Source organism: Salmo salar, chromosome ssa07 (assembly GCF_905237065.1).
Source record: "Salmo salar chromosome ssa07, Ssal_v3.1, whole genome shotgun sequence".
In the NCBI taxonomy this organism is placed as follows: domain Eukaryota; kingdom Metazoa; phylum Chordata; class Actinopteri; order Salmoniformes; family Salmonidae; genus Salmo; species Salmo salar.
Window position 1 is genome coordinate 2,723,351 of NC_059448.1, and position 72,089 is coordinate 2,795,439.

Here is a 72,089-nt window from a genome sequence, read left to right on the forward strand (position 1 = left end):
TATTTTCTGAACATCACGCGCCAATGTAAAATGCTGTTTTTGGATATAAATATGAACTTGATTGAACAAAACATACATGTATTGTGTAACATTCAGTCCTAGGAGTGTCATCTGATGAAGATCGTCAAAGGTTAGTGCTTCATTTTAGCTGAATTTATGGTATTTGTGACCCCTCTCCTGCTTGGAAAATGGCTGTGTGGTTTTTCTTGTGTTGTACCTGTCCTAACAATAATCTAACTTTATGCTTTCGCCGTAAAGCCTTTTTGAAATCGGACAATGTGGTTACATTAAGGAGAAGTGCACCTTTTAAAATGGTGTAAAATAGTCGTATGTATGTAGAGTCCCACCTCCCCAAGAGAGGTTAAACGTTAGCTTTCTACCATGGCACATATTGCACTTTTACTTTCTTCTCCAACACTTTGTTTTTGCATTATTTAAACCAAATTGAACATGTTTCATTATTTATTTGAGACTAAATTGATTTTATGTATGTATTATATTAAGTTAAAATAAAAGTGTTCATTGTTCATTCAGTATTGTTGTAATTGTCATTATTACAAATATATATATATATTTATATATATTTATATATATATTTATTTTATTTATATATATTTATATATATATATAACAATCGGCCGATTAATCGGTATAGGCATTTTTTGGTCCTCCAATAATCGGTATCGGCAACGGCGTTGAAAAATCATAATCGGTCGACCTCTAACCTATTCACTATAAAGTGCTCTATATAAGGAATAGGGTCCCACTTGGGATGCAGAAAAAACTCTGTCTGTGACCGTGGAACAGTGGGTCTGTGCTCAGCAGATAGAAATATCATGAATAGAGCTGACATGATTCCTTATTCTACATGTCAGAGGCACTTCTGTTCTATATCATATATTTCTATCTGAACATTGAACAGGTCAACTGACCCATTTGGAATTTAACCCAGGATTAGGTAGCTTGGAGTATTACATCAGTAATAGATACTAATAAACCCAGGATTAGGTAGCTTGGAGTATTACATCAGTAATAGATACTAATAAACCCAGGATTAGGTAGCTTGGAGTATTACATCAGTACAGTAGAGTATAGTACTAGTTCACTGTGGAGTGGGTCTGTTCTGTACTGTTGTAGTATAGTATATAGTAGAGTATAGTACTAGTTCACTGTGGAGTGGGTCTGTTCTGTACTGTTGTAGTATAGTATATAGTAGAGTATAGTACTAGTTCACTGTGGAGTGGGTCTGTTCTGTACTGTTGTAGTATAGTATATAGTAGAGTATAGTACTAGTTCACTGTGGAGTGGGTCTGTTCTGTACTGTTGTATTATAGTATATAGTAGAGTATAGTACTAGTTCACTGTGGAGTGGGTCTGTTCTGTACTGTTGTAGTATAGTATATAGTAGAGTATAGTACTAGTTCACTGTGGAGTGGGTCTGTTCTGTACTGTTGTATTATAGTATATAGTAGAGTATAGTACTAGTTCACTGTGGAGTGGGTCTGTTCTGTACTGTTGTAGTATAGTATATAGTAGAGTATAGTACTAGTTCACTGTGGAGTGGGTCTGTTCTGTACTGTTGTATTATAGTATATAGTAGAGTATAGTACTAGTTCACTGTGGAGTGGGTCTGTTCTGTACTGTTGTAGTATAGTATATAGTAGAGTATAGTACTAGTTCACTGTGGAGTGGGTCTGTTCTGTACTGTTGTAGTATAGTATATAGTACTAGTTCACTGTGGAGTGGGTCTGTTCTGTACTGTTGTAGTATAGTATATAGTACTAGTTCACTGTGCAGTGGGTCTGTATACTAATCCGTGTACTACTAGTGCACCCCCTGGGGGTCAATCATGGTAATAGCAAAACATACTCTGAGACAATTACAAGCTGTTGTTTTTATTTCAAAGATATGACAAATGTACAGTGGTATACGGTGATATAGAGTTTAGAGATGAGGGAAAATGTCGTAATTACTGGGAACAATGACTTCCTTTTAAACTAGTCTCTCCTGGTATAATAAGTGTTAAACTAGTCTCTCTCTCTCTCTCTCTCCTGGTATAATAAGTGTTAAACTAGTCTCTCCTGGTATAACAAGTGTTAAACTAGTCTCTCCTGGTATAGTAAATGTTAAACTCTCCTGGTATAATAAGTGTTCAACTAGTCTCTCTCTCTCCTGGTATAATAAGTGTTAATCTCTCCTGGTATAATAAGTGTTCAACTAGTCTCTCTCTCTCCTGGTATAATAAGTGTTAAACTAGTCTCTCCTGGTATAACAAGTGTTAAACTAGTCTCTCCTGGTATAACAAGTATTAAACTAGTCTCTCTCTCTCTCTCCTGGTATAACAAGTGTTAAACTAGTCTCTCCTGGTATAACAAGTGTTAAATTAGTCTCTCCTGGTATAACAAGTGTTAAACTAGTCTCTCCTGGTATAATGTGTTAAACTAGTCTCTCCTGGTATAACAAGTGTTAAACTAGTCTCTCCTGGTATAATAAGTGTTAAACTAGTCTCTCCTGGTATAACAAGTGTTAAACTAGTCTCTCCTGGTATAATAAATGTTAAACTAGTCTCTCCTGGTATAACAAGTGTTAAACTAGTCTCTCCTGGTATAATAAATGTTAAACTAGTCTCTCCTGGTATAACAAGTGTTAAACTAGTCTCTCTCTCTCCTGGTATAACAAGTGTTAAACTAGTCTCTCCTGGTATAATGTGTTAAACTAGTCTCTCACCTGGTATAATAAGTGTTAAACTAGTCTCTCTCTCTCCTGGTATAACAAGTGTTAAACTAGTCTCTCACCTGGTATAATAAGTGTTAAACTAGTCTCTCTCTCTCTCCTGGTATAACAAGTGTTAAACTAGTCTCTCTCTCTCTCCTGGTATAACAAGTGTTAAACTAGTCTCTCCTGGTATAATAAGTGTTCAACTAGTCTCTCCTGGTATAATAAGTGTTCAACTAGTCTCTCCTGGTATAATAAGTGTTCAACTAGTCTCTCCTGGTATAATAAGTGTTAAACTAGTCTCTCCCGGTATAATAAGTGTTAAACTAGTCTCTCACCTGGTATAATAAGTGTTAAACTAGTCTCTCCTGGTATAATAAGTGTTAAACTAGTCTCTCTCTCCTGGTACAATAAGTGTCTGTCTGTCTGTCTGTCTGTCTGTCTGTCTGTCTGTCTGTCTGTCTGTCTGTCTGTCTGTCTGTCTGTCTGTCTGTCTGTCTGTCTGTCTGTCTGTCTGTCTTGTCTGTCTTGTCTGTCTGTCTGTCTGTCTGTCTGTCTGTCTGTCTGTCTGTCTGTCTGTCTGTCTGTCTGTCTGTCTGTCTGTCTGTCTGTCTGTCTGTCTGTCTGTCTGTCTGTCTGTCTGTCTGTCTGTCTGTCTGTCTGTCTGTCTGTCTGTCTGTCTGTCTGTCTGTCTGTCTGTCTGTCTGTCTGTCTTGTCCCGCTCTCAGTTCCCAGTTGGCGTCAGTAGGTTATACTCTGCCAGTAGTACAAAACTGTTCTCTCTGATTCTCCTGATTCTCACCAGATCACTACAGTCCTGAATGTGGATCAACCCCCCATGGTTGCGGTCGCGGTCGTAGTCACGTTCACGGTCATTGAGGGTCACGCCGGTGCGTTTGTTACAATACTGAGTATACAGGTATCTAAAACCCGCAGCTAAAATCATTCCCAGCCCCGACGCACAGCTTAGAAGAATACCCAGCTCCCAGGTATTCTGGCTGGCTACGATGTCCGGGATCTCCCCTTCTTTCTCTGGAGCTCCAGGTCGGGTCTTGGTGTTGGGGTTGGTGTTGGGGTTGGGTTGGGGACCTATCGAGCGGTTTTGGGAGATCGAACCTCCCTTTACGCTGGGGACTTGACGTGGGGTGGGCTTGGGAAGAGCCAGGAGGGTTGGAGGGGTGAGAGGGTCGGTGTGAGAGCGACGGGGGACGGGGGAGGGTTTATGGTGGGGTGAGGTGGAGGGAGAAGGAAGGGTAGGGGGGGCCACATGATTGGATGTTTCCGTCAGCTTTAAGGGGACCATGGTGCCAGGGTCTCGCTCTGGGTTGTTCTGGGTAGGGTTGGGGGGTCTCGCTCTGGGTTGTTCTGGGTAGGGTTGGGGGGGTCTCGCTCTGGGTTGTTATGGGTAGGGTTGGGGGGGTCTCGCTCTGGGTTGTTCTGGGTAGGGTTAGGGGGGTCTCGCTCTGGGTTACTCTGGGTAGGATTAGGGTTAGGGGGTCCTGCTCTGGGTTGCTCTGGGTAAAGTTAGGGTTGGGGGGTCCTGCTCTGGGTTGCTCTGGGTAAAGTTAGGGTTGGGGGGTCTCGCTCTGGGTTGTTCTGGGTAGGGTTGGGGGGGTCTCGCTCTGGGTTGTTCTGGGTAGGGTTAGGGGGGTCCTGCTCTGGGTTACTCTGGGTAGGGATTGAGGCAGGAGAAGGCTCTGGTTGGGGGTATGTAGATGGAGGGGTAGAAGTGAGGGTAGGGGTGGATGCGGGGAGAGTAAAGGAGTTTTGGTTTTGGGTTTTGGTTGAGTCTGCAGAGTTAACTGCTGAAACGTCCATGTCTCTATTAGGGGACTGGGACTTGGAATGAGAGGAGGGAGGGAGTTCCTGGGTGGGTGTGAGTTCCTGGGTGGGAGTGAGTTCCTGGGTGGAGGTTGGAGTGAATTCCTGGGTGGAGGTGGGAGTGAGTTCCTGGGTGGGAGTGAGTTCCTGGGTGGGAGTGAGTTCCTGGGTGGAGGTGGGAGTGAGTTCCTGGGTGGGAGTGAGTTCCTGGGTGGGAGTGAGTTCCTGGGTGGGAGTGAGTTCCTGGGTGGAGATGGAGGTTGGAGTGAATTCCTGGGTGGGGGTGGGAGTGAGTTCCTGGGTGGAGATGGGAGTGAGTTCATGGGTGGGAGTGAGTTCCTGGGTGGGGGTGGGAGTGAGTTCCTGGGTGGGGGTGGGAGTGAGTTCCTGGGTGGGAGTGGAGGTGGGAGTGAGTTCCTGGGTGGGAGTGAGTTCCTGGGTGGGAGTGAGTTCCTGGGTGGAGATGGAGGTTGGAGTGAATTCCTGGGTGGGGGTGGGAGTGAGTTCCTGGGTGGAGGTGGGAGTGAGTTCCAGGGTGGAGGTGGGAGTGAGTTCCTGGGTGGGAGTGAATTCCTGGGTGGAGATGGGAGTGAGTTCCTGGGTGGAGGTGGGAGTGAGTTCCTGGGTGGGGGTGGGAGTGAGTTCCTGGGTGGGGGTGGGAGTGAGTTCCTGGGTGGGAGTGAGTTCCTGGGTGGGGGTGGAGGTGGGAGTGAGTTCCTGGGTGGGAGTGAGTTCCTGGGTGGGAGTGGAGGTGGGAGTGAGTTCCTGGGTGGGGGTGGGAGTGAGTTCCTGGGTGGGGGTGGGAGTGAGTTCCTGGGTGGGAGTGAGTTCCTGGGTGGGGGTGGAAGTGGGAGTGAGTTCCTGGGTGGGGTTGGAGGTGGGAGTGAGTTCCTGGGTGGGAGTGAGTTCCTGGGTGGGGGTGGGAGTGAGTTCCTGGGTGGGAGTGAGTTCCTGGGTGGGGGTGGAAGTGGGAGTGAGTTCCTGGGTGGGGTTGGAGGTGGGAGTGAGTTCCTGGGTGGGAGTGAGTTCCTGGGTGGAGGTGGGAGTGAGTTCCTGGATGGGAGTGAGTTCCTGGGTGGGGGTGAGTTCCTGGGTGGGGGTGGGAGTGAGTTCCTGGGTGGAGGTGGGAGTGAGTTCCTGGGTGGGGATGGAGGTGGGAGTGAGTTCCTGGGTGGATGTGGAGGTGGGAGTGAGTTCCTGGGTGGAGGTGGGAGTGAGTTCCTGGGTGGGGATGGAGGTGGGAGTGAGTTCCTGGGTGGATGTGGAGGTGGGAGTGAGTTCCTGGGTGGAGGTGGAGGTGGGAGTGAGTTCCTGGGTGGAGGTGGGAGTGAGTTCCTGGATGGGAGTGAGTTCCTGGGTGGGGGTGAGTTCCTGGATGGGGGTGGGAGTGAGTTCCTGGGTGGAGGTGGATGTGGGAGTGAGTTCCTGGGTGGGGGTGGAGGTGGGAGTGAGTTCCTGGGTGGAGGTGGGAGTGAGTTCCTGGGTGGATGTGGGAGTGAGTTCCTGGGTGGGGATGGGAGTGAGTTCCTGGATGGGAGTGAGTTCCTGGGTGGGGGTGAGTTCCTGGATGGGGGTGGGAGTGATTTCCTGGGTGGAGGTGGGAGTGAGTTCCTGGGTGGGGATGGAGGTGGGAGTGAGTTCCTGGGTGGAGGTGGAGGTGGGAGTGAGTTCCTGGGTGGATGTGGGAGTGAGTTCCTGGGTGGGGGTGGAGGTGGGAGTGGTTGGCTGAGGAGAGGATGAAGCGAGAGTGGCCACAGGGTTGGTTTTCTGGGTCAGGGTCAGGGGAGCCATGGTGCTCGGGTCAGTGGCCGGGTTGGAGGGGTCTGGCTCTGGTTCTGTCGCCACATGGAGGCCCCACTGCTGAAGGAGGGACTGAGGTGGAGGGAGCCTTAGACTGGGGGTAAGGGGGATAGGTTCTGTACCGGTTAGAGGCTGGGTCATAGGTTCTGTACTGGTTAGAGGCTGGGTCATAGGTTCTGTACTGGTTAGAGGCTGGGTCATAGGTTCTGTACTGGTTAGAGGCTGGTTCATAGGTTCTGTACTGGTTAGAGGCTGGGTAATAGGTTCTGTACTGGTTAGAGGCTGGGTAATAGGTTCTGTACTGGTTAGAGGCTGGGTCATAGGTTCTGTACTGGTTAGAGGCTGGGGGATAGGTTCTGTACTGGTTAGAGTCTGGGTAATAGGTTCTGTACTGGTTAGAGGCTGGGGGATAGGTTCTGTACTGGTTAGAGGCTGGGTCATAGGTTCTGTACTGGTTAGAGGCTGGGGGATAGGTTCTGTACTGGTTAGAGGCTGGGTAATAGGTTCTGTACTGGTTAGAGGCTGGGGGATAGGTTCTGTACTGGTTAGAGGCTGGGTAATAGGTTCTGTACTGGTTAGAGGCTGGGGGATAGGTTCTGTACTGGTTAGAGGCTGGGTAATAGGTTCTGTACTGGTTAGGGGCTGGGTCATGGGTTCCGTTGTCAGGGCCGGAGCCAGAGATTCAGTGCTGGGGTGAGGGTTGGTTAGGCCTAGGAATGGATCTGGAGGCTGACGCAGGGGGTTGGATAGGTTCTGGTACTGGGCCTCTAGAGGATGTTTTAGGTTGGGGGGTGGGGGCAGAGGTTCTGGGTTAGGTAGGTACTGGGTCTGGGGCCTGGTCAGAGGTTCTGGGTTAGGTAGGTGCTGGGTCTGGGGCCTGGTCAGAGGTTCTGGGTTAGGTAGGGGTTCTGGGTTAGGTAGGTACTGGGTCTGGGGCCTGGTCAGAGGTTCTGGGTTAGGTAGAGGTTCTGGGTTAGGTAGGTGCTGGGGCCTGGTCAGAGGTTCTGGGTTAGGTAGAGGTTCTGGGTTAGGTAGGGGTTCTGGGTTAGGTAGGTGCTGGGTCTGTGGCCTGGTCAGAGGTTCTGGGTTAGGTAGGGGTTCTGGGTTAGGTAGGGGTTCTGGGTTAGGTAGGTGCTGGGTCTGTGGCCTGGTCAGAGGTTCTGGGTTAGGTAGATACTGGGTCTGGGGCCTGGTCAGAGGTTCTGGGTTAGGTAGGTGCTGGGTCTGGGGCCTGGTCAGAGGTTCTGGGTTAGGTAGGTGCTGGGTCTGGGGCCTGGTCAGAGGTTCTGGGTTAGGTAGAGGTTCTGGGTTAGGTAGAGGTTCTGGGTTAGGTAGGTGCTGGGGACTGGATGTCAGGCCCAGGGTCGTTTCTGGAAGCTTCACCCCTTTATTCTCCATCCTTCCAACCGTCATCTCTTTATCTATCATACCCTCATCTTTCATCCCTCCATCCTGCATCTCTTCATCCTTCCTCCCTCTATCCGTCTCATCACCTAGTGACAGGGAGAGAGGTTCAGGGCTAGGGGACAGGTCGTGGGTTATGGTTGAGGCAGCAGAGATAGTGGTGACTTCTTCCTGTCGTTCTGAGAGGGCACTTCCTCCATCCACCACAGTGGCGTTCCCCCAGCCCGGGAAACGACGGCTACTGTCATGAAGCACTGCAGACTCGATCCGTGCCCAGTACACAAAATACGACTGGACCACAGTGATGCTGAGCGAGAGAAAGCCAGACAGAGAGAGAGAGAGAAAGAGTTTTAAAATACAGTTAGAGAAGTTCCCTTCCTCTCACTTCTCTCCCCCCCCCCACTCCCTCCTCTTCCACTTCTCCCTCCTCTCCCTCTCTTCCCTCCACTCCCCTCTCCTCTCACCCTCCTGCCTCTTCCCCTAGGAGGTAGTCTAGCGGTTTAGAGCGTTGGGCCAGTAACCGAAAGAGGTTGCTGGTTCGAATCCCCGAGCCGTTCTGCCCTTGAGTTAACTTCTCCCCGTGCACCAATGACGTGGATGTTGATTATGGCAGCCCTCCTGCACCTCTCTGATTCAGAGGCTGGCTAGGTATCCCTCTCAGCCTTCTCTACCGTTGATACTCTGTAATGAGTGTGTAATAAAACCCTTCTCTCTCCCATGTCTCCTAGAGCTGTATCCGGAGCTCTCCTCCTCCACATCCTCTCCTTCTCCTCTCCACTCCTCTTCCTCCTGTACTCAGTAGAAGAATATATCTCCTATGGCTGTATCTGGGGACCTCCCCTTTCCCATTCCTCCTCCTCTCCTCCTCTCCTCCCCCTCCTCCTCCTGTACTCACTAGAAACGTATGTCTCCTAGAGCTGTATCTGGGGACCTCCCACTCCTCTTCCTCCTCCTCCTCCCACTCCTCCTCCTCCCCATCCTCTCCCCTCTTCCTCCTCCTCCCCCTCCTCCTCCTCTTCCTCCTGTACTCACTAGAAACGTATGTCTCCTAGAGCTGTATCCGGAGCCCTCCAGACGAAAGACAGATTTCTCTTCAGCTGTTTGTCAGAGTGCGTGAGGGAGTCATTGTCGCCGAGGCAACGCTGGGTGTGTGTTCCGGGCGGGGTAACGGTCCATGTGCCCGCCACCCTGCCCCCACGACCCCGCCCCCCCCGGCGATCCCTAGCGACCGAGCCTGTAAAAGGAACCCCATGAAGTCTCGGGTACTCCGTACGGTCACTATGGAAACGTAGGGGACAGGGAAGTGTCACAATACAATTTATATTAATAAGGTATATGCTACTATACGGATCTATCAACACAACATACACATAACGTTGATCCTGACTGACTTAGAACAGCTGAAGTCGAGAAGTTTACATACACCTTCGCCAAATACATTTAAACTCAGTTTTTCCCAATTCCTGATATTTTATCCTAGTAAAAATCCCCTGTCTTAGGTCAGTTAGGATCACCACTTTATTTTAAGAATGTGAAATGTCAGAATAATAGTAGAGAGAATAATTATTTATTTCAGCTTTTAATTTCTTTCATCACATTCCCAGTGGGTCAGAAGTTTACATACACTCAATTAGTATTTGGTAGCATTGCCTTTAAATTGTTTAACTTGGGTCAAACGTTTCGGGTAGCCTTCCACAAGCTTCCCACAATAAGTTGGGTGAATTTTGACCCATTCCTCCTGACAGAGCTGGTGTAACTGAGTCAGGTTTGTAGGCCTCCTTGCTCTCACACGCTTTTTCAGTTCTGCCCACACATTTTCTATAGGATTGAGGTCAGGGCTTTGTGATGGCCACTCCAATACCTTGACTTTGTTGTCCTTAAGCCATTTTTCCACAACTTTAGAAGTATGCTTGGGGTCATTGTCCATTTGGAAGATGCATTGGTGACCAAGCTTTAACTTCCTGACTGAGGTCTTGAGATGTTGCTTCAATATATCCACATAATTTTCCATCCTCATGATGCCATCTATTTTGTGAAGTGCACCAGTCCCTCCTGCAGCAAATCACCCCCACAACATGATGCTGCCACCCCCGTGCTTCACGGTTGGGATGGTGTTCTTCGGCTTGCAAGCCTCCCCCTTTTTCCTCCAAACATAACGATGGTCATTATGACCAATGTCGTAACGTTGTATTAGTTAATGAGACGACCGCTGCTCATCGAATGATTAAAGGTTTATAATTACGTGATTAAATGAATCAAGCAATTATTAACTCATTAACCTGGGGGCACCATGGGAAAATTAGTTTTATTGAGTTTCTATTTCCCAAATGAACTCAAAGAATATCAGAATATCGATTTTGCAACAGTCGCTAATTGATCAATTTCCTCTACAGTCTCATTTCTGAACGTCGCATAATCCGGGAATCTGCACGGACCCGGGTCCCACCAATGAGTTTACCACACCAATCTTAGTTGATTATTTATTTACTAGAAAGCTAAAATGATGATAAAAGATACACATACACAAAAACACAGTCTAGGCTATTGATTAGGACTTAGTATAACGGGCCAACACACTATGGCGCGTGTTACCCAAAATGGGGATTTAAAAGAGAGTGAAAAAGAGAAAGTACACGAGAGAAATATACATTTCATGGATTTAACTAGTTATGAGGCCGTAGGTCTGGATTTAACTAGTTACGAGGCTGGAGGTCTGGATTTAACTAGTTATGAGGCTGGAGGTCTGGATTTAACTAGTTACGAGGCTGGAGGTCTGGATTTAACTAGTTAAGAGGCTGGGAGGTCTGGATTTAACTAGTTATGAGGCTGGAGGTCTGGATTTGACTAGTTAGGAGGCTGGAGGTCTGGATTTAACTAGTTACGAGGCTGGGAGGTCTGGATTTAACTAGTTATGAGGCTGGAGGTCTGGATTTAACTAGTTATGAGGCTGGAGGTCTGGATTTTACTAGTTAGGAGGCTGGAGGTCTGGATTTAACTAGTTACGAGGCTGGGAGGTCTGGATTTAACTAGTTATGAGGCTGGAGGTCTGGATTTAACTAGTTATGAGGCTGGAGGTCTGGATTTAACTAGTTATGAGGCTGGAGGTCTGGATTTAACTAGTTAAGAGGCTGGGAGGTCTGGATTTAACTAGTTATGAGGCTGGAGGTCTGGATTTAACTAGTTATGAGGCTGGAGGTCTGGATTTAACTAGTTATGAGGCTGGAGGTCTGGATTTAACTAGTTACGAGGCAGGGAGGTCTGGATTTAACTAGTTATGAGGCTGGGAGGTCTGGATTTAACTAGTTAAGAGGCTGGAGATCTGGATTTAACTAGTTATGAGGCTGGAGGTCTGGATTTAACTAGTTAAGAGGCTGGAGGTCTGGATTTAACTAGTTAAGAGGCTGGAGGTCTGGATTTAACTAGTCACGAGGCCGGAGGTCTGGATTTAACTAGTTATGAGGCTGGAGGTCTGGATTTTACTAGGTAGGAGGCTGGAGGTCTGGATTTAACTAGTTACGAGGCTGGGAGGTCTGGATTTAACTAGTTATGAGGCTGGGAGGTCTGGATTTAACTAGTTACGAGGCTGGAGGTCTGGATTTAACTAGTTACGAGGTCTGGATTTAACTAGTTAAGAGGCCGGAGGTCTGGATTTAATTAGTTAAGAGGCTGGAGATCTGGATTTAACTAGTTATGAGGCTGGAGGTCTTGATTTAACTAGTTAAGAGGCTGGGAGGTCTGGATTTAACTAGTTATGAGGCTGGAGGTCTGGATTTAACTAGTTATGAGGCTGGAGGTCTGGATTTAACTAGTTACGAGGCTGGAGGTCTGGATTTAACTAGTTAAGAGGCTGGGAGGTCTGGATTTAACTAGTTATGAGGCTGGAGGTCTGGATTTGACTAGTTAGGAGACTGGAGGTCTGGATTTAACTAGTTACGAGGCTGGGAGGTCTGGATTTAACTAGTTATGAGGCTGGAGGTCTGGATTTAACTAGTTATGAGGCTGGAGGTCTGGATTTTACTAGTTAGGAGGCTGGAGGTCTGGATTTAACTAGTTACGAGGCTGGGAGGTCTGGATTTAACTAGTTATGAGGCTGGAGGTCTGGATTTAACTAGTTATGAGGCTGGAGGTCTGGATTTAACTAGTTATGAGGCTGGAGGTCTGGATTTAACTAGTTATGAGGCTGGAGGTCTGGATTTAACTAGTTAAGAGGCTGGGAGGTCTGGATTTAACTAGTTATGAGGCTGGAGGTCTGGATTTAACTAGTTATGAGGCTGGAGGTCTGGATTTAACTAGTTATGAGGCTGGAGGTCTGGATTTAACTAGTTACGAGGCAGGGAGGTCTGGATTTAACTAGTTATGAGGCTGGGAGGTCTGGATTTAACTAGTTAAGAGGCTGGAGATCTGGATTTAACTAGTTATGAGGCTGGAGGTCTGGATTTAACTAGTTAAGAGGCTGGGAGGTCTGGATTTAACTAGTTATGAGGCTGGAGGTCTGGATTTGACTAGTTAGGAGGCTGGAGGTCTGGATTTAACTAGTTACGAGGCTGGGAGGTCTGGATTTAACTAGTTATGAGGCTGGAGGTCTGGATTTAACTAGTTATGAGGCTGGAGGTCTGGATTTTACTAGTTAGGAGGCTGGAGGTCTGGATTTAACTAGTTACGAGGCTGGGAGGTCTGGATTTAACTAGTTATGAGGCTGGAGGTCTGGATTTAACTAGTTATGAGGCTGGAGGTCTGGATTTAACTAGTTATGAGGCTGGAGGTCTGGATTTAACTAGTTAAGAGGCTGGGAGGTCTGGATTTAACTAGTTATGAGGCTGGAGGTCTGGATTTAACTAGTTATGAGGCTGGAGGTCTGGATTTAACTAGTTATGAGGCTGGAGGTCTGGATTTAACTAGTTACGAGGCAGGGAGGTCTGGATTTAACTAGTTATGAGGCTGGGAGGTCTGGATTTAACTAGTTAAGAGGCTGGAGATCTGGATTTAACTAGTTATGAGGCTGGAGGTCTGGATTTAACTAGTTAAGAGGCTGGAGGTCTGGATTTAACTAGTTAAGAGGCTGGAGGTCTGGATTTAACTAGTCACGAGGCCGGAGGTCTGGATTTAACTAGTTATGAGGCTGGAGGTCTGGATTTTACTAGGTAGGAGGCTGGAGGTCTGGATTTAACTAGTTACGAGGCTGGGAGGTCTGGATTTAACTAGTTATGAGGCTGGGAGGTCTGGATTTAACTAGTTACGAGGCTGGAGGTCTGGATTTAACTAGTTACGAGGTCTGGATTTAACTAGTTAAGAGGCCGGAGGTCTGGATTTAATTAGTTAAGAGGCTGGAGATCTGGATTTAACTAGTTATGAGGCTGGAGGTCTGGATTTAACTAGTTAAGAGGCTGGGAGGTCTGGATTTAACTAGTTATGAGGCTGGAGGTCTGGATTTAACTAGTTATGAGGCTGGAGGTCTGGATTTAACTAGTTACGAGGCTGGAGGTCTGGATTTAACTAGTTAAGAGGCTGGGAGGTCTGGATTTAACTAGTTATGAGGCTGGAGGTCTGGATTTGACTAGTTAGGAGGCTGGAGGTCTGGATTTAACTAGTTACGAGGCTGGGAGGTCTGGATTTAACTAGTTATGAGGCTGGAGGTCTGGATTTAACTAGTTATGAGGCTGGAGGTCTGGATTTTACTAGTTAGGAGGCTGGAGGTCTGGATTTAACTAGTTACGAGGCTGGGAGGTCTGGATTTAACTAGTTATGAGGCTGGAGGTCTGGATTTAACTAGTTATGAGGCTGGAGGTCTGGATTTAACTAGTTATGAGGCTGGAGGTCTGGATTTAACTAGTTATGAGGCTGGAGGTCTGGATTTAACTAGTTAAGAGGCTGGGAGGTCTGGATTTAACTAGTTATGAGGCTGGAGGTCTGGATTTAACTAGTTATGAGGCTGGAGGTCTGGATTTAACTAGTTATGAGGCTGGAGGTCTGGATTTAACTAGTTACGAGGCAGGGAGGTCTGGATTTAACTAGTTATGAGGCTGGGAGGTCTGGATTTAACTAGTTAAGAGGCTGGAGATCTGGATTTAACTAGTTATGAGGCTGGAGGTCTGGATTTAACTAGTTAAGAGGCTGGAGGTCTGGATTTAACTAGTTAAGAGGCTGGAGGTCTGGATTTAACTAGTCACGAGGCCGGAGGTCTGGATTTAACTAGTTATGAGGCTGGAGGTCTGGATTTTACTAGGTAGGAGGCTGGAGGTCTGGATTTAACTAGTTACGAGGCTGGGAGGTCTGGATTTAACTAGTTATGAGGCTGGGAGGTCTGGATTTAACTAGTTACGAGGCTGGAGGTCTGGATTTAACTAGTTACGAGGTCTGGATTTAACTAGTTAAGAGGCCGGAGGTCTGGATTTAATTAGTTAAGAGGCTGGAGATCTGGATTTAACTAGTTAAGAGGCTGGAGGTCTGGATTTAACTAGTTATGAGGCTGGGAGGTCTGGATTTAACTCAGATCCAATTTAGACAACTAACTTCACATTTCATTTCATCTTTACCAAAACATTCTCTTTGATTTGGACATTTTCCACACAACGTACAATGTATAAACATCAAGCGTATACTAGGAAAACTCTTAAAGTTACAATGTTTTTGTAATAACGTTATCCTTTAACTTTTAATAACAAAACAAAAGTGATATTAATTTTCATATTCCATCTATCGTCATGACCACCATTGTGGCTGACGGAAACCATTGTTCCAAAGTCCATTTATTGCATGTTTAATGTTCTGAGGCTGGTTCTCCATAGTGAGAGAACAAAGGAATTTCGTCTGTTGCCTAAGATTTATCCTGGGCGTGAGGGTTCATAAAACCCCCATATCTTCATACCCCTAGATCTCTCCTCCTCTGTTGGGGGTGAGAGATAATCTGTAGGGTTGTGGTCTCCTCTAACCTGACATGATCAGGACAGTCATGACAGCAAACAATTCTATTTTCGTTTCATCAGACCAGAGGACATTTCTCCAAAAAGTACGATCTTTGTCCCCATGTGCAGTTGCAAACCGTAGTCTGGCTTTTTCTATGGCGGTTTTGGAGCAGTGGCTTCTTCCTTGCTGAGCGGCCTTTCAGGTTATGTCGATATAGGACTCGTTTTACTGTCGATATAGATACTTTTGTACCTGTTTCCTCCAGCATCTTCACAAGGTCCTTTGCTGTTGTTCTGGAATTGATTTGCACCTTTCGCACCAAAGTACGTTCATCTCTAGGAGACAGAACTCGTCTCCTTCCTGAGCGGTATGACGGCTGCGTGGTCCCATGGTGTTTATACTTGTGTACTATTGTTTGTACAGATGAACGTGGTACCTTCAGGCGTTTGGAAATTGCTCCCAAGGATGAACCAGACTTGTGAAGGTCTACAATTTTCTTTCTGAGGTCTTGGCTGATTTCTTTTGATTTCCCCATGATGTCAAGCAAAGAGGCACTGAGTTTGAAGGTAGGCCTTGAAAAACATCCACAGGTACACCTCCAATTGACTCAAATTATGCCCCTTTGTTCCAGTGAAGGGAAATCTTAATGCCACAGCATACAATGACATTCTAAAAGATTCTGTGCTTCCAACTTTGTGGCAACAGTTTGGGGAAGGCCCTTTCCTGTTTCAGCATGACAATGCCCCCGTGCACAAAGCGAGGTCCATACAGAAATGTTTTGTCGAGATCGGTGTGGAAGAACTTGACTGGCCTGCAGAGAGTCCTGATCTCAACCCCATCGAACACCTTTGGGATGAATTGGAACACCGACTGCGAGCCAGATATAATCGCCCAACATCAGTGCCCGACCTCACTAATACTCTTGTGGCTGAATGGAAGCAAGTCCCTGCAACAATGTTCCAACATCTAGTGGAAAGCCTTCCCAGAAGAGTGGAGGCTTTTATAGCAGCAATGATCCAACATCTAGTGGAAAGCCTTCCCAGAAGAGTGGAGGCTGTTATAGCAGCAATGTTCCAACATCTAGTGGAAAGCCTTCCCAGAAGAGTGGAGGCTGTTATCCTCTTACATCTAGACGTTCCGCTAGCGGAACACCCGCTCCAATATCCAATGATAGGCGTGGCGCGAAATACAAACTCCTCGAAAATCCAAAAACGTCAATTTTTCAAACATATTACTATTTTACACCATTTTAAAGACAAGACTCTCGTTAATCTAACCACACTGTCCGATTTCAAAAAGGCTTTACAACGAAAGCAAAACATTAGATTATGTCAGGAGAGTACCCAGCCAGAAATAATCAGACACCCATTTTTGAAGCTAGCATATAATGTCACAAAAAACAAAACCACAGCTAAATGCAGCACTAACCTTTGATGATCTTCATTAGATGACACTCCTAGGACATTATGTTATACAATACATGCATGTTTTGTTCAATCAAGTTCATATATATATATCAAAAACAGCTTTTTACATTAGCATGTGACGTTCAGAACTAGCATTCCCACCGAACACTTCCGGTGAATTTACTAAATTACTCACGATAAACGTTCACAAAAAACATAACAATTATTTTAAGAATTTTAGATACCGAACTCCTTTATGCAATCGCGGTGTCCGATTTTAAAATAGCTTTTCGGTGAAAGCACATTTTGCAATATTCTGAGTAGATAGCCCGGCCATCATGGCTAGCTATTTTGACACCCACCAAGTTTGGCACTCACCAAACTCAGATTTACTATAAGAAAAATTGGATTACCTTTGCTGTTCTTCGTCAGAATGCACTCCCAGGACTTCTACTTCAATAACAAATGTTGGTTTGGTTCCAAATAATCCATAGTTATACCCAAATAGTGGCGTTTTGTTGTGCGTTCAAGACACTATCCGAAGGGTAATGAAGGGTGACGTGCCCGGTGCGTATCGTGACAAAAAATGTCAAAATATTCCATTACCGTACTTCGAAGCATGTCAAACGCTGTTTAAAATCAATTTTTATGCGATTTTCTCGTAAAAAAGCGATAATATTCAGACCGGGAGTCGTTGTTTTCGTTCAAAGACTGAAAATGTAAACATGGTGTCGGCTCGTGCGTGCGCCCCCGTCTCATTGTTCTCAGATCGACCACTATCCAAATGCGCTACTGTTTTTCAGCCAGAGACTGCAGAGTCATCATTCAACGTTCTGGCGCCTTCTGAGAGCCTATGGGAGCATTAGAAAGTGTCACGTTATAGCAGAGATCCCCTGTTTTGGATAGAGATGGCAAAGAAGGCCAAGAAATGGTCAGACAGGCTACTTCCTGTACAGAATCTTCTCAGGTTTTGGCCTGCCATATGAGTTCTGTTATACTCACATACACCATTCAAACAGTTTTAGAAACTTTGGAGTGTTTTCTATCCAAATCTACTAATTATATGCATATTCTAGTTACTGGGCAGGAGTAGTAACCAGATTAAATCGGGTACGTTTTTTATCCGGCCGTGAAAATACTGCCCCCTATCCATAACAAGTTATAGCAGCAATGTTCCAACATCTAGTGGAAAGCCTTCCCAGAAGAGTGGAGGCTGTTATAGCAGCAATGTTCCAACATCTAGTGGAAAGCCTTCCCAGAAGAGAGGAGGCTGTTATAGCAACAAAGGGTGGACCAACTCCATATTAATGCCCATGATTTTGGAATGAGATGTTCGCCGAGCAGCTGTCCACATACTTGTGGTAATGTAGTGTACCTCTAGCTTACTAAATTCTTTCTACATTGTGTCTTTCTGTGGAAATCTGAAACTGTGTTCAAACTTAGAAGAATAGCAGTGAGCTAGTTCCCTTCCTGTCACCATGTACACTATTTAGTTCCCTTCCTGTCACCATGTACACTATTTAGTTCCCTTCCTGTCACCATGTACACTATTTAGTTCCCTACCTGTCACCATGAACACTATTTAGTTCCCTACCTGTCACCATGTACACTATTTAGTTCCCTTCCTGTCACCATGTACACTATTTAGTTCCCTTCCTGTCACCATGTACACTATTTAGTTCCCTACCTGTCACCATGTACACTATTTAGTTCCCTTCCTGTCACCATGTACACTATTTAGTTCCCTACCTGTCACCATGTACACTATTTAGTTCCCTAAATGTCCACACTATTTAGTTCCCTTCCTGTCACCATGTACACTATTTAGTTCCCTAAATGTGCCCATGTACACTATTTAGTGCTCTACCTGTCACCATGTACACTATTTAGTTCCCTTCCTGTCACCATGTACACTATTTAGTTCCCTTCCTTTCACCATGTACACTATTTAGTTCCCTTCCTGTCCCCATGTACACTATTTAGTTCCCTTCCTGTCACCATGTACACTATTTAGTTCCCTACCTGTCACCATGTACACTATTTAGTTCCCTTCCTGTCACCATGTACACTATTTAGTGCCCTTCCTGTCACCATGTACACTATTTAGTTCCCTAAATGTCCACACTATTTAGTTCCCTTCCTGTCCCCATGTACACTATTTAGTGCCCTTCCTGTCACCATGTACACTATTTAGTTCCCTACCTGTCACCATGTACACTATTTAGTTCCCTTCCTGTCACCATGTACACTATTTAGTGCCCTTCCTGTCACCATGTACACTATTTAGTTCCCTAAATGTCCACACTATTTAGTTCCCACCTGTCCCCATGTACACTATTTAGTTCCCTTCCTGTCACCATGTACACTATTTAGTTCCCTAAATGTCCCCATGTACACTATTTAGTGCTCTACCTGTCACCATGTACACTATTTAGTTCCCTACCTGTCACCATGCACACTATTTAGTTCCCTACCTGTCACCATGAACACTATTTAGTTCCCTAAATGTCCCCATGTACACTATTTAGTTCCCTTCCTGTCACCATGTACACTATTTAGTTCCCTAAATGTCCCCATGTACACGATTTAGTGCTCTACCTGTCACCATGTACACTATTTAGTTCCCTTCCTGTCACCATGTACACTATTTAGTTCCCTTCCTTTCACCATGTACACTATTTAGTTCCCTACCTGTCACCATGTACACTATTTAGTTCCCTTCCATTCACCATGTACACTATTTAGTTCCCTACCTGTCACCATGTACACTATTTAGTTCCCTTCCTGTCACCATGTACACTATTTAGTTCCCTTCCTGTCACCATGTACACTATTTAGTTCCCTTCCTGTCACCATGTACACTATTTAGTTCCCTTCCTGTCACCATGTACACTATTTAGTTCCCTACCTGTCACCATGTACACTATTTAGTTCCCTTCCTGTCACCATGTACACTATTTAGTTCCCTTCCTGTCACCATGTACACTATTTAGTTCCCTTCCATTCACCATGTACACTATTTAGTTCCCTACCTGTCACCATGTACACTATTTAGTTCCCTTCCTGTCACCATGTACACTATTTAGTTCCCTTCCTTTCACCATGTACACTATTTAGTTCCCTACCTGTCACCATGTACACTATTTAGTTCCCTTCCATTCACCATGCACACTATTTAGTTCCCTTCCTGTCACCATGTACACTATTTAGTTCCCTACCTGTCACCATGTACACTATTTAGTTCCCTTCCTGTCACCATGTACACTATTTAGTTCCCTTCCTGTCACCATGTACACTATTTAGTGCTCTACCTGTCACCATGTACACTATTTAGTTCCCTACCTGTCACCATGTACACTATTTAGTTCCCTAAATGTCCCCATGTACACTATTTAGTTCCCTTCCTGTCACCATGTACACTATTTAGTGCCCTTCCTGTCACCATGTACACTATTTAGTTCCCTAAATGTCCACACTATTTAGTTCCCTACCTGTCCCCATGTACACTATTTAGTTCCCTACCTGTCACCATGTACACTATTTAGTTCCCTTCCTGTCACCATGTACACAATTTAGTTCCCTTCCTGTCACCATGTACACTATTTAGTTCCCTTCCTGTCACCATGTACACTATTTAGTTCCCTACCTGTCACCATGTACACTATTTAGTTCCCTAAATGTCCCCATGTACACTATTTAGTTCCCTACCTGTCACCATGCACACTATTTAGTTCCCACCTGTCACCATGTACACTATTTAGTTCCCTACCTGTCACCATGCACACTATTTAGTTCCCTACCTGTCACCATGCACACTATTTAGTTCCCTTCCTGTCACCATGTACACTATTTAGTTCCCTTCCTTTCACCATGCACACTATTTAGTTCCCTACCTGTCCCCATGTACACTATTTAGTTTCCTTCCTTTCACCATGTACACTATTTAGTTCCCTTCCTGTCACCATGCACACTATTTAGTGCCCTACCTGTCACTGTGTCCCCAGGCAGGTATATGGAGGCAGAAGTATACAGTGTGATGTGGCTGTGATGAGGATCCTGGGGCTGAGCGCGGATGTGACCGGGACTCATTTCCAAGCAGGAGGAGGGACTAGCTCCGCGGGAGAACCCCAGAGTGGGACGAGTCAAGGACGTGGCCACCCACAGAGGCAACAACAGAGAGATGGACATCGTTACCTGCAGGAGAGAGAACACACCGAAACAGATAATACTGAAACAGATAATACACACCGAAACAGATAAAACACACTGAAACAGAGGAAACACACTGAAACAGATAATACACACCGAAACAGATAATACACACTGAAACAGATTAAACACACTGAAACAGATAAAACACACTGAAACAGATAAAACACACTGAAACAGATAAAACACACTGAAACAGATAAAACACACTGAAACAGATAATACTGAAACAGATTAAACACACTGAAACAGATAATACACACTGAAACAGATAAAACACACTGAAACAGATAATACACACCGAAACAGATAATACACACTGAAACAGATAATACTGAAACAGATTAAACACACTGAAACAGATAAAACACACTGAAACAGATAAAACACACTGAAACAGATAAAACACACTGAAACAGATAAAACACACTGAAACAGATAAAACACACTGAAACAGATAAAACACACTGAAACAGATAAAACACACTGAAACAGATTAAACACACTGAAACAGATGCAAGTCAGCATTAAACAACAATACCCTCACAATATGCCTCACTGTTTACACAAACGTGTGTGTCAGCGTGTGTGTGTGTGTGTGTGTGTGTGTGTGTGTGTGTGTAGATAAGTACCTGTGTCTTACCTTAGCGGTGCTCTGCTCCTGTATTACTGTCTGGTTGATTGATGGACAGAATTCTCAGGGTGGCGCTCTCTACACCACAGACCCTGCCCCTCGGACCGGACCACACATAGAAATACAACTACTAGAACTGGCATGACTCACCCCCCCCCCCATTCACATAATGGCAAAGCTACCATGTACAGTATCTCTATACTATCTGGTCCATTTATATCTATGAAAGATTTAACATAGATCATTCTAGAATACTGTCTGAGTGTTATAAATTACAGATTTAACATAGATCATTCTAGAATACTGTCTGAGTGTTATAAAATTACAGATTTAACATAGATCATTCTAGAATACTGTCTGAGTGTTATAAATTATAGATTTAACATAGATCATTCTAGAATACTGTGCCTGCATCCCAAACAGCATCCTATTCCTTATATCAAATCCCTATATAGTGCACTACTTTAGACCAGAGCCCAATAGGACCCTATTCCCTATATAGTGCACTACTTTAGACCAGAGCCCAATAGGACCCTATTCCCTACATAGTGCACTGATTTTGAGCAGAGACCTACGGGCCTTGGAAAAAAGTAGTGCACTATATATAGGGAATAGGGAGACCCATAGGGCTCTGGTCTAAAGTAGTGCACTATATAGGGTTCTATAGGGCCCTGGTCTAAAGTAGTGCACTATATAGGGAATAGGGTTCTATAGGGCTCTGGTCTAAAGTAGTGCACTATATAGGGTTCTATAGGGCCCTGGTCTAAAGTAGTGCACTATATAGGGAATAGGGTTCTATAGGGCTCTGGTCTAAAGTAGTGCACTATATAGGGAATAGGGTCCTATTGGGCTCTGGTCTAAAGTAGTGCACTATATAGGGAATAGGGTGACCCATAGGGCTCTGGTCTAAAGTAGTGCACTATATAGGGAATAGGGTGACCCATAGGGCTCTGGTCTAAAGTAGTGCACTATATAGGGAATAGGGAGACCCATAGGGCCCTGGTCTTCAGTAGTGCACTATCTAGGGATTAGGGTGCCATTTGTGACTCCACCTTCGTGTCTGTATAGTTAGAACTGTGTGCAGTTAGTTTGTTGTCTGTAGCTGCACAGAAGCGGAAGCTAGCAGATCTATTTAATGTGTTTCTAGGGGATTATTTAAGGGCTCAGACCCCCCTTCTCAAGGATGTGCACCAGCTGAGGACACATCTTCCAGGATCTCTCTCTACGCCCCCCCCCTCTCTCGCTCGCTCTAACCCCTCTCTCTCTCTCTCTACGCCCCCCCCTCTCTCGCTCGCTCTAACCCCCCTCTCTCTCTCTCTACCCCCCCTCTCTCTCTCTCTACGCCCCCCTCTCGCTCGCTCTACCCCCCCTCTCTCTCTACCCCCCCCTCTCTACGCCTCTCTCTCTACGCCTTCCTCTCTCTCTCTCTACCCCCTCTCTCTCTCTCTACCCCCCCTCTCTCACTCGCTCTACCCCCCCTCTCTATCTCGCTCTACCACCCCTCTCGCTCTACCCCCTCTCTCTCTCTGCCCTCTTTCTCTCCTCTCTCTCGACCCTCCTCTTTCTCGCTCTCTCTGTCCTCTCTCTCTCTCTTTCTCTCCCCTCTTTCTCTCTTCTCTCTCTACCCTCCTCTCTACCCTCCTCTCTCACTCTCTCTCTCTCTCTCCACCCTCCTCTCTCTCTCTCCCCCTCTCTCTCTCCTTCCTCTCCTTTCTTTCTCTTTTTCTCTCTATTCTCTCTCTGAATTCAATTCAAAGGGCTTTATTGGCATGGGAAACATATGATAACATTACCAAAGCAAGTGGAATAAATAACAAACAAAAATGAAATAAACAATCAAAAATGAACAGTAAACATTTCACACACACACTCACACACTCACACACACACACACACACTCACACACACACACTCACACACACACACACACACACACACTCACACACACACACACACACACACACACACACACACACACACACACACACACACACCCACACACACACACCGACTGATTATTGGACTGCTGAATGTTTATATTCATTTTATCTTGCTTTGCTCTATCTCTGATCAGCTACCCAAGACAGGGTTGAAAATAGCCTGTAATAATAATAATAATATATATATATGTAGCTCGAACTCAATAACTTTCTAACATCAGATAACATTCATATATTAGCCATTTATTTCTGAGACTCACTTAGATAATTAATTTGATGATACAGCAGTAACAATACAAGGATATAACATCTATAGAAGAGACAGCAATGCTTATGGGGGAGGTGTTGCTGTATATATTCAGAGCCATATCCCTGTAATGCTTAGAGAAGATCTTATGTCACGTGTTGTTGAAGTGTTGTGGTTGTAGGTTCACTCGGCACATCTAAAGCATTTTCTTTTGGGGTGTTGCTATAGGCCACCAGGGGCTAACAGTCAGTATCTAAATAACATGTGTGAAATGCTTGATAGTGTGTATGTGATGTAAACAGAGAGGACTACTTTCTTGGGGACCTGAATATTGACTGGTTTTCATCAAGCCGTCCGCTCAAGAGGAAGCTTCTGACTGTAACCAGCGCCTGTAATCTGGTTCAGGTTATTAATCAAACCTACCAGGGTGTTTACAAAACACTACAGGGACAAGATCATCCACATGTATTGATCACATTTTTACTAATACTGTAGAACTTTGTTCTGAAGCTGTATCCGTACCCATTGGATGCAGTGATCACAATATAGTGGCTATATCCAGGAAAGACAAAGTTCCAACAGCTGGGCCTAAAATAGTGTATAAGAGATTTTGCTGTGACTCTTATGTGGATGATGTTAAAAATATGTGTTAGTCTGATGTGATTAATGAGGAGCATCCAGATGCTACACTTGATGAATTTATAAAATTGCTTCTTCCAATTATTGATAAACATGAACCTGTTAAGAAACGGACTGTTAGAACTGTTAAGGCTCCATGGATTGATGAGGAATTGAAAAACGGTATGGTTGAAAGAAATGGGGCTAAAAGGAAGTGGCTAATAAGTCTGGCTGCAGGTCTGACTGGCTGACTTCCTGCAAAATGAGAAATGATGTGACTAAACTCAACAAAAAGAAGAAACTGTATTATGAAGCCAAGATCAATGTTAATGTATAGATGTGTGTGTGTGATTACTAACATAACAGGTTAGGATTACTAATGGAGCAGGTTAGGATTACTAAAGTAGCAGGTTAGGATTACTAATGGAGCAGGTTAGGATTACTAAAGTAGCAGGTTAGGATTACTAATGGAGCAGGTTAGGATTACTAAAGTAGCAGGTTAGGATTACTAACGTAGAAGATTAGGATTACTAACATAGCAGGTTAGGATTACTAACATAACAGGTTAGGATTACTAATGGAGCAGGTTAGGATTACTAAAGTAGCAGGTTAGGATTACTAACATAGCATGTTAGGATTACTAACATAGCAGGTTAGGATTATTAACATAGCAGGTTAGGATTACTAAAGTAGAAGGTTAGGATTACTAACGTAGCAGATTAGGATTACTAACATAGCAGGTTAGGATTACTAAAGTAGCAGTTAGGATTACTAACGTAGCAGGTTAGGATTACTAAAGTAGCAGGTTAGGATTACTAAAGTAGCAGAGTAGGATTACTAAAGTAGCAGGGTAGGATTACTAAACTAGCGGGTTAGGATTACTAAAGTAGAAGATTAGGATTACTAATGTAGCAGGGTAGGATTACTAAAGTAGCAGGTTAGGATTACTAAAGTAGAAGGTTAGGATTACTAAAGTAGCAGAGTAGGATTACTAAAGTAGCAGTTAGGATTACCAACGTAGCGGGTTAGGATTACTAAAGTAGCGGGTTAGGATTACTAACGTAGAAGGTTAGGATTACTAAAGTAGCAGGTTAGGATTACTAACATAGCAGGTTAGGATTACTAAAGTAGCAGATTAGGATTACTAAAGTAGAAGGTTAGGATTACTAAAGTAGAAGGTTAGGATTACTAACGTAGCAGGTTAGGATTACTAACGTAGAAGGTTAGGATTATTAATGTAGCAGGTTAGGATTACTAAAGTAGCCGGTTAGGATTACTGAAGTGGCAGGTTAGGATTACTAAAGTAGCAGGTTAGGATTACTAAAGTGGCAGGTTAGGATTACTAAAGTAGAAGGTTAGGATTACTAACGTAGCAGGTTAGGATTACTAACGTAGAAGGTTAGGATTATTAATGTAGCAGGTTAGGATTATTAAAGTAGCAGGTTAGGATTACTGAAGTGGCAGGTTAGGATTACTAAAGTGGCAGGTTAGGATTACTGAAGTGGCAGGTTAGGATTACTAAAGTAGCAGGTTAGGATTACTAAAGTGGCAGGTTAGGATTACTAAAGTATCAGGTTAGGATTACTAAAGTAGCAGGTTAGGATTACTAAAGTAGCAGGTTAGGATTACTGAAGTGGCAGGTTAGGATTACTAAAGTAGCAGGTTAGGATTACTAAAGTGGCAGGTTAGGATTACTAAAGTATCAGGTTAGGATTACTAAAGTAGCAGGTTAGGATTACTAAAGTAGCAGGTTAGGATTACTGAAGTGGCAGGTTAGGATTACTAAAGTATCAGGTTAGGATTACTAAAGTATCAGGTTAGGATTACTAAAGTAACAGATTAGGAGTACTAAAGTATCAGATTAGGATTACTAAAGTAGCAGGTTAGGATTACTAAAGTAGAAGGTTAGGATTACTAACGTAGCAGGTTAGGATTACTAACGTAGAAGGTTAGGATTATTAATGTAGCAGGTTAGGATTACTAAAGTAGCAGGTTAGGATTACTGAAGTGGCAGGTTAGGATTACTAAAGTAGCAGATTAGGATTACTAAAGTAGCAGGTTAGGATTACTAAAGTAGCAGGTTAGGATTACTAAAGTGGCAGGTTAGGATTACTAAAGTAGAAGGTTAGGATTACTAAAGTAGCAGAGTAGGATTACTAAAGTAGCAGTTAGGATTACCAACGTAGCGGGTTAGGATTACTAAAGTAGCGGGTTAGGATTACTAACGTAGAAGGTTAGGATTACTAAAGTAGCAGGTTAGGATTACTAACATAGCAGGTTAGGATTACTAAAGTAGCAGATTAGGATTACTAAAGTAGAAGGTTAGGATTACTAAAGTAGAAGGTTAGGATTACTAACGTAGAAGGTTAGGATTATTAATGTAGCAGGTTAGGATTACTAAAGTAGCCGGTTAGGATTACTGAAGTGGCAGGTTAGGATTACTAAAGTAGAAGGTTAGGATTACTAAAGTGGCAGGTTAGGATTACTAAAGTAGAAGGTTAGGATTACTAACGTAGCAGGTTAGGATTACTAACGTAGAAGGTTAGGATTATTAATGTAGCAGGTTAGGATTACTAAAGTAGCAGGTTAGGATTACTGAAGTGGCAGGTTAGGATTACTAAAGTGGCAGGTTAGGATTACTGAAGTGGCAGGTTAGGATTACTAAAGTAGCAGGTTAGGATTACTAAAGTGGCAGGTTAGGATTACTAAAGTATCAGGTTAGGATTACTAAAGTAGCAGGTTAGGATTACTAAAGTGGCAGGTTAGGATTACTAAAGTATCAGGTTAGGATTACTAAAGTAGCAGGTTAGGATTACTAAAGTAGCAGGTTAGGATTACTGAAGTGGCAGGTTAGGATTACTAAAGTATCAGGTTAGGATTACTAAAGTATCAGATTAGGATTACTAAAGTAGCAGGTTAGGATTACTAAAGTAGCAGGTTAGGATTACTAAAGTGGCAGGTTAGGATTACTAAAGTAGAAGGTTAGGATTACTAAAGTAGCAGAGTAGGATTACTAAAGTAGCAGTTAGGATTACCAACGTAGCGGGTTAGGATTACTAAAGTAGCGGGTTAGGATTACTAACGTAGAAGGTTAGGATTACTAAAGTAGCAGGTTAGGATTACTAACATAGCAGGTTAGGATTACTAAAGTAGCAGATTAGGATTACTAAAGTAGAAGGTTAGGATTACTAAAGTAGAAGGTTAGGATTACTAACGTAGAAGGTTAGGATTATTAATGTAGCAGGTTAGGATTACTAAAGTAGCCGGTTAGGATTACTGAAGTGGCAGGTTAGGATTACTAAAGTAGAAGGTTAGGATTACTAAAGTGGCAGGTTAGGATTACTAAAGTAGAAGGTTAGGATTACTAACGTAGCAGGTTAGGATTACTAACGTAGAAGGTTAGGATTATTAATGTAGCAGGTTAGGATTACTAAAGTAGCAGGTTAGGATTACTGAAGTGGCAGGTTAGGATTACTAAAGTGGCAGGTTAGGATTACTGAAGTGGCAGGTTAGGATTACTAAAGTAGCAGGTTAGGATTACTAAAGTGGCAGGTTAGGATTACTAAAGTATCAGGTTAGGATTACTAAAGTAGCAGGTTAGGATTACTAAAGTGGCAGGTTAGGATTACTAAAGTATCAGGTTAGGATTACTAAAGTAGCAGGTTAGGATTACTAAAGTAGCAGGTTAGGATTACTGAAGTGGCAGGTTAGGATTACTAAAGTATCAGGTTAGGATTACTAAAGTATCAGATTAGGATTACTAAAGTAGCAGGTTAGGATTACTAAAGTAGCAGGTTAGGATTACTAAAGTAGAAGGTTAGGATTACTAACGTAGCAGGTTAGGATTACTAACGTAGCAGGTTAGGATTACTAACGTAGAAGGTTAGGATTATTAATGTAGCAGGTTAGGATTACTAAAGTAGCAGGTTAGGATTACTGAAGTGGCAGGTTAGGACTACTAAAGTAGCAGATTAGGATTACTAAAGTAGCAGGTTAGGATTACTAAAGTGGCAGGTTAGGATTACTAAAGTATCAGATTAGGATTACTAAAGTAGCTGGTTAGGATTACTAAAGTAGCAGATTAGGATTACTAAAGTAGCAGGTTAGGATTACTAAAGTAGCAGGATTAGATTATTTTTAAAGGCGGTTATGGAATTGTAATTCTGGTTGTTTAATGTTTCAGGGACTCCTGAAACAACCAGTCTGTCGTCTTGTGAAACAGTGGATGTATAGAATCTAGCTAGCTAAAGCGTTTACTGCAAATTGAATGTACAATTTTGCTGAAATTTTACCATGCAATGCAGATGAAGTAACTAGCTAGCTAACTCTTTTTCTCACTTATTGTGCAGTGGAGGATAAAAAAAAAATTACCTGTATGCCTATGGATGTGTAGCTAGCTGTCTAGCCGATCTGTGTATGAAACCTAAAACGTTTGGTATACACATTAGTTCAGAACCTAGCTATGAACCTCAGCTATCATAGCCTGTTGTATCCACTTCAAAACAGTTTAAATGACATTAATTGAAGCCTATTGATTGAGTAGAATATAACATAACTTTGTGCCGAGGATGCAAGTCGTATATACATGTAGTTATTACCATGCATGAGATTGTAGCCTGTAAATGTAATATATTCACTGATCATGTAACTCTACCTTGGCAAATAAAGGTTCAGTTCAGGTATGAATGTCTTTGAGATTATTTTTCAGTCGTATCCAATACCAGGAGTATCAAATTCCAGTCTTTGAATGATGCTTTGTCTTCATGTATGTATTGCAATTATACACTTCAACAGCGTTTACCAATCTTGGTCCTGGGACATCAATGCTTACACATTGTAACTCTGCAATAGACTAGAAACAATGATTTAACTAGTTAAAGGCTGATTTGTAATTCATTCAGAACTATAATGTTAACAAAAAAAACAGTACACTACACTTCCTATGCGTCATGTAAATACTGTAAAAACCTGTTCATCTGTAACGGTCGTCGTACATAGTGGACCAAGGCGCAGCGGGTTCAGTGCTCATACTGACTTTTATTGAACACAAAATAAAAAAAACAAGAACAACGATCGATCGAACGAACAGGATTGCAGGTTAAACACACAGCAGTGCAAACAACAACTTCCCACAAAGGGACAGGTGAAAACAGGGCTACCTAAGTATGACTCCCGATCAGCAACAACGATGTACAGCTGTTCCTGATTGAGAGCCATACCAGGCCAACACAAAGAAATACACAACATAGAAAACCATAGAAATACAAAACATAGAACAATACCCCAAAACACATAAATCAAACACCCCTCTTACATAAATACATATCCCATAAAACCCCGAAGCACATAAAACAAATACCCCCTCTGCCACGTCCTGACCAAACTATAATAACAAATAACCCCTATTACTGGTCAGGACGTGACATCATTTCAACATCTAATGTCCTTCATCTGCATCGATCTGATAAACACAGGATAGGTGTAGTATTTCATCGAACGAGAGACTTAATTTAAAACGGTAGAGAATTGTGAAACGCTTTATTGAAAGAAGTTCATTATCCAAGTGTTATAAATACATAATACATGCATTATAAATATTACAATTGTCGTATTATATTATAAATACAAGTTCAATATGTACTTCAATGCACATCTGGTGTTCACTATAAAAATAAACAGGAAGAAAGAAAGTGCTTGCTGTTTGGGGTTTTAGGCTGGGGGTTTCTGTACAGCACTTTGAGACATCAGCTGATGTACGAAGGGCTATATAAATACATTTGATTTGATTTGAAAGAGGAGGTGGGAAAGAGATAAAAACAGAGGAGCAGAGAAGACAGTATATGATTAATGAATCACAGTGCTACCCTAATATTCTCTCAGTTCATCACAATTACATAATAGTGTCTATAGTGGTGTCTCCTAGTGCACGTCACCATGAATGAAAATCCCCCCTGCTCTCTCTCCTTTCTGCTCCCACAAGCCCTGGTAGCTCGCCGTGATCGTATAGTGGTTAGTACTCTGCGTTGTGGCCGCAGCAACCCCGGTTCGAATCCGGGTCACGGCATTGCGAATAAACAATGTCACGGCATATGGGTTGTTTTGTCTGAATAGAATAGCTAATGATTTTTCAGAAATAATTGTCTTATCTTGTTTGGCATGACAATATCAGTTAGTTGGCAAGAAGGCAGTACCCACTAACACATCTGGAAACTAGGATCATCCCACATCTATTGGTCCTGTTGGCTGCCATTGGCAAAGTGTCAACTCTTACTCAGTGTTTCCAACTCCTCAGTAAGGAAAGTAGCTATTGGCTGTCCTAAAAGTCGCTAAATGACGTCATCGCCTAATTTGCATAATTTTCCATGTGCATGTATTTGTGATGGATGTGGTTTTTAATTTGGTTTGTAGTGTTAGGGTTGAACTGGCTATTTGTATGCATAACCTATATAATATACCGGGGAAGCTATGCTACAATATTAAGTATATAAACTACGAGTAAATCAACTGCTGAAGACAGGAAGAACTACACCCGGCGACAGGAAGTGCGTCACGAGGCTGGGACCAGCCTGCACGCCGACGATAGGAGGAGCAAGTTTAAACCACGCTCCTCCTCCCTCTGACAGGCCGGCATTGAGCGGGAACTATCACTGTCAAGAGTATAAAAGAGAGAACAAAGGATGTGTCGTTCTCTTCTCTGTTTTGCCCTGCGAGGTGTCACAGAGAGACCGTATACGAACGACATATTTTACCATACACGTGTTTGCATTAATTAAAGTACAAATAAATCAGAAGTTACTATGTGCTGACTATTTTGTTTCTGATACCAGAAACGAATTGACGCAACTTTAACAGTAGGAGAGAGGAGTAACGTCGTGGGAGTGACAAAAGTGAGTAAAAAAAATAAAAAACACACTAAATATGTTTAAAACTACAAATGAACTTTCTTCTTACGATTCTTGTTTTGTTTATGTCACAATTCCAACCGTCCTCCTTTATCCGGGCTTGGGACCGGCAAAAGGGACCCAAAAGAGAGACTCTGGCAGAGTTACTTCGTTTTTTTATTAGATTTTTTTATTTAAAAAATTTAGTTTTTTAGTTTAGATTTCTTAATTTGGTTTGGATTTAACCTTATGGTCGGTCCACTTAGGAGCCTACAACAAGTCACAGTAAAACATGAACATTTGTAACATTTTTTTTTTGGTATACGGTCTACATTTACAATCTAAATGGACCAAAAAAGAGACAATAGAAAAAACGGTCAATGGCAATGTGAGAAAATTATGGTAACTAGTCTGGCCCTAATTCAGATTAAATATATTTTTTTAATGTAAAGCCAGGGCGGAATCACCCAGCGGTGGCTTCCCGCGTGCGCGATTAAATTTGCAGTCTGGACACGGAGGGGTGAACATCTCCTGCTCTGATTGCAGCTGGGAGGGACTGCTGCGCGAGGACTGGGCCGCCTGGGAGTGCTTTGAGACGGGGGTGGGGCCCACGAGGGACTGCTGCGCGAGGACTGGGCCGCCTGGGAGTGCTTTGGGACGGGGGTGGGGCCCACGGGGGACTGGGGCCCACGAGGGACTGCTGCGCGAGGACTGGGTCGCCTGAGAGTGCTTTGGGACTGGGGTGGGGCCCACGGGGGACTGCTGCGCGAGGACTGGGCCGCCTGAGAGTGCTTTGGGACTGGGGTGGGGCCCACGGGGGACTGCTGCGCGAGGACTGGGCCGCCTGGGAGTGCTTTGGGACAGGGGTGGGGCCCACGGCAGCACCCGCTTCTCGTTGAGAAGAGTAAGAACGATACGTGCTTTCACGTCATAGTCTCCAAAAGTCTCCAATAACACCAGAAAAAAGTCGCTAGATTTGTCACTAGTCGTTTTTTTTTTTTGTATATGTCGCTAGAGGGGTTTGAATACTCGCTAAATATAGCGACTAAGTCGCTAAGTTGGCAACACTGCTCCTGTTGTCATCGGATACTTATTTAGCGTATTACTACTAGTGCGCGTCACCATGAATGAAAATCCCCCCTGCTCTCTCCTTTCTGCTCCCACAAGCCCTGGTAGCTCGCCGTGATCGTATAGTGGTTAGTACTCTGCGTTGTGGCCGCAGCAACCCCGGTTCGAATCCGGGTCACGGCATTGCGAATAAACAATGTCACGGCATATGGGTTGTTTTGTCTGAATAGAATAGCTAATGATTTTGCAGAAATAATTGTCTTATCTTGTTTGGCATGACAATAGCAGTTAGTTGGCAAGAAGGCAGTACCCACTAACACATCTGGAAACTAGGATCATCAAAACACTGTGCCACATTTGTAGACCTCAGCTGTAGCTACATGACTGAGAGCAATTATGCAACGTCAATGTGATGGAAGCCTACAACAACAACAACATATGACAAATCAGTGTGGTACAGTACATGTATTCACCTCTGCTGTAAATGACCTGGGTCCGTTTTGTGAGCTGTGACTTGCTACAGCAAATCAGTCTCATGTGTTGTTGTGTTGGAGTAGCATGGCGACCCCATAGTAAGATGGTGTGTTGTGTTGGAGTAGCATAGCGACCCCATAGTAAGATGGTGTGTTGTGTTGGAGTAGCATGGCGACCCCATAGTAAGACCCCATGCTACTCCAACACAGCACACCATCTTACTATGGGGTCGCCATGCTCCATGCTACTCCAACACAACAACACGAGACAACAGAGACTGATTTGCTGTAGCAAGTCACAGCTCACAAAACTGACCCAGGTCATTTACAGCAGAGGTGAATACATGTACTGTACCACACTGATTTCTCATATGTTGTTGTTGTTGTAGGCTTCCATCACATTGACGTTGCATAATTGCTCTCAGTCATGTAGCTACAGCTGAGGTCTATAAATGTGGCACAGTGTTTTGATGATCCTAGTTTCCAGATCTGTTTGTGGGTACTGCCTTCTTGCCAACTAACTGCTATTGTCATGCCAAACAAGATAAGACAATTATTTCTGAAAGATCATTAGCTATTCTATTCAGACAAAACAACCCATATGCCGTGACATTGTTTATTCGCAATGCCGTGACCCGGATTCGAACCGGGGTTGCTGCGGCCACAACGCAGAGTACTAACCACTATACGATCACGGCGAGCTACCAGGGCTTGTGGGAGCAGAAAGGAGAGAGCAGGGGGGATTTTCATTCATGGTGACGCGCACTAGTAGTAATACGCTAAATAAGTATCCGATGACAACAGGAGCAGTGTTGCCAACTTAGCGACTTAGTCGCTATATTTAGCGAGTATTCAAACCCCTCTAGCGACATATTTTTTTTTTAAAACGACTAGTGACAAATCTAGCGACTTTTTCTGGTGTTATTGGAGACTTTTGGAGACTATGACGTGAAAGCACGTATCGTTCCTACTCTTCTCAACGAGCAGCGAGTGCTGCCGTGGGCCCCACCCCCCACATCCCATCCCAAAGCACTCCCAGGCGGCCCAAAATAATGAAAGTACAAAAGGTAAAATAAAATAAACATAAATATGGGTTGTATTTACAATGGTGTTTGTTCTTCACTGGTTGACCTTTTCTTGTGGCAACAGGTCACACATCTTGCTGCTGTGATGGCACACTGTGGTATTTCACCCAGTAGATATGGAAGTTTATCAAAATCACGTTTGTTTTCTAATTCTTTGTGGATCTGTGTAATCTGAGGGAAATATGTGTCTCTCTCTCTTTCTGTCACTCTCTCTCTCTCTCTCTGTCGGGTTAGAATCTTCCAGGGTTCCGGGTTAGAACCTTCCAGGGTTCCGAGTAGAACCTTCCAGGGATCCGGGTTAGAACCTTCCAGGGTTCCGGGTAGAACCCTTTAGTTTACACTATTGACATATAAGGGAATTGGAATGCCAAGTTTGTATATTGAAATATTATTATTGCGAGTCTTATTTCAAGTTAAGTTGCAGTGCTTTTTTCATTTAGATTACATGGAGGTCCTCAATGTATTGAAGTTAAATAATTCAAGGCGTTTTGGTCCCGTATAGAGTTTACCAGATGGTATAACGGGTGCAGAGAAATGTTACTAGCTCTTAACACTGCAGTAAAATGTAAAAAATAAATAAAAATGAAAAAACAAGAAATGTCGGAAACTAATCCAATGAACAAACCAAACAGCACCGTAACAGTAATCCAGATGTAATCTATATGTATATACACAGGATGAATTTACACTAGATACACTACGAATGATATGTACAGTAGTAGATATACTAGGAATGATATGTACAGCAGTAGATATACTAGGAATGATATGTACAGCAGTAGATATACTAGGAATGATATGTACAGCAGTAGATATACTAGGAATGATATGCACAGCAGTAGATATACTAGGAATGATATGGTCAGCAGTAGATATACTGGGAATGATATGTACAGCAGTAGATATACTAGGAATGATATGTACAGCAGTAGATACACTACGAATGATATGTACAGCAGTAGATATACTGGGAATGATATGTACAGCAGTAGATATAGTGGGAATGATATGTACAGCAGTAGATATACTAGGAATGATATGGTCAGCAGTAGATATACTGGGAATGATATGTACAGCAGTAGATATACTAGGAATGATATGGTCAGCAGTAGATATACTGGGAATGATATGTACAGCAGTAGATACACTAGGAATGAGATGTACAGTAGTAGATATACTAGGAATGATATGTACAGCAGTAGATATACTAGGAATGATATGCACAGCAGTAGATACACTAGGAATGATATGCACAGCAGTAGATATACTAGGAATGATATGGTCAGCAGTAGATACACTAGGAATGATATGTACAGCAGTAGATATACTAGGAATGAGATGTACAGCAGTAGATATACTAGGAATGATATGTACAACAGTAGATACACTAGGAATGATATGTACAGCAGTAGATATACTAGGAATGATATGGTCAGCAGTAGATATACTAGGAATGATATGCACAGCAGTAGATACACTAGGAATGATATGCACAGCAGTAGATATACTAGGAATGGTATGCACAGCAGTAGATACACTAGGAATGATATGTACAGCAGTAGATACACTAGGAATGATATGTACAGCAGTAGATATACTAGGAATGATATGCACAGCAGTAGATACACTAGGAATGATATGTACAGCAGTAGATACACAAGGAATGATATGTACAGCAGTAGATATACTAGGAATGAGATGTACAGCAGTAGATACACTAGGAATGATATGTACAGCAGTAGATATACTGAGAATGATATGTACAGCAGTAGATATACTAGGAATGATATGTACAGCAGTAGATATACTAGGAATGATATGTACAGCAGTATATATACTGGGAATGATATGGTCAGCAGTAGATATACTAGGAATGATATGCACAGCAGTAGATACACTAGGAATGATATGCACAGCAGTAGATATACTAGGAATGATATGCACAGCAGTAGATACACTAGGAATGATATGTACAGCAGTAGATACACTAGGAATGATATGTACAGCAGTAGATATACTAGGAATGATATGCACAGCAGTAGATACACTAGGAATGATATGTACAGCGTAGATATACTAGGAATGATATGTACAGCAGTAGATACACTAGGAATGAGATGTACAGCAGTAGATATACTAGGAATGATATGCACAGCAGTAGATATACTAGGAATGATATATACAGCAGTAGATATACTAGGAATGATATGTACAGCAGTAGATATACCAGGAATGATATGTACAGCAGTAGATATACTAGGAATTATATGTACAGCAGTAGATATACTAGGAATGATATGTACAGCAGTAGATATACTGGGAATGAGATGTACAGCAGTAGATACACTAGGAATGAGATGTACAGTAGTAGATATACTAGGAATGATATGTACAGTAGTAGATATACTAGGAATGATATGTACAGCAGTAGATATACTAGGAATGATATGTACAGCAGTAGATACACTAGGAATGATATGTACAGCAGTAGATATACTAGGAATGATATGTACAGTAGTAGATATACTAGGAATGAGATGTACAGTAGTAGATATACTAGGAATGATATGTACAGCAGTAGATACACTGGGAATGATATGTACAGCACTAGATACACTAGGAATGATATGTACAGCAGTAGATATACCAGGAATGATATGTACAGCAGTAGATATACTAGGAATGATATGTACAGTAGTAGATATACTAGGAATGATATGTACAGCAGTAGATATACTAGGAATGATATGTACAGAAGTAGATATACTAGGAATGATATGTACAGGAGTAGATATACTAGGAATGATATGTACAGCAGTAGATATACTAGGAATGATATGGTCAGCAGTAGATATACTAGGAATGATATGTACAGCAGTAGATATACTAGGAATGATATGTACAGCAGTAGATATACTAGGAATGATATGTACAGCAGTAGATATACTAGGAATGATATGTACAGCAATAGATATACTAGGAATGATATGTACAGCAGTATATATACTAGGAATGATATGTACAGCAGTAGATATACTAGGAATGATATGTACAGCAATGATATGTACAGTAGTAGATATATTAGGAATGATATGTACAACAGTAGATATACTAGGAATGATATGTACAGCAGTAGATATACTAGGAATGATATGTACAGCAGTAGATATACTGGGAATGATATGTACAACAGTAGATATACTAGGAATGATATGTACAGCCGTAGATATACTAGGAATGATATGTACAGCAGTAGATATACTAGGAATGATATGTACAACAGTAGATATACTAGGAATGATATGTACAGCAGTAGATATACTAGGAATGATATGTACAGCAGTAGATATACTAGGAATGATATGTACAGCAGTAGATATACTAGCAATGATATGTACAGCAGTATGTATACTAGGAATGATATGTACAGCAGTAGATATACTAGGAATGATATGTACAGCAATGATATGTACAGTAGTAGATATATTAGGAATGATATGTACAGTAGTAGATATATTAGGAATGATATGTACAGCAGTAGATATACTAGGAATGATATGTACAGCAATGATATGTACAGTAGTAGATATATTAGGAATGATATGTACAGCAGTAGATATACTAGGAATGATATGTACAGCAGTAGATATACTAGGAATGATATGTACAGCAGTAGATATACTAGGAATGATATGTATAGCAGTAGATATACTAGGAATGATATGTACAGCAGTAGATATACTAGGAATGATATGTACAGCAGTATATATACTAGGAATGATATGTACAGCAGTAGATATACTAGGAATGATATGTACAGCAATGATATGTACAGTAGTAGATATATTAGGAATGATATGTACAACAGTAGATATACTAGGAATTATATGTACAGCAGTAGATATACTAGGAATGATATGTACAGCAGTAGATATACTGGGAATGATATGTACAACAGTAGATATACTAGGAATGATATGTACAGCCGTAGATATACTAGGAATGATATGTACAGCAGTAGATATACTAGGAATGATATGTACAACAGTAGATATACTAGGAATGATATGTACAGCAGTAGATATACTAGGAATGATATGTACAGCAGTAGATATACTAGGAATGATATGTACAGCAGTAGATATACTAGCAATGATATGTACAGCAGTATGTATACTAGGAATGATATGTACAGCAGTAGATATACTAGGAATGATATGTACAGCAATGATATGTACAGTAGTAGATATATTAGGAATGATATGTACAGTAGTAGATATATTAGGAATGATATGTACAGCAGTAGATATACTAGGAATGATATATACAGCAGTAGATATACTAGGAATGCTATGTACAGCAGTAGATATACTAGGAATGATATGTACAGCAGTAGATATACTAGGAATGATATGTACAGCAGTAGATATACTAGGAATGATATGTACAGCAGTATATATACTAGGAATGATATGTACAGCAGTAGATATACTAGGAATGATATGTACAGCAATGATATGTACAGTAGTAGATATATTAGGAATGATATGTACAGCAGTAGATATACTAGGAATGATATGTACAGCAGTAGATATACTAGGAATGATATGTACAGCAGTAGATATACTAGGAATGATATGTACAGCAGTAGATATACTAGGAATGATATGTACAGCAGTAGATATACTAGGAATGATATGTACAGCAGTAGATATACTAGGAATGATATGTACAGCAGTATATATACTAGGAATGATATGTACAGCAGTAGATATACTAGGAATGATATGTACAGCAATGATATGTACAGTAGTAGATATATTAGGAATGATATGTACAGCAGTAGATATACTAGGAATGATATATACAGCAGTAGATATACTAGGAATGATATGTACAGCAGTAGATATACTAGGAATGATATGTACAGCAGTAGATATACTAGGAATGATATGTACAGCAGTATATATACTAGGAATGATATGTACAGCAGTAGATATACTAGGAATGATATGTACAGCAATGATATGTACAGTAGTAGATATATTAGGAATGATATGTACAGCAGTAGATATACTAGGAATGATATGTACAGCAGTAGATATACTAGGAATGATATGTACAGCAGTAGATATACTAGGAATGATATGTACAGCAGTATATATACTAGGAATGATATGTACAGCAGTAGATATACTAGGAATGATATGTACAGCAATGATATGTACAGCAGTAGATACACTGGGAATGATATGTACAGCACTAGATACACTAGGAATGATATGTACAGCAGTAGATATACTAGGAATGATATGTACAGCAATGATATGTACAGTAGTAGATATATTAGGAATGATATGTACAGCAGTAGATATACTAGGAATGATATGTACAGCAGTAGATATACTAGGAATGATATGTACAGCAGTAGATATACTAGGAATGATATGTACAGCAGTATATATACTAGGAATGATATGTACAGCAGTAGATATACTAGGAATGATATGTACAGCAATGATATGTACAGCAGTAGATACACTGGGAATGATATGTACAGCACTAGATACACTAGGAATGATATGTACAGCAGTAGATATACTAGGAATGAAAAGTACAGCAGTAGATATACTAGGAATGATATGTACAGTAGTAGATATACTAGGAATGATATGTACAGCAGTAGATATACTAGGAATGATATGTAAAGCAGTAGATATACTAGGAATGATATGTACAGTAGTAGATATACTAGGAATGATATGTACAGCAGTAGATATATTAGGAATGATATGTACAGCAGTAGATATACTAGGAATGATATGTACAGCAGTAGATATACTAGGAATGATATGTACAGCAGTAGATATACTAGGAATGATATGTACAGCAGTATATATAGTAGGAATGATATGTACAGCAGTAGATATACTAGGAATGATATGTACAGCAATGATATGTACAGTAGTAGATATATTAGGAATGATATGTACAGCAGTAGATATACTAGGAATGATATGTACAGCAGTAGATATACTAGGAATGATATGTACAGCAGTAGATATACTAGGAATGATATGTACAGCAGTAGATATACTAGGAATGATATGTACAGCAGTAGATATACTAGGAATGATATGTACAGCAGTAGATATACTAGGAATGATATGTACAGCAGTATATATACTAGGAATGATATGTACAGCAGTATATATACTAGGAATGATATGTACAGCAGTAGATATACTAGGAATGATATGTACAGCAATGATATGTACAGTAGTAGATATATTAGGAATGATATGTACAACAGTAGATATACTAGGAATGATATGTACAGCAGTAGATATACTAGGAATGATATGTACAGCAGTAGATATACTGGGAATGATATGTACAACAGTAGATATACTAGGAATGATATGTACAGCCGTAGATATACTAGGAATGATATGTACAGCAGTAGATATACTAGGAATGATATGTACAACAGTAGATATACTAGGAATGATATGTACAGCAGTAGATATACTAGGAATGATATGTACAGCAGTAGATATACTAGGAATGATATGTACAGCAGTAGATATACTAGCAATGATATGTACAGCAGTATGTATACTAGGAATGATATGTACAGCAGTAGATATACTAGGAATGATATGTACAGCAATGATATGTACAGTAGTAGATATATTAGGAATGATATGTACAGTAGTAGATATATTAGGAATGATATGTACAGCAGTAGATATCCTAGGAATGATATGTACAGCAATGATATGTACAGTAGTAGATATATTAGGAATGATATGTACAGCAGTAGATATACTAGGAATGATATGTACAGCAGTAGATATACAAGGAATGATATGTACAGCAGTAGATATACTAGGAATGATATGTACAGCAGTAGATATACTAGGAATGATATGTACAGCAATGATATGTACAGTAGTAGATATATTAGGAATGATATGTACAGTAGTAGATATATTAGGAATGATATGTACAGCAGTAGATATACTAGGAATGATATGTACAGCAATGATATGTACAGTAGTAGATATATTAGGAATGATATGTACAGCAGTAGATATACTAGGAATGATATGTACAGCAGTAGATATACTAGGAATGATATGTACAGCAGTAGATATACTAGGAATGATATGTACAGCAGTAGATATACTAGGAATGATATGTACAGCAGTAGATATACTAGGAATGATATGTACAGCAGTAGATATACTAGGAATGATATGTACAGCAGTAGATATACTAGGAATGATATGTACAGCAGTATATATACTAGGAATGATATGTACAGCAGTAGATATACTAGGAATGATATGTACAGCAATGATATGTACAGTAGTAGATATATTAGGAATGATATGTACAACAGTAGATATACTAGGAATGATATGTACAGCAGTAGATATACTCGGAATGATATGTACAGCAGTAGATATACTGGGAATGATATGTACAACAGTAGATATACTAGGAATGATATGTACAGCCGTAGATATACTAGGAATGATATGTACAGCAGTAGATATACTAGGAATGATATGTACAACAGTAGATATACTAGGAATGATATGTACAGCAGTAGATATACTAGGAATGATATGTACAGCAGTAGATATACTAGGAATGATATGTACAGCAGTAGATATACTAGCAATGATATGTACAGCAGTATGTATACTAGGAATGATATGTACAGCAGTAGATATACTAGGAATGATATGTACAGCAATGATATGTACAGTAGTAGATATATTAGGAATGATATGTACAGTAGTAGATATATTAGGAATGATATGTACAGCAGTAGATATACTAGGAATGATATATACAGCAGTAGATATACTAGGAATGCTATGTACAGCAGTAGATATACTAGGAATGATATGTACAGCAGTAGATATACTAGGAATGATATGTACAGCAGTAGATATACTAGGAATGATATGTACAGCAGTATATATACTAGGAATGATATGTACAGCAGTAGATATACTAGGAATGATATGTACAGCAATGATATGTACAGTAGTAGATATATTAGGAATGATATGTACAGCAGTAGATATACTAGGAATGATATGTACAGCAGTAGATATACTAGGAATGATATGTACAGCAGTAGATATACTAGGAATGATATGTACAGCAGTAGATATACTAGGAATGATATGTACAGCAGTAGATATACTAGGAATGATATGTACAGCAGTATATATACTAGGAATGATATGTACAGCAGTAGATATACTAGGAATGATATGTACAGCAATGATATGTACAGTAGTAGATATATTAGGAATGATATGTACAGCAGTAGATATACTAGGAATGATATATACAGCAGTAGATATACTAGGAATGATATGTACAGCAATGATATGTACAGTAGTAGATATATTAGGAATGATATGTACAACAGTAGATATACTAGGAATTATATGTACAGCAGTAGATATACTAGGAATGATATGTACAGCAGTAGATATACTGGGAATGATATGTACAACAGTAGATATACTAGGAATGATATGTACAGCCGTAGATATACTAGGAATGATATGTACAGCAGTAGATATACTAGGAATGATATGTACAACAGTAGATATACTAGGAATGATATGTACAGCAGTAGATATACTAGGAATGATATGTACAGCAGTAGATATACTAGGAATGATATGTACAGCAGTAGATATACTAGCAATGATATGTACAGCAGTATGTATACTAGGAATGATATGTACAGCAGTAGATATACTAGGAATGATATGTACAGCAATGATATGTACAGTAGTAGATATATTAGGAATGATATGTACAGTAGTAGATATATTAGGAATGATATGTACAGCAGTAGATATACTAGGAATGATATATACAGCAGTAGATATACTAGGAATGCTATGTACAGCAGTAGATATACTAGGAACGATATGTACAGCAGTAGATATACTAGGAATGATATGTACAGCAGTAGATATACTAGGAATGATATGTACAGCAGTATATATACTAGGAATGATATGTACAGCAGTAGATATACTAGGAATGATATGTACAGCAATGATATGTACAGTAGTAGATATATTAGGAATGATATGTACAGCAGTAGATATACTAGGAATGATATGTACAGCAGTAGATATACTAGGAATGATATGTACAGCAGTAGATATACTAGGAATGATATGTACAGCAGTAGATATACTAGGAATGATATGTACAGCAGTAGATATACTAGGAATGATATGTACAGCAGTAGATATACTAGGAATGATATGTACAGCAGTATATATACTAGGAATGATATGTACAGCAGTAGATATACTAGGAATGATATGTACAGCAATGATATGTACAGTAGTAGATATATTAGGAATGATATGTACAGCAGTAGATATACTAGGAATGATATATACAGCAGTAGATATACTAGGAATGATATGTACAGCAGTAGATATACTAGGAATGATATGTACAGCAGTAGATATACTAGGAATGATATGTACAGCAGTATATATACTAGGAATGATATGTACAGCAGTAGATATACTAGGAATGATATGTACAGCAATGATATGTACAGTAGTAGATATATTAGGAATGATATGTACAGCAGTAGATATACTAGGAATGATATGTACAGCAGTAGATATACTAGGAATGATATGTACAGCAGTAGATATACTAGGAATGATATGTACAGCAGTATATATACTAGGAATGATATGTACAGCAGTAGATATACTAGGAATGATATGTACAGCAATGATATGTACAGTAGTAGATATATTAGGAATGATATGTACAGCAGTAGATATACTAGGAATGATATGTACAGCAGTAGATATACTAGGAATGATATGTACAGCAATGATATGTACAGTAGTAGATATATTAGGAATGATATGTACAGCAGTAGATATACTAGGAATGATATGTACAGCAGTAGATATACTAGGAATGATATGTACAGCAGTAGATATACTAGGAATGATATGTACAGCAGTATATATACTAGGAATGATATGTACAGCAGTAGATATACTAGGAATGATATGTACAGCAATGATATGTACAGCAGTAGATACACTGGGAATGATATGTACAGCACTAGATACACTAGGAATGATATGTACAGCAGTAGATATACTAGGAATGAAAAGTACAGCAGTAGATATACTAGGAATGATATGTACAGTAGTAGATATACTAGGAATGATATGTACAGCAGTAGATATACTAGGAATGATATGTAAAGCAGTAGATATACTAGGAATGATATGTACAGTAGTAGATATACTAGGAATGATATGTACAGCAGTAGATATATTAGGAATGATATGTACAGCAGTAGATATACTAGGAATGATATGTACAGCAGTAGATATACTAGGAATGATATGTACAGCAGTAGATATACTAGGAATGATATGTACAGCAGTATATATAGTAGGAATGATATGTACAGCAGTAGATATACTAGGAATGATATGTACAGCAATGATATGTACAGTAGTAGATATATTAGGAATGATATGTACAGCAGTAGATATACTAGGAATGATATGTACAGCAGTAGATATACTAGGAATGATATGTACAGCAGTAGATATACTAGGAATGATATGTACAGCAGTAGATATACTAGGAATGATATGTACAGCAGTAGATATACTAGGAATGATATGTACAGCAGTAGATATACTAGGAATGATATGTACAGCAGTATATATACTAGGAATGATATGTACAGCAGTATATATACTAGGAATGATATGTACAGCAGTAGATATACTAGGAATGATATGTACAGCAATGATATGTACAGTAGTAGATATATTAGGAATGATATGTACAACAGTAGATATACTAGGAATGATATGTACAGCAGTAGATATACTAGGAATGATATGTACAGCAGTAGATATACTGGGAATGATATGTACAACAGTAGATATACTAGGAATGATATGTACAGCCGTAGATATACTAGGAATGATATGTACAGCAGTAGATATACTAGGAATGATATGTACAACAGTAGATATACTAGGAATGATATGTACAGCAGTAGATATACTAGGAATGATATGTACAGCAGTAGATATACTAGGAATGATATGTACAGCAGTAGATATACTAGCAATGATATGTACAGCAGTATGTATACTAGGAATGATATGTACAGCAGTAGATATACTAGGAATGATATGTACAGCAATGATATGTACAGTAGTAGATATATTAGGAATGATATGTACAGTAGTAGATATATTAGGAATGATATGTACAGCAGTAGATATCCTAGGAATGATATGTACAGCAATGATATGTACAGTAGTAGATATATTAGGAATGATATGTACAGCAGTAGATATACTAGGAATGATATGTACAGCAGTAGATATACAAGGAATGATATGTACAGCAGTAGATATACTAGGAATGATATGTACAGCAGTAGATATACTAGGAATGATATGTACAGCAATGATATGTACAGTAGTAGATATATTAGGAATGATATGTACAGTAGTAGATATATTAGGAATGATATGTACAGCAGTAGATATACTAGGAATGATATGTACAGCAATGATATGTACAGTAGTAGATATATTAGGAATGATATGTACAGCAGTAGATATACTAGGAATGATATGTACAGCAGTAGATATACTAGGAATGATATGTACAGCAGTAGATATACTAGGAATGATATGTACAGCAGTAGATATACTAGGAATGATATGTACAGCAGTAGATATACTAGGAATGATATGTACAGCAGTAGATATACTAGGAATGATATGTACAGCAGTAGATATACTAGGAATGATATGTACAGCAGTATATATAGTAGGAATGATATGTACAGCAGTAGATATACTAGGAATGATATGTACAGCAAATGATATGTACAGTAGTAGATATATTAGGAATGATATGTACAGCAGTAGATATACTAGGAATGATATGTACAGCAGTAGATATACTAGGAATGATATGTACAGCAGTAGATATACTAGGAATGATATGTACAGCAGTAGATATACTAGGAATGATATGTACAGCAGTAGATATACTAGGAATGATATGTACAGCAGTAGATATACTAGGAATGATATGTACAGCAGTATATATACTAGGAATGATATGTACAGCAGTATATATACTAGGAATGATATGTACAGCAGTAGATATACTAGGAATGATATGTACAGCAATGATATGTACAGTAGTAGATATATTAGGAATGATATGTACAACAGTAGATATACTAGGAATGATATGTACAGCAGTAGATATACTAGGAATGATATGTACAGCAGTAGATATACTGGGAATGATATGTACAACAGTAGATATACTAGGAATGATATGTACAGCCGTAGATATACTAGGAATGATATGTACAGCAGTAGATATACTAGGAATGATATGTACAACAGTAGATATACTAGGAATGATATGTACAGCAGTAGATATACTAGGAATGATATGTACAGCAGTAGATATACTAGGAATGATATGTACAGCAGTAGATATACTAGCAATGATATGTACAGCAGTATGTATACTAGGAATGATATGTACAGCAGTAGATATACTAGGAATGATATGTACAGCAATGATATGTACAGTAGTAGATATATTAGGAATGATATGTACAGTAGTAGATATATTAGGAATGATATGTACAGCAGTAGATATCCTAGGAATGATATGTACAGCAATGATATGTACAGTAGTAGATATATTAGGAATGATATGTACAGCAGTAGATATACTAGGAATGATATGTACAGCAGTAGATATACAAGGAATGATATGTACAGCAGTAGATATACTAGGAATGATATGTACAGCAGTAGATATACTAGGAATGATATGTACAGCAATGATATGTACAGTAGTAGATATATTAGGAATGATATGTACAGTAGTAGATATATTAGGAATGATATGTACAGCAGTAGATATACTAGGAATGATATGTACAGCAATGATATGTACAGTAGTAGATATATTAGGAATGATATGTACAGCAGTAGATATACTAGGAATGATATGTACAGCAGTAGATATACTAGGAATGATATGTACAGCAGTAGATATACTAGGAATGATATGTACAGCAGTAGATATACTAGGAATGATATGTACAGCAGTAGATATACTAGGAATGATATGTACAGCAGTAGATATACTAGGAATGATATGTACAGCAGTAGATATACTAGGAATGATATGTACAGCAGTATATATACTAGGAATGATATGTACAGCAGTAGATATACTAGGAATGATATGGACAGCAATGATATGTACAGTAGTAGATATATTAGGAATGATATGTACAACAGTAGATATACTAGGAATGATATGTACAGCAGTAGATATACTCGGAATGATATGTACAGCAGTAGATATACTGGGAATGATATGTACAACAGTAGATATACTAGGAATGATATGTACAGCCGTAGATATACTAGGAATGATATGTACAGCAGTAGATATACTAGGAATGATATGTACAACAGTAGATATACTAGGAATGATATGTACAGCAGTAGATATACTAGGAATGATATGTACAGCAGTAGATATACTAGGAATGATATGTACAGCAGTAGATATACTAGCAATGATATGTACAGCAGTATGTATACTAGGAATGATATGTACAGCAGTAGATATACTAGGAATGATATGTACAGCAATGATATGTACAGTAGTAGATATATTAGGAATGATATGTACAGTAGTAGATATATTAGGAATGATATGTACAGCAGTAGATATACTAGGAATGATATATACAGCAGTAGATATACTAGGAATGCTATGTACAGCAGTAGATATACTAGGAATGATATGTACAGCAGTAGATATACTAGGAATGATATGTACAGCAGTATATATACTAGGAATGATATGTACAGCAGTAGATATACTAGGAATGATATGTACAGCAATGATATGTACAGTAGTAGATATATTAGGAATGATATGTACAGCAGTAGATATACTAGGAATGATATGTACAGCAGTAGATATACTAGGAATGATATGTACAGCAGTAGATATACTAGGAATGATATGTACAGCAGTAGATATACTAGGAATGATATGTACAGCAGTAGATATACTAGGAATGATATGTACAGCAGTAGATATACTAGGAATGATATGTACAGCAGTATATATACTAGGAATGATATGTACAGCAGTAGATATACTAGGAATGATATGTACAGTAGTAGATTTATTAGGAATGATATGTACAGCAGTAGATATACTAGGAATGATATATACAGCAGTAGATATACTAGGAATGATATGTACAGCAGTAGATATACTAGGAATGATATGTACAGCAGTAGATATACTAGGAATGATATGTACAGCAGTATATATACTAGGAATGATATGTACAGCAGTAGATATACTAGGAATGATATGTACAGCAATGATATGTACAGTAGTAGATATATTAGGAATGATATGTACAGCAGTAGATATACTAGGAATGATATGTACAGCAGTAGATATACTAGGACTGATATGTACAGCAGTAGATATACTAGGAATGATATGTACAGCAGTATATATACTAGGAATGATATGTACAGCAGTAGATATACTAGGAATGATATGTACAGCAATGATATGTACAGTAGTAGATATATTAGGAATGATATGTACAGCAGTAGATATACTAGGAATGATATGTACAGCAGTAGATATACTAGGAATGATATGTACAGCAATGATATGTACAGTAGTAGATATATTAGGAATGATATGTACAGCAGTAGATATACTAGGAATGATATGTACAGCAGTAGATATACTAGGAATGATATGTACAGCAGTAGATATACTAGGAATGATATGTACAGCAGTATATATACTAGGAATGATATGTACAGCAGTAGATATACTAGGAATGATATGTACAGCAATGATATGTACAGCAGTAGATACACTGGGAATGATATGTACAGCACTAGATACACTAGGAATGATATGTACAGCAGTAGATATACTAGGAATGAAAAGTACAGCAGTAGATATACTAGGAATGATATGTACAGTAGTAGATATACTAGGAATGATATGTACAGCAGTAGATATACTAGGAATGATATGTAAAGCAGTAGATATACTAGGAATGATATGTACAGTAGTAGATATACTAGGAATGATATGTACAGCAGTAGATATATTAGGAATGATATGTACAGCAGTAGATATACTAGGAATGATATGTACAGCAGTAGATATACTAGGAATGATATGTACAGCAGTAGATATACTAGGAATGATATGTACAGCAGTATATATAGTAGGAATGATATGTACAGCAGTAGATATACTAGGAATGATATGTACAGCAATGATATGTACAGTAGTAGATATATTAGGAATGATATGTACAGCAGTAGATATACTAGGAATGATATGTACAGCAGTAGATATACTAGGAATGATATGTACAGCAGTAGATATACTAGGAATGATATGTACAGCAGTAGATATACTAGGAATGATATGTACAGCAGTAGATATACTAGGAATGATATGTACAGCAGTAGATATACTAGGAATGATATGTACAGCAGTATATATACTAGGAATGATATGTACAGCAGTATATATACTAGGAATGATATGTACAGCAGTAGATATACTAGGAATGATATGTACAGCAATGATATGTACAGTAGTAGATATATTAGGAATGATATGTACAACAGTAGATATACTAGGAATGATATGTACAGCAGTAGATATACTAGGAATGATATGTACAGCAGTAGATATACTGGGAATGATATGTACAACAGTAGATATACTAGGAATGATATGTACAACCGTAGATATACTAGGAATGATATGTACAGCAGTAGATATACTAGGAATGATATGTACAACAGTAGATATACTAGGAATGATATGTACAGCAGTAGATATACTAGGAATGATATGTACAGCAGTAGATATACTAGGAATGATATGTACAGCAGTAGATATACTAGCAATGATATGTACAGCAGTATGTATACTAGGAATGATATGTACAGCAGTAGATATACTAGGAATGATATGTACAGCAATGATATGTACAGTAGTAGATATATTAGGAATGATATGTACAGTAGTAGATATATTAGGAATGATATGTACAGCAGTAGATATACTAGGAATGATATGTACAGCAATGATATGTACAGTAGTAGATATATTAGGAATGATATGTACAGCAGTAGATATACTAGGAATGATATGTACAGCAGTAGATATACAAGGAATGATATGTACAGCAGTAGATATACTAGGAATGATATGTACAGCAGTAGATATACTAGGAATGATATGTACAGCAGTAGATATACTAGGAATGATATGTACAGCAGTATATATACTAGGAATGATATGTACAGCAGTAGATATACTAGGAATGATATGTACAGCAATGATATGTACAGCAGTAGATACACTGGGAATGATATGTACAGCACTAGATACACTAGGAATGATATGTACAGCAGTAGATATACTAGGAATGAAAAGTACAGCAGTAGATATACTAGGAATGATATGTACAGTAGTAGATATACTAGGAATGATATGTACAGCAGTAGATATACTAGGAATGATATGTAAAGCAGTAGATATACTAGGAATGATATGTACAGTAGTAGATATACTAGGAATGATATGTACAGCAGTAGATATATTAGGAATGATATGTACAGCAGTAGATATACTAGGAATGATATGTACAGCAGTAGATATACTAGGAATGATATGTACAGCAGTAGATATACTAGGAATGATATGTACAGCAGTATATATAGTAGGAATGACATGTACAGCAGTAGATATACTAGGAATGATATGTACAGCAATGATATGTACAGTAGTAGATATATTAGGAATGATATGTACAGCAGTAGATATACTAGGAATGATATGTACAGCAGTAGATATACTAGGAATGATATGTACAGCAGTAGATATACTAGGAATGATATGTACAGCAGTAGATATACTAGGAATGATATGTACAGCAGTAGATATACTAGGAATGATATGTACAGCAGTAGATATACTAGGAATGATATGTACAGCAGTAGATATACTAGGAATGATATGTACAGCAGTATATATACTAGGAATGATATGTACAGCAGTATATATACTAGGAATGATATGTACAGCAGTAGATATACTAGGAATGATATGTACAGCAATGATATGTACAGTAGTAGATATATTAGGAATGATATGTACAACAGTAGATATACTAGGAATGATATGTACAGCAGTAGATATACTAGGAATGATATGTACAGCAGTAGATATACTGGGAATGATATGTACAACAGTAGATATACTAGGAATGATATGTACAGCCGTAGATATACTAGGAATGATATGTACAGCAGTAGATATACTAGGAATGATATGTACAACAGTAGATATACTAGGAATGATATGTACAGCAGTAGATATAGTAGGAATGATATGTACAGCAGTAGATATACTAGGAATGATATGTACAGCAGTAGATATACTAGCAATGATATGTACAGCAGTATGTATACTAGGAATGATATGTACAGCAGTAGATATACTAGGAATGATATGTACAGCAATGATATGTACAGTAGTAGATATATTAGGAATGATATGTACAGTAGTAGATATATTAGGAATGATATGTACAGCAGTAGATATACTAGGAATGATATGTACAGCAATGATATGTACAGTAGTAGATATATTAGGAATGATATGTACAGCAGTAGATATACTAGGAATGATATGTACAGCAGTAGATATACTAGGAATGATATGTACAGCAGTAGATATACTAGGAATGATATGTACAGCAGTAGATATACTAGGAATGATATGTACAGCAGTAGATATACTAGGAATGATATGTACAGCAGTAGATATACTAGGAATGATATGTACAGCAGTAGATATACTAGGAATGATATGTACAGCAGTATATATACTAGGAATGATATGTACAGCAGTAGATATACTAGGAATGATATGTACAGCAATGATATGTACAGTAGTAGATATATTAGGAATGATATGTACAACAGTAGATATACTAGGAATGATATGTACAGCAGTAGATATACTAGGAATGATATGTACAGCAGTAGATATACTGGGAATGATATGTACAACAGTAGATATACTAGGAATGATATGTACAGCCGTAGATATACTAGGAATGATATGTACAGCAGTAGATATACTAGGAATGATATGTACAGCAATGATATGACCAGTAGTAGATATATTAGGAATGATATGTACAGTAGTAGATATATTAGGAATGATATGTACAGCAGTAGATATACTAGGAATGATATATACAGCAGTAGATATACTAGGAATGATATGTACAGCAGTAGATATACTAGGAATGATATGTACAGCAGTAGATATACTAGGAATGATATGTACAGCAGTAGATATACTAGGAATGATATGTACAGCAGTATATATACTAGGAATGATATGTACAGCAGTAGATATACTAGGAATGATATGTACAGCAATGATATGTACAGTAGTAGATATATTAGGAATGATATGTACAGCAGTAGATATACTAGGAATGATATGTACAGCAGTATATATACTAGGAATGATATGTACAGCAATGATATGTACAGTAGTAGATATATTAGGAATGATATGTACAGCAGTAGATATACTAGGAATGATATGTACAGCAGTAGATATACTAGGAATGATATGTACAGCAGTAGATATACTAGGAATGATATGTACAGCAGTAGATATACTAGGAATGATATGTACAGCAGTAGATATACTAGGAATGATATGTACAGCAGTATATATACTAGGAATGATATGTACAGCAGTAGATATACTAGGAATGATATGTACAGCAATGATATGTACAGTAGTAGATATATTAGGAATGATATGTACAACAGTAGATATACTAGGAATGATATGTACAGCAGTAGATATACTAGGAATGATATGTACAGCAGTAGATATACTGGGAATGATATGTACAACAGTAGATATACTAGGAATGATATGTACAGCCGTAGATATACTAGGAATGATATGTACAGCCGTAGATATACTAGGAATGATATGTACAACAGTAGATATACTAGGAATGATATGTACAGCAGTAGATATACTAGGAATGATATGTACAGCAGTAGATATACTAGGAATGATATGTACAGCAGTAGATATACTAGCAATGATATGTACAGCAGTATGTATACTAGGAATGATATGTACAGCAGTAGATATACTAGGAATGATATGTACAGCAATGATATGTACAGTAGTAGATATATTAGGAATGATTTGTACAGTAGTAGATATATTAGGAATGATATGTACAGCAGTAGATATACTAGGAATGATATGTACAGCAATGATATGTACAGTAGTAGATATATTAGGAATGATATGTACAGCAGTAGATATACTAGGAATGATATGTACAGCAGTAGATATACTAGGAATGATATGTACAGCAGTAGATATACTAGGAATGATATGTACAGCAGTAGATATACTAGGAATGATATGTACAGCAGTAGATATACTAGGAATGATATGTACAGCAGTAGATATACTAGGAATGATATGTACAGCAGTATATATACTAGGAATGATATGTACAGCAGTAGATATACTAGGAATGATATGTACAGCAATGATATGTACAGTAGTAGATATATTAGGAATGATATGTACAACAGTAGATATACTAGGAATGATATGTACAGCAGTAGATATACTAGGAATGATATGTACAGCAATGATTTGTACAGTAGTAGATATATTAGGAATGATATGTACAGTAGTAGATATATTAGGAATGATATGTACAGCAGTAGATATACTAGGAATGATATATACAGCAGTAGATATACTAGGAATGATATGTACAGCAGTAGATATACTAGGAATGATATGTACAGCAGTAGATATACTAGGAATGATATGTACAGCAGTAGATATACTAGGAATGATATGTACAGCAGTATATATACTAGGAATGATATGTACAGCAGTAGATATACTAGGAATGATATGTACAGCAGTATATATACTAGGAATGATATGTACAGCAGTAGATATACTAGGAATGATATGTACAGCAATGATATGTACAGTAGTAGATATATTAGGAATGATATGTACAGCAGTAGATATACTAGGAATGATATGTACAGCAGTAGATATACTAGGAATGATATGTACAGCAGTATATATACTAGGAATGATATGTACAGCAGTAGATATACTAGGAATGATATGTACAGCAGTAGATATACTAGGAATGATATGTACAGCAATGATATGTACAGTAGTAGATATATTAGGAATGATATGTACAGCAGTAGATATACTAGGAATGATATGTACAGCAGTAGATATACTAGGAATGATATGTACAGCAGTAGATATACTAGGAATGATATGTACAGCAGTATATATACTAGGAATGATATGTACAGCAGTAGATATACTAGGAATGATATGTACAGCAATGATATGTACAGTAGTAGATATATTAGGAATGATATGTACAACAGTAGATATACTAGGAATGATATGTACAGCAGTAGATATACTAGGAATGATAAGTACAGCAGTAGATATACTAGGAATGATATGTACAACAGTAGATATACTAGGAATGATATGTACAGCAGTAGATATACTAGGAATGATATGTACAGAGGTATATATACTAGGAATGATATGTACAGCAGTATATATACTAGGAATGATATGTACAGCAATGATATGTACAGTAGTAGATATATTAGGAATGATATGTACAGCAGTAGATATACTAGGAATGAGATGTACAGCAGTAGATATACTAGGAATGATATGTACAACAGTAGATATATTAGGAATGATATATACAGCAGTAGATATACTAGGAATGATATGTACAGCAATATATATACTAGGAATGATATGTACAGCAGTAGATATACTAGGAATGATATGTACAGCAGTAGATATACTAGGAATGAAATGTACAGCAGTAGATATACTAGGAATGATATGTACAGCAGTAGATATACTAGGAATGATATGTACAGCAGGAGATATAATAGGAATGATATGTACAGCAGTAGATATAATAGGAATGATATGTACAGCAGTAGATATACTAGGAATGATATGTACAGCAGTAGATATACTGGGAATGATATGTACAGCAGTAGATATACTGAGAATGATATGTACAGCAGTAGATATACTAGGAATGATATGTACAGCAGTAGATATACTAGGAATGATATGTACAGCAGTAGATATACTGGGAATGATATGTACAGCAATAGATATACTAGGAATGATATGTACAGTAGTAGATATACTAGGAATGATATGTACAGCAATGATATGTACAGTAGTAGATATATTAGGAATGATATGTACAGCAGTAGATATACTAGGAATGATATGTACAGCAGTAGATATACTAGGAATGATATGTACAGCAGTATATATACTAGGAATGATATGTACAGCAGTAGATATACTAGGAATGATATGTACAGCAGTAGATATACTAGGAATGATATGTACAGCAATGATATGTACAGTAGTAGATATATTAGGAATGATATGTACAGCAGTAGATATACTAGGAATGATATGTACAGCAGTAGATATACTAGGAATGATATGTACAGCAGTAGATATACTAGGAATGATATGTACAGCAGTAGATATACTAGGAATGATATGTACAGCAGTATATATACTAGGAATGATATGTACAGCAGTAGATATACTAGGAATGATATGTACAGCAATGATATGTACAGTAGTAGATATATTAGGAATGATATGTACAACAGTAGATATACTAGGAATGATATGTACAGCAGTAGATATACTAGGAATGATAAGTACAGCAGTAGATATACTAGGAATGATATGTACAACAGTAGATATACTAGGAATGATATGTACAGCAGTAGATATACTAGGAATGATATGTACAGCAGTATATATACTAGGAATGATATGTACAGCAGTATATATACTAGGAATGATATGTACAGCAATGATATGTACAGTAGTAGATATATTAGGAATGATATGTACAGCAGTAGATATACTAGGAATGAGATGTACAGCAGTAGATATACTAGGAATGATATGTACAACAGTAGATATATTAGGAATGATATATACAGCAGTAGATATACTAGGAATGATATGTACAGCAATATATATACTAGGAATGATATGTACAGCAGTAGATATACTAGGAATGATATGTACAGCAGTAGATATAATAGGAATGATATGTACAGCAGTAGATATACTAGGAATGATATGTACAGCAGTAGATATACTGGGAATGATATGTACAGCAGTAGATATACTGAGAATGATATGTACAGCAGTAGATATACTAGGAATGATATGTACAGCAGTAGATATACTAGGAATGATATGTACAGCAGTAGATATACTGGGAATGATATGTATAGCAATAGATATACTAGGAATGATATGTACAGTAGTAGATATACTAGGAATGATATGTACAGCAGTAGATATACTAGGAATGATATGTACAGCAGTAAATATACTAGGAATGAGATGTACATCAGTAGATATACTAGGAATGATATGTACAACAGTAGATATATTAGGAATGATATATACAGCAGTAGATATACTAGGAATGATATGTACAGCAATATATATACTAGGAATGATATGTACAGCAGTAGATATACTAGGAATGATATGTACAGCAGTAGATATACTAGGAATGAAATGTACAGCAGTAGATATACTAGGAATGATATGTACAGCAGTAGATATACTAGGAATGATATGTACAGCAGGAGATATAATAGGAATGATATGTACAGCAGTAGATATAATAGGAATGATATGTACAGCAGTAGATATACTAGGAATGATATGTACAGCAGTAGATATACTGGGAATGATATGTACAGCAGTAGATATACTGGGAATGATATGTACAGCAGTAGATATACTAGGAATGATATGTACAGCAGTAGATATACTAGGAATGATATGTACAGCAGTATATATACTAGGAATGATATGTACAGCAGTAGATATACAAGGAATGATATGTACAGCAATGATATGTACAGTAGTAGATATACTAGGAATGATATGTACAGCAGTAGATATACTAGGAATGATATGTACAGTAGTAGATATACTAGGAATGATATGTACAGCAGTAGATATACTAGGAATGATATGTACAGCAGTATATATACTAGGAATGATATGTACAGCAGTAGATATACTAGGAATGATATGTACAGCAATGATATGTACAGTAGTAGATATATTAGGAATGATATGTACAGCAGTAGATATACTAGGAATGATATGTACAGCAGTAGATATACTAGGAATGATATGTACAGCAGTATATATACTAGGAATGATATGTACAGCAGTAGATATACTAGGAATGATATGTACAGCAGTAGATATACTAGGAATGATATGTACAGCAATGATATGTACAGTAGTAGATATATTAGGAATGATATGTACAGCAGTAGATATACTAGGAATGATATCTACAGCAGTAGATATACTAGGAATGATATGTACAGCAGTAGATATACTAGGAATGATATGTACAGCAGTAGATATACTAGGAATGATATGTACAGCAGTATATATACTAGGAATGATATGTACAGCAGTAGATATACTAGGAATGATATGTACAGCAATGATATGTACAGTAGTAGATATATTAGGAATGATATGTACAACAGTAGATATACTAGGAATGATATGTACAGCAGTAGATATACTAGGAATGATAAGTACAGCAGTAGATATACTAGGAATGATATGTACAACAGTAGATATACTAGGAATGATATGTACAGCAGTAGATATACTAGGAATGATATGTACAGCAGTATATATACTAGGAATGATATGTACAGCAGTATATATACTAGGAATGATATGTACAGCAATGATATGTACAGTAGTAGATATATTAGGAATGATATGTACAGCAGTAGATATACTAGGAATGAGATGTACAGCAGTAGATATACTAGGAATGATATGTACAACAGTAGATATATTAGGAATGATATATACAGCAGTAGATATACTAGGAATGATATGTACAGCAATATATATACTAGGAATGATATGTACAGCAGTAGATATACTAGGAATGATATGTACAGCAGTAGATATACTAGGAATGAAATGTACAGCAGTAGATATACTAGGAATGATATGTACAGCAGTAGATATACTAGGAATGATATGTACAGCAGGAGATATAATAGGAATGATATGTACAGCAGTAGATATAATAGGAATGATATGTACAGCAGTAGATATACTAGGAATGATATGTACAGCAGTAGATATACTGGGAATGATATGTACAGCAGTAGATATACTGAGAATGATATGTACAGCAGTAGATATACTAGGAATGATATGTACAGCAGTAGATATACTAGGAATGATATGTACAGCAGTAGATATACTGGGAATGATATGTACAGCAATAGATATACTAGGAATGATATGTACAGTAGTAGATATACTAGGAATGATATGTACAGCAGTAGATATACTAGGAATGATATGTACAGCAGTAAATATACTAGGAATGAGATGTACATCAGTAGATATACTAGGAATGATATGTACAACAGTAGATATATTAGGAATGATATATACAGCAGTAGATATACTAGGAATGATATGTACAGCAATATATATACTAGGAATGATATGTACAGCAGTAGATATACTGGGAATGATATGTACAGCAGTAGATATACTAGGAATGATATGTACAGCAGTAGATATACTAGGAATGATATGTACAGCAGTAGATATACTAGGAATGATATGTACAGCAGTAGATATACTAGGAATGATATGTACAGCAGTAGATATACTAGGAATGATATGTACAGCAATATATATACTAGGAATGATATGTACAGCAGTAGATATACTGGGAATGATATGTACAGCAGTAGATATACTGGGAATGATATGTACAGCAGTAGATATACTAGGAATGATATGTACAGCAGTAGATATACTAGGAATGATATGTACAGCAGTATATATACTAGGAATGATATGTACAGCAGTAGATATACAAGGAATGATATGTACAGCAATGATATGTACAGTAGTAGATATACTAGGAATGATATGTACAGCAGTAGATATACTAGGAATGATATGTACAGTAGTAGATATACTAGGAATGATATGTACAGCAGTAGATATACTAGGAATGATATGTACAGCAGTAGATATACTAGGAATGATATGTACAGCAGTAGATATACTAGGAATGATATGTACAGCAGTAGATATACTAGGAATGATATGTACAGCAGTAGATATACTAGTAATGGTATGTACAGCAGTAGATATACTAGGAATGATATGTACAGCAGTAGATATACTAGGAATGATATGTACAGCAGTAGATATAATAGGAATGATATGTACAGCAGTAGATATAATAGGAATGATATGTACAGCAGTAGATATACTAGGAATGATATGTACAGCAGTAGATATACTAGGAATGATATGTACAGCAGTAGATATACTATGAATGATATGCACAGCAGTAGATATACTAGGAATGATATGTACAGCAGTAGATATACTGGGAATGATATGTACAGCAGTAGATATACTGGGAATGATATGTACAGCAGTAGATATACTAGGAATGATATGTACAGCAGTAGATATACTAGGAATGATGTGTACAGCAGTAGATATACTGTGAATGATATGTACTGCAGTAGATATACTGGGAATGATATGTACAGCAGTAGATATACTAGGAATGATATGTACAGCAGTAGATATTCAAGGAATGATATGTACAGCAGTAGATATACTAGGAATGATATGTACAGTAGTAGATATACTAGGAATGATATGTACAGCAGTAGATATACTAGGAATGATATGTACAGCAGTAGATATACTAGGAATGATATGTACAGCAGTAGATATACTAGGAATGATATGTACAGCAGTAGATATAGTAGAATGATATGTACAGCAGTAGATATAATAGGAATGATATGTACAGCAGTAGATATACTAGGAATGATATGTACAGCAGTAGATATACTAGGAATGATATGTACAGCAGTAGATATACTAGGAATGATATGCACAGCAGTAGATATACTAGGAATGATATGTACAGCAGTAGATATACTGGGAATGATATGTACAGCAGTAGATATACTGGGAATGATATGTACAGCAGTAGATATACTAGGAATGATATGTACAGCAGTAGATATACTAGGAATGATGTGTACAGCAGTAGATATACTGTGAATGATATGTACAGCAGTAGATATACTGGGAATGATATGTACAGCAGTAGATATACTAGGAATGATATGTACAGCAGTAGATATTCAAGGAATGATATGTACAGCAGTAGATATACTAGGAATGATATGTACAGTAGTAGATATACTAGGAATGATATGTACAGCAGTAGATATACTAGGAATGATATGTACAGCAGTAGATATACTAGGAATGATATGTACAGCAGTAGATATACTAGGAATGATATGTACAGCAGTAGATATAGTAGAATGATATGTACAGCAGTAGATATACTAGAATGATATGTACAGCAGTAGATTTACTAGGAATGATATGTACAGCAGTAGATATACTAGGAATGATATGTACAGCAGTAGATATACTAGGAATGATATGTACAGCAGTAGATATACTGGGAATGATATGTACAGCAGTAGATATACTAGGAATGATATGTACAGCAGTAGATATACTAGGAATGATATGTACAGCAGTATATATACTAGGAATGATATGTACAGCAGTAGATATACTAGGAATGATATGTACAGCAATGATATGTACAGTAGTAGATATATTAGGAATGATATGTACAGCAGTAGATATACTAGGAATGATATGTACAGCAGTAGATATACTAGGAATGATATGTACAGCAGGAGATATAATAGGAATGATATGTACAGCAGTAGATATAATAGGAATGATATGTACAGCAGTAGATATACTAGGAATGATATGTACAGCAGTAGATATACTGGGAATGATATGTACAGCAGTAGATATACTGGGAATGATATGTACAGCAGTAGATATACTAGGAATGATATGTACAGCAGTAGATATACTAGGAATGATATGTACAGCAGTAGATATACTGGGAATGATATGTACAGCAATAGATATACTAGGAATGATATGTACAGTAGTAGATATACTAGGAATGATATGTACAGCAGTAGATATACTAGGAATGATATGTACAGCAGTATATATACTAGGAATGATATGTACAGCAGTAGATATACTAGGAATGATATGTACAGCAATGATATGTACAGTAGTAGATATACTAGGAATGATATGTACAGCAGTAGATATACTGTGAATGATATGTACAGCAGTAGATATACTGGGAATGATATGTACAGCAGTAGATATACTAGGAATGATATGTACAGCAGTAGATATTCAAGGAATGATATGTACAGCAGTAGATATACTAGGAATGATATGTACAGCAATGATATGTACAGTAGTAGATATATTAGGAATGATATGTACAGCAGTAGATATACTAGGAATGAGATGTACAGCAGTAGATATACTAGGAATGATATGTACAACAGTAGATATACTAGGAATGATATATACAGCAGTAGATATACTAGGAATGTTATGTACAGCAATATATATACTAGGAATGATATGTACAGCAGTAGATATACTGGGAATGATATGTACAGCAGTAGATATACTAGGAATGAGATGTACAGCAGTAGATATACTAGGAATGATATGTACAACAGTAGATATACTAGGAATGATATATACAGCAGTAGATATACTAGGAATGATATGTACAGCAGGAGATATAATAGGAATGATATGTACAGCAGTAGATATAATAGGAATGATATGTACAGCAGTAGATATACTAGGAATGATATGTACAGCAGTAGATATACTGGGAATGATATGTACAGCAGTAGATATACTGAGAATGATATGTACAGCAGTAGATATACTAGGAATGATATGTACAGCAGTAGATATACTAGGAATGATATGTACAGCAGTAGATATACTGGGAATGATATGTACAGCAATAGATATACTAGGAATGATATGTACAGTAGTAGATATACTAGGAATGATATGTACAGCAGTAGATATACTAGGAATGATATGTACAGCAGTAGATATACTAGGAATGATATGTACAGCAGTAGATATACTAGGAATGATATGTACAGCAGTAGATATACTAGGAATGATATGTACAGCAGTAGATATACTAGTAATGGTATGTACAGCAGTAGATATACTAGGAATGATATGTACAGCAGTAGATATACTAGGAATGATATGTACAGCAGTAGATATAATAGGAATGATATGTACAGCAGTAGATATAATAGGAATGATATGTACAGCAGTAGATATACTAGGAATGATATGTACAGCAGTAGATATACTAGGAATGATATCTACAGCAGTAGATATACTAGGAATGATATGCACAGCAGTAGATATACTAGGAATGATATGTACAGCAGTAGATATACTGGGAATGATATGTACAGCAGTAGATATACTGGGAATGATATGTACAGCAGTAGATATACTAGGAATGATATGTACAGCAGTAGATATACTAGGAATGATGTGTACAGCAGTAGATATACTGTGAATGATATGTACTGCAGTAGATATACTGGGAATGATATGTACAGCAGTAGATATACTAGGAATGATATGTACAGCAGTAGATATTCAAGGAATGATATGTACAGCAGTAGATATACTAGGAATGATATGTACAGTAGTAGATATACTAGGAATGATATGTACAGCAGTAGATATACTAGGAATGATATGTACAGCAGTAGATATACTAGGAATGATATGTACAGCAGTAGATATACTAGGAATGATATGTACAGCAGTAGATATAGTAGAATGATATGTACAGCAGTAGATATACTAGAATGATATGTACAGCAGTAGATTTACTAGGAATGATATGTACAGCAGTAGATATACTAGGAATGATATGTACAGCAGTAGATATACTAGGAATGATATGTACAGCAGTAGATATACTGGGAATGATATGTACAGCAGTAGATATACTAGGAATGATATGTACAGCAGTAGATATACTGGGAATGATATGTACAGCAGTAGATATACTGAGAATGATATGTACAGCAGTAGATATACTAGGAATGATATGTACAGCAGTAGATATACTAGGAATGATATGTACAGCAGTAGATATACTGGGAATGATATGTACAGCAATAGATATACTAGGAATGATATGTACAGTAGTAGATATACTAGGAATGATATGTACAGCAGTAGATATACTAGGAATGATATGTACAGCAGTAGATATACTAGGAATGATATGTACAGCAGTAGATATACTAGGAATGATATGTACAGCAGTAGATATACTAGGAATGATATGTACAGCAGTAGATATACTAGTAATGGTATGTACAGCAGTAGATATACTAGGAATGATATGTACAGCAGTAGATATACTAGGAATGATATGTACAGCAGTAGATATAATAGGAATGATATGTACAGCAGTAGATATAATAGGAATGATATGTACAGCAGTAGATATACTAGGAATGATATGTACAGCAGTAGATATACTAGGAATGATATCTACAGCAGTAGATATACTAGGAATGATATGCACAGCAGTAGATATACTAGGAATGATATGTACAGCAGTAGATATACTGGGAATGATATGTACAGCAGTAGATATACTGGGAATGATATGTACAGCAGTAGATATACTAGGAATGATATGTACAGCAGTAGATATACTAGGAATGATGTGTACAGCAGTAGATATACTGTGAATGATATGTACTGCAGTAGATATACTGGGAATGATATGTACAGCAGTAGATATACTAGGAATGATATGTACAGCAGTAGATATTCAAGGAATGATATGTACAGCAGTAGATATACTAGGAATGATATGTACAGTAGTAGATATACTAGGAATGATATGTACAGCAGTAGATATACTAGGAATGATATGTACAGCAGTAGATATACTAGGAATGATATGTACAGCAGTAGATATACTAGGAATGATATGTACAGCAGTAGATATAGTAGAATGATATGTACAGCAGTAGATATACTAGAATGATATGTACAGCAGTAGATTTACTAGGAATGATATGTACAGCAGTAGATATACTAGGAATGATATGTACAGCAGTAGATATACTAGGAATGATATGTACAGCAGTAGATATACTGGGAATGATATGTACAGCAGTAGATATACTAGGAATGATATGTACAGCAGTAGATATACTAGGAATGATATGTACAGCAGTATATATACTGGGAATGATATGTACAGCAGTAGATATACTAGGAATGATATGTACAACAGTAGATATACTAGGAATGATATATACAGCAGTAGATATACTAGGAATGATTTGTACAGCAATATATATACTAGGAATGATATGTACAGCAGTAGATATACTAGGAATGATATGTACAGCAGTAGATATACTAGGAATGAAATGTACAGCAGTAGATATACTAGGAATGATATGTACAGCAGTAGATATACTAGGAATGATATGTACAGCAGGAGATATAATAGGAATGATATGTACAGCAGTAGATATAATAGGAATGATATGTACAGCAGTAGATATACTAGGAATGATATGTACAGCAGTAGATATACTGGGAATGATATGTACAGCAGTAGATATACTGGGAATGATATGTACAGCAGTAGATATACTAGGAATGATATGTACAGCAGTAGATATACTAGGAATGATATGTACAGCAGTAGATATACTGGGAATGATATGTACAGCAATAGATATACTAGGAATGATATGTACAGTAGTAGATATACTAGGAATGATATGTACAGCAGTAGATATACTAGGAATGATATGTACAGCAGTAGATATACTAGGAATGATATGTACAGCAATGATATGTACAGTAGTAGATATATTAGGAATGATATGTACAGCAGTAGATATACTAGGAATGAGATGTACAGCAGTAGATATACTAGGAATGATATGTACAACAGTAGATATACTAGGAATGATATATACAGCAGTAGATATACTAGGAATGTTATGTACAGCAATATATATACTAGGAATGATATGTACAGCAGTAGATATACTGGGAATGATATGTACAGCAGTAGATATACTAGGAATGAGATGTACAGCAGTAGATATACTAGGAATGATATGTACAACAGTAGATATACTAGGAATGATATATACAGCAGTAGATATACTAGGAATGATATGTACAGCAGGAGATATAATAGGAATGATATGTACAGCAGTAGATATAATAGGAATGATATGTACAGCAGTAGATATACTAGGAATGATATGTACAGCAGTAGATATACTAGGAATGATATGTACAGCAGTAGATATACTAGGAATGATATGCACAGCAGTAGATATACTAGGAATGATATGTACAGCAGTAGATATACTGGGAATGATATGTACAGCAGTAGATATACTGGGAATGATATGTACAGCAGTAGATATACTAGGAATGATATGTACAGCAGTAGATATACTAGGAATGATGTGTACAGCAGTAGATATACTGTGAATGATATGTACAGCAGTAGATATACTGGGAATGATATGTACAGCAGTAGATATACTAGGAATGATATGTACAGCAGTAGATATTCAAGGAATGATATGTACAGCAGTAGATATACTAGGAATGATATGTACAGTAGTAGATATACTAGGAATGATATGTACAGCAGTAGATATACTAGGAATGATATGTACAGCAGTAGATATACTAGGAATGATATGTACAGCAGTAGATATACTAGGAATGATATGTACAGCAGTAGATATAGTAGAATGATATGTACAGCAGTAGATATACTAGAATGATATGTACAGCAGTAGATTTACTAGGAATGATATGTACAGCAGTAGATATACTAGGAATGATATGTACAGCAGTAGATATACTAGGAATGATATGTACAGCAGTAGATATACTGGGAATGATATGTACAGCAGTAGATATACTAGGAATGATATGTACAGCAGTAGATATACTAGGAATGATATGTACAGCAGTATATATACTAGGAATGATATGTACAGCAGTAGATATACTAGGAATGATATGTACAGCAATGATATGTACAGTAGTAGATATATTAGGAATGAGATGTACAGCAGTAGATATACTAGGAATGATATGTACAACAGTAGATATACTAGGAATGATATATACAGCAGTAGATATACTAGGAATGATATGTACAGCAGGAGATATAATAGGAATGATATGTACAGCAGTAGATATAATAGGAATGATATGTACAGCAGTAGATATACTAGGAATGATATGTACAGCAGTAGATATACTGGGAATGATATGTACAGCAGTAGATATACTGAGAATGATATGTACAGCAGTAGATATACTAGGAATGATATGTACAGCAGTAGATATACTAGGAATGATATGTACAGCAGTAGATATACTGGGAATGATATGTACAGCAATAGATATACTAGGAATGATATGTACAGTAGTAGATATACTAGGAATGATATGTACAGCAGTAGATATACTAGGAATGATATGTACAGCAGTAGATATACTAGGAATGATATGTACAGCAGTAGATATACTAGGAATGATATGTACAGCAGTAGATATACTAGGAATGATATGTACAGCAGTAGATATACTAGTAATGGTATGTACAGCAGTAGATATACTAGGAATGATATGTACAGCAGTAGATATACTAGGAATGATATGTACAGCAGTAGATATAATAGGAATGATATGTACAGCAGTAGATATAATAGGAATGATATGTACAGCAGTAGATATACTAGGAATGATATGTACAGCAGTAGATATACTAGGAATGATATCTACAGCAGTAGATATACTAGGAATGATATGCACAGCAGTAGATATACTAGGAATGATATGTACAGCAGTAGATATACTGGGAATGATATGTACAGCAGTAGATATACTGGGAATGATATGTACAGCAGTAGATATACTAGGAATGATATGTACAGCAGTAGATATACTAGGAATGATGTGTACAGCAGTAGATATACTGTGAATGATATGTACTGCAGTAGATATACTGGGAATGATATGTACAGCAGTAGATATACTAGGAATGATATGTACAGCAGTAGATATTCAAGGAATGATATGTACAGCAGTAGATATACTAGGAATGATATGTACAGTAGTAGATATACTAGGAATGATATGTACAGCAGTAGATATACTAGGAATGATATGTACAGCAGTAGATATACTAGGAATGATATGTACAGCAGTAGATATACTAGGAATGATATGTACAGCAGTAGATATAGTAGAATGATATGTACAGCAGTAGATATACTAGAATGATATGTACAGCAGTAGATTTACTAGGAATGATATGTACAGCAGTAGATATACTAGGAATGATATGTACAGCAGTAGATATACTAGGAATGATATGTACAGCAGTAGATATACTGGGAATGATATGTACAGCAGTAGATATACTAGGAATGATATGTACAGCAGTAGATATACTAGGAATGATATGTACAGCAGTATATATACTGGGAATGATATGTACAGCAGTAGATATACTAGGAATGATATGTACAACAGTAGATATACTAGGAATGATATATACAGCAGTAGATATACTAGGAATGATTTGTACAGCAATATATATACTAGGAATGATATGTACAGCAGTAGATATACTAGGAATGATATGTACAGCAGTAGATATACTAGGAATGAAATGTACAGCAGTAGATATACTAGGAATGATATGTACAGCAGTAGATATACTAGGAATGATATGTACAGCAGGAGATATAATAGGAATGATATGTACAGCAGTAGATATAATAGGAATGATATGTACAGCAGTAGATATACTAGGAATGATATGTACAGCAGTAGATATACTGGGAATGATATGTACAGCAGTAGATATACTGGGAATGATATGTACAGCAGTAGATATACTAGGAATGATATGTACAGCAGTAGATATACTAGGAATGATATGTACAGCAGTAGATATACTGGGAATGATATGTACAGCAATAGATATACTAGGAATGATATGTACAGTAGTAGATATACTAGGAATGATATGTACAGCAGTAGATATACTAGGAATGATATGTACAGCAGTAGATATACTAGGAATGATATGTACAGCAATGATATGTACAGTAGTAGATATATTAGGAATGATATGTACAGCAGTAGATATACTAGGAATGAGATGTACAGCAGTAGATATACTAGGAATGATATGTACAACAGTAGATATACTAGGAATGATATATACAGCAGTAGATATACTAGGAATGTTATGTACAGCAATATATATACTAGGAATGATATGTACAGCAGTAGATATACTGGGAATGATATGTACAGCAGTAGATATACTAGGAATGAGATGTACAGCAGTAGATATACTAGGAATGATATGTACAACAGTAGATATACTAGGAATGATATATACAGCAGTAGATATACTAGGAATGATATGTACAGCAGGAGATATAATAGGAATGATATGTACAGCAGTAGATATAATAGGAATGATATGTACAGCAGTAGATATACTAGGAATGATATGTACAGCAGTAGATATACTAGGAATGATATGTACAGCAGTAGATATACTAGGAATGATATGCACAGCAGTAGATATACTAGGAATGATATGTACAGCAGTAGATATACTGGGAATGATATGTACAGCAGTAGATATACTGGGAATGATATGTACAGCAGTAGATATACTAGGAATGATATGTACAGCAGTAGATATACTAGGAATGATGTGTACAGCAGTAGATATACTGTGAATGATATGTACAGCAGTAGATATACTGGGAATGATATGTACAGCAGTAGATATACTAGGAATGATATGTACAGCAGTAGATATTCAAGGAATGATATGTACAGCAGTAGATATACTAGGAATGATATGTACAGTAGTAGATATACTAGGAATGATATGTACAGCAGTAGATATACTAGGAATGATATGTACAGCAGTAGATATACTAGGAATGATATGTACAGCAGTAGATATACTAGGAATGATATGTACAGCAGTAGATATAGTAGAATGATATGTACAGCAGTAGATATACTAGAATGATATGTACAGCAGTAGATTTACTAGGAATGATATGTACAGCAGTAGATATACTAGGAATGATATGTACAGCAGTAGATATACTAGGAATGATATGTACAGCAGTAGATATACTGGGAATGATATGTACAGCAGTAGATATACTAGGAATGATATGTACAGCAGTAGATATACTAGGAATGATATGTACAGCAGTATATATACTAGGAATGATATGTACAGCAGTAGATATACTAGGAATGATATGTACAGCAATGATATGTACAGTAGTAGATATATTAGGAATGATATGTACAGCAGTAGATATACTAGGAATGAGATGTACAGCAGTAGATATACTAGGAATGATATGTACAACAGTAGATATACTAGGAATGATATATACAGCAGTAGATATACTAGGAATGATTTGTACAGCAATATATATACTAGGAATGATATGTACAGCAGTAGATATACTAGGAATGATATGTACAGCAGTAGATATACTAGGAATGAAATGTACAGCAGTAGATATACTAGGAATGATATGTACAGCAGTAGATATACTAGGAATGATATGTACAGCAGGAGATATAATAGGAATGATATGTACAGCAGTAGATATAATAGGAATGATATGTACAGCAGTAGATATACTAGGAATGATATGTACAGCAGTAGATATACTGGGAATGATATGTACAGCAGTAGATATACTGGGAATGATATGTACAGCAGTAGATATACTAGGAATGATATGTACAGCAGTAGATATACTAGGAATGATATGTACAGCAGTAGATATACTGGGAATGATATGTACAGCAATAGATATACTAGGAATGATATGTACAGTAGTAGATATACTAGGAATGATATGTACAGCAGTAGATATACTAGGAATGATATGTACAGCAGTAGATATACTAGGAATGATATGTACAGCAATGATATGTACAGTAGTAGATATATTAGGAATGATATGTACAGCAGTAGATATACTAGGAATGAGATGTACAGCAGTAGATATACTAGGAATGATATGTACAACAGTAGATATACTAGGAATGATATATACAGCAGTAGATATACTAGGAATGTTATGTACAGCAATATATATACTAGGAATGATATGTACAGCAGTAGATATACTGGGAATGATATGTACAGCAGTAGATATACTAGGAATGAGATGTACAGCAGTAGATATACTAGGAATGATATGTACAACAGTAGATATACTAGGAATGATATATACAGCAGTAGATATACTAGGAATGATATGTACAGCAGGAGATATAATAGGAATGATATGTACAGCAGTAGATATAATAGGAATGATATGTACAGCAGTAGATATACTAGGAATGATATGTACAGCAGTAGATATACTGGGAATGATATGTACAGCAGTAGATATACTGAGAATGATATGTACAGCAGTAGATATACTAGGAATGATATGTACAGCAGTAGATATACTAGGAATGATATGTACAGCAGTAGATATACTGAGAATGATATGTACAGCAGTAGATATACTAGGAATGATATGTACAGCAGTAGATATACTAGGAATGATATGTACAGTAGTAGATATACTAGGAATGATATGTACAGCAGTAGATATACTAGGAATGATATGTACAGCAGTAGATATACTAGGAATGAGATGTACAGCAGTAGATATACTAGGAATGATATGTACAACAGTAGATATATTAGGAATGATATATACAGCAGTAGATATACTAGGAATGATATGTACAGCAATATATATACTAGGAATGATATGTACAGCAGTAGATATACTAGGAATGATATGTACAGTAGTAGATATACTAGGAATGAAATGTACAGCAGTAGATATACTAGGAATGATATGTACAGCAGTAGATATACTAGGAATGATATGTACAGCAGGAGATATAATAGGAATGATATGTACAGCAGTAGATATAATAGGAATGATATGTACAGCAGTAGATATACTAGGAATGATATGTACAGCAGTAGATATACTGGGAATGATATGTACAGCAGTAGATGTACTGGGAATGATATGTACAGCAGTAGATATACTAGGAATGATATGTACAGCAGTAGATATACTAGGAATGATATGTACAGCAGTATATATACTAGGAATGATATGTACAGCAGTAGATATACAAGGAATGATATGTACAGCAATGATATGTACAGTAGTAGATATACTAGGAATGATATGTACAGCAGTAGATATACTAGGAATGATATTTACAGTAGTAGATATACTAGGAATGATATGTACAGCAGTAGATATACTAGGAATGATATGTACAGCAGTAGATATACTAGGAATGATATGTACAGCAGTAGATATACTAGGAATGATATGTACAGCAGTAGATATACTAGTAATGGTATGTACAGCAGTAGATATACTAGGAATGATATGTACAGCAGTAGATATACTAGGAATGATATGTACAGCAGTAGATATAATAGGAATGATATGTACAGCAGTAGATATACTAGGAATGATATGTACAGCAGTAGATATACTAGGAATGATATGTACAGCAGTAGATATACTAGGAATGATATGCACAGCAGTAGATATACTAGGAATGATATGTACAGCAGTAGATATACTGGGAATGATATGTACAGCAGTAGATATACTGGGAATGATATGTACAGCAGTAGATATACTAGGAATGATATGTACAGCAGTAGATATACTAGGAATGATATGTACAGCAGTAGATATACCGTGAATGATATGTACAGCAGTAGATATACTGGGAATGATATGTACAGCAGTAGATATACTAGGAATGATATGTACAGCAGTAGATATTCAAGGAATGATATGTACAGCAGTAGATATACTAGGAATGATATGTACAGCAGTAGATATACTAGGAATGATATGTACAGCAGTAGATATAGTAGAATGATATGTACAGCAGTAGATATACTAGAATGATATGTACAGCAGTAGATTTACTAGGAATGATATGTACAGCAGTAGATATACTAGGAATGATATGTACAGCAGTAGATATACTAGGAATGATATGTACAGCAGTAGATATACTAGGAATGATATGTACAGCAGTAGATATACTAGGAATGATATGTACAGCAGTAGATATACTAGGAATGATATGTACAGCAGTATATATACTAGGAATGATATGTACAGCAGTAGATATACTAGGAATGATATGTACAGCAATGATATGTACAGTAGTAGATATATTAGGAATGATATTTACAGCAGTAGATATACTAGGAATGATATGTACAGCAGTAGATATACTAGGAATGATATGTACAGCAGTAGATATAGTAGAATGATATGTACAGCAGTAGATATACTAGAATGATATGTACAGCAGTAGATTTACTAGGAATGATATGT

At 37.9% G+C, this 72,089-nt stretch overlaps 3 non-coding genes across 3 annotated transcripts; 2 read left to right on the forward strand and 1 right to left on the reverse strand.

Annotated features, from left to right (window-relative positions):
- The first annotated feature begins 29,689 nt into the window (after positions 1-29,689).
- On the forward strand, positions 29,690-29,761 carry trnah-gug (transfer RNA histidin (anticodon GUG)). Its single transcript has one exon. It is a non-coding gene; the product is annotated as a tRNA-His (tRNA).
- Positions 29,762-31,757: 1,996 nt separating this feature from the next.
- Positions 31,758-31,829, forward strand: trnah-gug (transfer RNA histidin (anticodon GUG)). The gene has a single exon. It is a non-coding gene; the product is annotated as a tRNA-His (tRNA).
- A 916-nt stretch (positions 31,830-32,745) lies between these two features.
- trnah-gug (transfer RNA histidin (anticodon GUG)) lies at positions 32,746-32,817 on the reverse strand. Its single transcript has one exon. It is a non-coding gene; the product is annotated as a tRNA-His (tRNA).
- Positions 32,818-72,089: the final 39,272 nt, after the last annotated feature.